The following is a 72,089-nucleotide window of genomic DNA, read 5'->3' on the forward strand; positions in this document are numbered from 1 at the left end:
GTACAATGGGGAACTTTATGTAAAATAATACTATAATTAAAATCTGTATAGAAAGGAAGTCAATTTTAAGTGATACAACTTTGGGCAAAATATTTGTCAACTTTAACAATAAGGTGTATCTCATGGGTAATTCTATTAGGAAAGAAAGAGTTGTGTTGATATAGCTTTCTTTTTGTTTATGTGAAGTATTTGCAAAGAAGCATATTCATGATATCAAGTTAGTGAAATGCACAAGTGCTGACAGAGGCAGTAAATAAAAGGAACCAAAACCAAAGAGTGTATTTATATGGATACTTGACCACGGAGTGGAATAATCAGTAACGTAACTGTTTGATTAATAATGCACAGATTCATCTCAGCCATACACACCAAGGTTCCACCATTGTTAAAATAAAGAGAACAGAAATGGAAGATTACATCACTGTTCCAGCCAGCTGGAGAACAGTAGTTCTTGAAATGACTTTGCATTGTATAATGTATAATGGATGTTTAAAGTGCATCAAAGACTATGGAGAGACTTTTTATATTATTATTTTAAACTGGACATTCCAGCAACCAACAGAGTGTTGGTGGGGAAACTGCAACTTGAGCAGGCATAACTGAAACACTGGCCAAGGAATGATCCACAAAGCGGTCCAGAGAAAAGTGACTTGTGGAGGTAAGGTGCTAAGCAGAGCAAAGCAGTCAGTGTTCCAGGTGTGTCCCAAGATGGTTGTAACAATAGCTTTGGCATAACTTATTTTAGACAAGTTGGTGTGACAGGATGTGTTGCTCACAGAGAGTGGAAAATTCCAGTTTCAGTTGCACAAACTCAAAAGCTGGTGCCCTGTTCCCTGATTGGAATGACACATTTTGGCTGGACATTTCAACTCTTCGGAAGAAGTATGGGTCACTATCTGCTTAGTCCATGCCAACATATTCAAGGAGAGGAACCAAGATAGACAACTCAGCAGAAACAGTACAAAACAACCTGTCTCCTTCAGGACATTGCTTCCTGAAATCCGAAGACCCATGAAAGAGAGATGACTGAGGTCCTGAGCTGGCCACTTGGTGACACTAAGTACCTATCACGAATAAGCATCTTAACTGTCTCTTTCTATTTTCCAGCAATTCAGGTTGCTTGCTAGTGCTTTGGGAAAGGACTACAGTCATGGCTTCCCTTTCTAGGGTGAACCAAGTGGGAAAATTTGGGACACATTTATTTGGGGGGAGGGGCGCGGTATAGTTGTGTAACTAAGACAAAGCCCTAATATTGGGATGTCTAGTCACCCTAGCCCTTTGCTCCAATTCTGTTTGCAGCATCAACTCTGGCTGTGAATGATAACTGACCTGAAAGCTGAGGCTGAGCAAAGATCTGGTGATAAGTAACCCACAGACTTTCTCACTTGGGAGATGGCTCAAATTAGTCAACTGACCACTTCCTGAAGCTGAGTACCTAATTAGTAAGGAAGTGTACATGCTTGTGTGTGCATTTTAAAAAGACGGTAAGGGGAACAGTTTGTGTTTTTGTTTTGTAACAGGTTCCAATCAACAATGCAGCAAAGTTGCTTTAAAACTGAACAAGCTACTGTTCTTAACTAGGATTGTAGAACACACTACATGTGTGTACCACAGTCAGTGCTTAATTTGTGCCAGAGTTTGTCAGGGCTGAGCCCCAGCACCCCTGAGCTTGGCAGTTCATAGCCCTGGCACCTCTGGGCTTGCCACATGAGTTATGAAAGCAAAGAAAATTGCTTGAGCCCTGGCATCTCTTTCATTACAAATTAAGCACTTAACATAGTTAATGGTTTAAAACCACCTTTCAATTTCTAGGTGTATGTAGACATAAAATGAAACAAAGTATGCACGCTTCTTGAATGTCACTCAGTCTGCACAATCTGTAATAAATGTAGGAGGTTATGTTATATAGTTTGGAGTGTTAGATCCTAGGTCTAATATTATTCACTGGGAAATAGATAATAAGGGTTGACTACTATAGATTCACTAGGAAGGAGACCTACAGGCACAAGTGAGGCCATATTCTGAGGGACTCAGTCAAAAATCTAGACAAAGTCCCCCTCCCAAGATTGTGATTGAGTGTTATTTTCTGTTGTGATTGTGTGATTTAATTCTGAAAACCTGAATCATTATGCCAAAATATTTTCCAATTTAGCCAAAACATAATGCAATACTATTTTGACTTCTTATATCCTATACTATTAATAAGGATATGTAATAATCTCTAAAAAAAACCTAATTTAATCCCTCAAGGCTTTTCTTTAGTTAAGCAATCAAAATTAAAAGAATGCCAAGAAAGGTAGTACAGATAATCAGTTAAACAGTTGCTTAACTATGGTGTTTATTAAAGATTCAACACCCCTGCCCCTTCAATTAAGACTAGAGCTAGAAATACAGAGAAGTTTTCCAGCAAAAGAAGTGAAAAATTGACTTGACATACCTTACTTTTCTAAGATAAATCACAAGTAAATAAATGAACCTGAACTGTTAAGGATTTCTTTATACATCAGAGAGAAATAAAAAAGACCACAAGCCTGAATTTTAAAAAAAATCCTGTTCAGGTAATCTGTAATTCTGCATGCAGAACCTTAATAATGCCTTCCTCCTCTGCATATATAGTATGATATAGTCTTTAATTACATCATTGTGCATTCTTTCTAAAACAAAATATATTTTTTCTACAACCTTAAATACAGGTATAATATCTTATAATACTAGGCATTACTCTGCGTAAGCCAGATAAACTGAGTCCATCAAAACTAATTACAGTATAACTACACAGTAAGCAATACTTACCCAACATGCTACTTTGAGTGTCAACTGATGTAAACTGGTTTACCTCTGCTGACTTCAGGGAAACAATGTCCATTTACACCAGCTGAAGATCTAGCTCTAAGTATATAACATAGAGATTTTGTGGGGGTCATGTCGGAGGAGGGAGTGGAATTGCTGCATGTATAGACTACCAAAATTCACAGCTAAGTTGTTTTCATAGTTAGCTTAATGTATTTGAAACTACATGAAATAAACTTCTATCATGTCTATGCTAAAGATATCTCCTCTGACTATCAAAGAATTTTCACCATTCTAAATCAACCAAGCCTGGTGGCGTACAATACTTGACTACAACAAGATAGTGCTTCTTCAGTCAGCTGGAGACTTTGTCCAGAAGCAGCTGATGTTCTTTTAACTTCAGGATTTTCTCTACAAAAACCTCATACAAAACCTCATACAAAAACATCATACAAAACCCAAACCAAACAGAATCTTCACACTTGTTGCCATCAGATAGCTTTATCTCTGCTAATGCAAACCCAGAGTTTCCTTTTCATTTTCTAACAATCCATAGAAAAAGACATCACTATCCAAATCAAAGGGAAGAAGTATCATTAACAGGAAAATGTTTATTGGCATAGCAATGAGTAGTGCTGCTGATGGTCTTCATGGGCAATGAATATTACACACCAAGAGCAAATCCAGTTGCCAGGTAAGTTAAATCCATTATTTGTTCCTACAGTGCTCTGTGTTAAACTGACAAGCTTTGAATGCAGTTCTGTGCTGCCATTTTTATATATGCTTGTATCTTTCCTGGACATCAAGTCAGGTGCAATAAAAAATGGCTTGAAATGAAAATAACCATTCTAGCCACCCACACAAAAGGGGAGTTCCTTCTTTGGAAGAGTTCACACAGAAAGGGATCCCCATCTAATTAGGTGGCTGATTTTATAACTGGGTGCCAATGTGCTAGACTCTTCAATTGCTGTAAACAAACCCGGTGTTGTCAGAGCTAGATGTTGTAAGGAAGGGACTAATTCTAATTTGTTATAAACTACTGCAGCAGCACTGCATACCCACCGACACCAGTTCAGGGCTATATACACATACACACATGCCATCTGATCTTTTTGGAACTAGTAAAATAGCTCCATATTATGACAGTATTTCATTTACAATGAGACAAGTATCAGGACATATGTCAAAGCCAACATTCCTAGGATTCGTATATCTAATAGTGAAATACTAGTATGTCTATCAACGGGTCTTTGACACATGGATTTTAAAGCTTTTTTTCCCCTATTTCTCCATGATCTACAGGTTTCCAAAGAGGGAAAGAGATGTATAGAAATCAGGTTCTGAACAGTAAAATCTCCAACTATCATCCGTCTGTAGGCAGTGGACAAAGCACAGAGTACTAGATAAGGGCCAAGCTCCTGGACAAATAGATATTAGCAAAATATTTGAATGGCTAGGATGGAACCCTGAGAAATAAGGACCACACACACACGGCATTCAGAATAAAATGCAAGACTCATCTCTTCAGGTTAGCTTCTCCTCAGTACATTTTTCACATGCCCATCAACACAAAACTAAACCCTAATCAAGCATTTTTCCTATAGGCTTGAAATGAAGAGAAGGGTTGTTAAGGTTAGTTCTATTTTTAAATACTCGTGAGGAACTTGGATACTATAGTGATGGGGGCTTTGTAACTTCTTTGAGTACACAGCCCTCCACACGCTCATGAGAAGACTGTGGGGAAGAGGGTGTAGTAGAGGGCTATGCTGACTGGGGACTCCTGGGTGGTACAAAGTAGTGGAACAGGGCAAAGAGCTTGTTCTAAACATCAGCTGCAGCCCTTGATCTTTGGGAAAAAATTATGTTCATAACTCAAGCTGAAAATTATGTTCATACCTCACCTTGGGCATGACCGAAAGATAACTTTTCTCTCTTGGCTAATCATAGAATCATAGAATATCAGGGTTGGAAGGGACCTCAGGAGGTCATCTAGTCCAACCCCCTGCTCAAAGCAGGACCAATCCCCAATTAAATCATCCTAGCCAGGGCTTTGTCAAGCCTGACCTTAAAAACTTCTAAGGAAGGAGATTCTAATCATTCCAAGTGTGGTTTGATAATATTCCCTTTTTTAATATCGCCAGCAGGCTGGGGCATATGATTATTGCAGGTCCACAAAACAAGTCACCGGATGGTCAGGAATAAGGGAAGCAATAAGCTGTGCTACACAGAGTCTGTGGAACTCCTTGTGCTTCCCTCTGCACAGACTTTCTTCTAGCATAGTGGAATCATGTTCTTTGCCTTGATTTTCAGACCTTGAGAACCCATATACAAAATTTGCCCCTGTACTAGCATCATACACAGCATGTGCATCTTTGTTTATTTTCACATTTGCAGATTTCAGAGACTATTTTATTATCGTGGTTCAGTATGTAATTTTCAAATGGTCGTGTCTTTAGTAAAACAGACTTTTGTCTCCAAACTAAGGGAAGGTATTTATCTGTACTGCCTTAAATTGAAGACAATATTCATGCCAATTTTCAAGCCCAAATCATATTTGCTGTAATCCTGGTAAAAGAAAATATTGATGGGGTATTTGTTTTATTTTACACAATGGGAACAGTGATTCCCCACTGCCCATTCAACAAAAACTTCTAAAGAGATTTTGCTTACCTGCAGGCAGAGTGTGAAAGCCTAAAAGGTGAAAGTTAACAAGGAAGCTTCGTCTTTTAAAATTTGGTTTCAATTTTCAACTCTGTCATAGATTTTATGTGTGACCTTGGGCATGTCTTCTTAATCTCTGTGCCTCAGTTCTCCATCGGTACAATGAGGCTAGTAATACTTTCTCTCTCACACCTTCCATTTGTCTTCTCTATTTAAGCTCTAAGGTCATCAGAGCAGGGACTGTCTCGTACTATGCACAGTACCCAGTTTTATGGGTCCTCAATCTCAGCTGCAATACAAATTAATAATTAAGTTTCAGACCATTATGTACATGTGAAAAGAGAAGGTAAAAATGTCCTCCATCAATATCTATAGCAGTGACTACAAGCATGATTTTACAGAAGAGTAACAAAAAGCAGTGATTGTATTACTGAACTTTCCTGGGCTGCAGAAGTGGTTAGTTTAAGCTTTAAGTAAACGTTCTGTTTATTTCTTAATTCACCTGATCGCTTGCTCCTTGGAAATTATGGTGACAGAAACAGTGCTGCAAAATGCTCTCAATCAGAGTTAAAATTGTTTGAGCAAATAGAAAACAAACTTTTTTAGCACAGTTGCTAGTGTCCGTTCATTAGTCACTTGTGCAAGCACTCAATGTTTCAGATAAGAAGAAGAAAACAGAAAGAAATCTAGATTTTCCATTCCTGATACACTGGCATTTATATTTAGCTGCCTAACGCCAATAGTCCACGTATCCAACATGAACATGCATAGTAACTATGGCATAAATCATTTCCATGGTGATCAAAACCAAAAATACTGGGGAAAAAATCAGATTTATCATTAAAAGAAAAAAACCTCATATTTCTCATTGAAATAATCCTCCTTTGCTCAAGAGGGGAATTGACTTTTTAGAGGTCATCATGAGTCTAATGATTAAATCAATATGAACGTGTCAGAGACTTAATGGAACTGATAGTGAAACATTATCCCCATTTTGAAAAGCATCTCCAGCTATCCCAAGCATTCCTGCGGACATATAAAACCTAGATAGAATAAACTTATTCTACTTATCAATCAAGAAATGGTTAATATTGTGAATAATGGATGAAGAGGGTCTGGAATGTATCTTAAGTAATCAAAGCTGAATAGATGCACTATAGCAATAATGAGCAATGGTTGGTAGGATTACTGTTCTACTACACTACGCAATATCATACTACAACTGTTCAGTGTCTTTGGGTGCATTGTCAAAGATTATTTTGCGAAGGCTGGCTCAAAAGTTCATTCTAGAATTAACTTGTGGCTCGCATATTTATTTATTTCTAGGGAATTCACAAAGTGAATGAATCTTCTGAATATATGCTATTTTACTCAACTCCATTAACTAAAATTTTGCAGTTGTGTCTGTCCCCAGTAAATTCAACATGGGACTTTAAGTGACGAAGGTTCAAAAAGGCAGTTTACCGAGGGATGTGCTGGCCACGCTTCCCGCAGCCCCCATTGGCCTGGAGCGGCAAACCACGGCCAATGGGAGCTGCAATCAGCCAAACTTGAGGATGTGGCAGGTAAACAAACAGGCCAAGCCCGCCAGGGGCTTTCCCTGAACAAGAGGTGGACCGGCTTTGAGAACCACTGGACTAGATGACGTCTTGAGGTCCCTTCCAGCCTCACATTTCTATGATTCTACTATAATTTCTCTAATGTCCTTTCTATTTATTAGCAGCTATGAAAAAAAAAAGTGGGAATGTTTAGGGGGAAAAAGCATCAGCTTCTTTTAAGATGTGTTGTTGTAAATATAGCTCAAATACTGAGGACTGTACAGAATTCTTAATTACATTTTCTTCCTTCTGTAAAGAACTAAAGCAATGTAATCAACTTGTCTTGGCTCTGTCATAACAAGTGACTATGTTACACCAAATGAGGATGGTGAGCAAGCCTTGGTCAGACAGAGACTAAAAATCAATGATACTATCGTCCTGGTCTGTTGTCTGTATTCACAGAACTCTAGTTCCTTCAGTTCCTGCTGATTCAGGGTCTAGTGCTGCAATACTTACTAAGCTATATCTGCTACTAATTTCACAGAAAATTTTGCTTGATTAAAGACTTTAGGACTACATTCTGAGTCAGCAGGGTCTACACTACGGAGTTCAGAACATAGTGAATAAAGATACTCTCAGTGGGCATCCATCTATTGCATAAATTGTTAAACTTTTAAAAGTAGAACTGAGATGGACCCAAGACATTTGAGCATGCAGATTTATAGAGTTTGGGTTCTCAGAACAATACCCTTACTAAATGGCTTGCCATTACAAAAATATACACCGCAAGAGAGACACTCTGCTTCCTCATAAAACTACTAGAACCCTCAACCTTCCTTATCTCAAAAAAGCACCCCAGGATGAGAAACCTCCCCTCTGTCCATACATTTTTCATACCCAAAGTTCAGAAACCCTTTGCCCTAGCTCAAATCCTCTCCCACTCCTGATCCCCCACTTTCCAGCCCCCGATCAGGCTCAGAACTTTTCCTCCTACCATCTAACTTACTTGATCTTTAAAAACTTACACCACATCTCTCTCATCCAAGTGTCCCACCCCCTCCAGTTTAGAGCCCCCTCTTGCTGAGACTGGAGAAGCCACATTAGTCCAGTATTGGTTTGGAATCACAGCTCTGCACTTTCTCCCCCCGCTACATGCTGAAAGCTAAATGCTGGAGAGAGTCCTGGTAAGCACTGTAACAGCTTCAGCCACTCCAAGGTATCACTGCACCCTAAACTACAGTAGCTACACTACAGATAGTGATTAGGCTTTATTGGTGGGCTGTAGCTCTGCTAACTCCTAACAAACAATCAGGATGGGTTTAAGACTGTGTTCATTTAAGACGTATTTTTTTATAATCAGTACAGACAACACCTCCACCTATAGAAGGTGCTGTATATTTATCTTAGTGATAAGTTATTGTCTTGTTTTGATATTATGTTGTTGTATTGGTTCAGGGGAGTAGGGGACACTAGAAGGAAGTTAAATCCTGCCTGTGTTTGCCGGAGTTGTCATTCACAGCACTCCAATAAATCCTTGATTGCTATAAGCAAATATTACAGAATTGTATGTTCTTTTTCCCTAATATATAGGATACTGCATATGGCTATACTTTTTTTTCCAATTCTGTAATATGTTTTTACATTCTCATTCTGTACATATTCATATTGAATAGGTGACTAGAAAACCTACAATATATGAATCTGTCCAATCCATTGTGCACTGTATTTGCTTTATCTGATGCTCGCTGTTCTGCTGTGGGCTGAGACTAAAATGTTGTCATACTGGAAACTTTTTAAAAATTCTTAGTTACTAGGATATGATTTTAAGTGTATGTTGGAAACAATATTTCAGTCTCTTTCCCCCATCCTTTACAGTTCAGTGTAAACCTTTCTCCCCTCAGTTTTGCAAGGGCTCTACAAACTTTTAAATTTAAATGTTCACTTTCATTAATTGAAAATCAAAAACAAATGTACCTCAGTGTTTGATTTATCTTTCATAAAAAGTGAAAGTATGAAGTGGTTCAAGCAGCCATTAATGTGCTCGTAGCAAGCATGGTCATTTTGACATCCAGAGTTCTTGATACAAATTTCAAAGATATATTATAAAAAAATAAGATGGTTCACAGATTTAAAAGAGAATAATTCAGTAGGAAAAATAATAGATAAAATATTTCTCTTTTAATTAAGCAATAATGATCAAGGACCAGATAGTTCCTTGGGGATTAATAACTGGCTTGCAGAAGCTGTTTGCCTGAGACACATAATACCCTGTGACAAGGCATCTACTGCTAATTTAAACTGAAAATTAATGAGAAACAAGCATATAGATTTATTTTTTCCTTCTGGGTGATGCACTTACAATCGGTATGTAGAGGGCATTTACAGAATTAATACCCTGAAAATTAGCCAGTGAAATTGATTGAAATCAGCCCTCAACATTCCAAACAACTTCTAATATTAAAGGAGAAATGTCTTGAAGGTTTGCCAAATGATTTTAAAACCTACAAGATTTCATTCTAATGTCAAAGTATGACATGCAAATGACTTCCAAGTGCTTTGAAAATGGAGAGAAATTGAGGTACTTGCTAGAGCATTAAGCAAGTATACTGACATGCAGTCCACTTTTTTAGAAAAAAAATACCACATCTACTGAAAAATGTGTGATGTTGAGTAATAAAATTCAAAAATAATGACAGTAAGTGGTCGCTAGAAGTTTGACTAATAGTTGTTCATCCTGAAGTATAAAGTGGAAGTATCATTTAGCAAATACTGGTAATATCTCAGCCACTCAGCAACACCTTTGGGATGTAAGCAAAACAAGGTCAGTACATCGGTAATGTGCAACGGAGTCAGAACACATCAACGAAATGTGAGGCCTATGTTCTCTAATGGGGGAATAATAGCTTTAAGGTCAAATAAAGTAAAGTGAGAGGATTGGGGTTTTATCTCAATCTAAACCCACTAACACTAGGATGATAGACTTTCTGCTTTTTAGATTAAAAAAAAAATTCTTCTGTATCAGCCACTCAGCGATGCTGTGAATTCTATGCAGCTCCAGGTTTTTTTCTTGTGTGTGTACTTAACTTTTTAAAAAAATATTACTAGTGGTCACTAGAATGACTCCCACCTCTCCTGCCATTAAAAATATAGATCTACTAGGAGAAATAGGAGATATTACAATATACAGATATTGTAAGATTATTTTACACAAATGTACATATGTACAAACATGAGCTAGAGGACTGTACAAAAATATACAAAAATATTCTGGAGGATTTTGATTGCATCATGTAATCCACAAGACTGAGGCTCAGTGGATCATTGTGATTCTCCCCAAGATCATGTCTCACTCTTTTTGTGAAAAAAACATTCCACTGGAAAAAATAATGAAAGTTTTAAGAAACAGAAAACTACACAATTCATTTTGTAAGCTTGTTCATACCTCAAACATAAAAAGATATTCTCCAGAATGAATGCTTGTAATGTTGAAAGTAAAACAAAAGAACAAAATAATCAACTCGCCAGTCTACTAACTAGTTAGGCTTACTATTCTTCTGTACCTATCCTTTGGGCATGTCTACACTTACCTCCAGAGTGATCGATCCAGCGGGGGTTGATTTATTGTGTCATCAATTGACCACCGAGCTCTCTCCCGTCAACTCCAGTAGTCCACCTGAGCGAGAAGCATAGGCAGAGTCGACGGGGAGCGTCAGCAGTTGACCTACCACAGTGAAGACACCGTGGCAAGTAGATCTAAGTATGTCAACTTCAGCTACGTTATTCACCGGTGTAGACCAGGCCTGAGATGTAAACAAATGATAAGCTATTCTAACCAGTTTAACTGCTTTTTCCAGTATCTAGTTTATTATGAAATTCTGACCATGCCAATCTAAATGTTCTAAAATATAACTGATGGCTGAGGTGACTAGACTGGAATGTAGGTCTTTTAAAAACTGACAAAACTCTGAATTCAACTGTCCAGTCTTCTGTGACTTAACTTACACTGTTTCTCACCATCCATTTTAATGCAGCAAACTGTGGTACAAGTTCCTTTGCAAACTGATTTGGGGTAGAAATCTAATTCTGAATGTTAAAAAGACAGGAAGAATAGAGAAATATATTGCATTAATCTTAACCACCTTGCTCTTGATTTAACCTCTTATCTCTTCATTTGGAATGAGTCATGTTCACTAGAAAATGGATAGGTTGCAAAGCTTCTCTGAATCATTTTTTTCAGTTTTCTCTTTATATAATTCAATTTCTTTGTTGTGAATTGAATCAAGCCAGATTTCCACTGAAATTGCAACAGTAGTATCACCAGGCCATAATTGATCAAGCGCATTAAAAAACTCATTCAATTGTTTTTGTAATCTTAATGCCTCTTTATAGAGCCCCTCTTTGCTATGTTTTGAACAAAGTCTCCCAAAGTGCTCAGATATCATGGTGATGGATGTAATGGAAGAACCAGAAACTTTAAACAATGAAGATTTCAACATACTCATCAGTTATGTAAACCAGATAACACAAAAATTGTTCCATGGGTCAAGAGGCCATTTTCTTTGTCTCTTTTCTGCACGCATAGTATATAAAGGGATGTGATTCTGGGGACTAGCTGGAAGAGTCCAGTGCTGTTAGCTACTGCCCAGATTGGTTTGGTATGTGTAACCTTTCTGACAGTCTTGTGCTGTGTATATTTTTTGACAAATATTCTTTGATACTTTCCAATTGAGCCAGTTATCTGACAGCTTTCCTTATTATTATTATTGCAGTTGAAACACAACACTCTGTGAAACTGACCTGTTTTCATTATTTACAACTCTACCAATTCCTGTGTCATCTGAAAACTTATAGTCCCATCCTCTCCATTCCTGTACAACTTCATCACCAATTATATATATATACATATACACATACAGATCATTGCTACAGATATTGACTATCACTAAGCCAAGATCAGATATCTGTAGGACACAATTAAAAAGCCTCATTTAGATGACTAGTCACAGTTACCATTACTTTGAGATATATCAAATTGCCAGTTTTAAATCAATTTAATATTAGCTTCAAGAATTTTGTATAATTTTTAACTCAGATTATATTGTACTAAGTAGAATGACAGGTTTCAGAGTAGCATAGACTTAGATGATTTAGAGAAGTGGGAAGGTAAGAATTTCAAAAGTAAATAGGTCTCATTTTCAAAAGACATATAGGATCCTAAGTCCTATTGATTTTCAATGAGGCATAGGGTAATATTTTCAAAAGCATCTATGTGATTTAAAAACTCAAATCCCATTTTCAAAAGTGACTCAGGAAGTCTAAGTGCCTAAGTCACTTTTGAAAAATAGACAAACTCATAAGTGATTTATGAGCATTTGAAAATGTTACTCTAAATATAGGTTTCAGAGTAGCAGCCATTTTAGTCTGTATTCTCAAAAAGAAAAGGACTACTTGTGGCACCTTAGAGACTAACAAATTTATTTGAGCATAAGCTTTCGTGGGCTACAGCTCACTTCATCGGATGCATTCAGTGGAAAATACAGTGGGGAGATTTATATACATAGAGAACATGAAACAATGGGTGTTACCATACACACTGTAACCAGAGTGATCACTTAAGGTGAGCTATTCCCATCATCATTTGGACCTATTATCATCATTATCATCATCTGGACCCATGGAAAAGAAGCCCTTCAGGAATTTCACCATGAATTCAACAATTTCCATCCCACCATCAACCTCAGCCTGGACCAGTCCACACAAGAGATCCACTTCCTGGACACTACGGTGCTAATAAGTGATGGTTACATAAACACCACCCTATACCGGAAACCTACTGACCACTATTCCTACCTACAGGCCTCCAGCTTTCCTCCAGACCACACCACACAATCCATTGTCTACAGCCAAGCTCTACGATACAACCGCATTTGCTCCAACCCCTCAGACAGAGACAAACACCTACAAGATCCCTATCAAGCATTCTTACAACTACAATACCCACCTGCTGAAGTGAAGAAACAGATTGACAGAGCCAAAAGAGTACCCAGAAGTCACCTACTACAGGACAGGCCCAACAAAGAAAATAACAGAATGCCACTAGCCATCACCTTCAGCCCCCAACTAAAACCTCTCCAACGCATCATCAAGGATCTACAACCTATCCTGAAGGATGACCCATCACTCTCACAGATCTTGGGAGACAGGCCAGTCCTTGCTTACAGACAGCCCCCCAACCTGAAGCAAATACTCACCAGCAACCACACACCACACAACAGAACCACTAACCCAGGAACCTATCCTTGCAACAAAGCCTGTTGCCACCTGTGTCCACATATCTATTCAGGGGACACCATCATAGGGCCTAATCACATCAGCCAAACTATCAGAGGCTCGTTCACCTGCACATCTACCAATGTGATATATGCCATCATGTGCCAGCAATGCCCTTCTGCCATGTACATGGTCAAACTGGACAGTCTCTACGTAAAAGAATAAATGGACACAAAATCAGACGTCAAGAATGATAACATTCAAAAACCAGTTGGAGAACACTTCAATCTCTCTGGTCACTCGATTACAGACCTAAAAGTGGCAATACTTCAACAAAAAAACTTCAAAAACAGACTCCAATGAGAGACTGCTGAATTGGAATTAATTTGCAAACTGGATACAATTAACTTAGGCTTGAATAGAGACTGCGAGTGGATGGGTCATTACACAAACTAAAACTATTTCCCCACGTTTATTTCCCCCCCCCCCCAACCATTCCTCAGACGTTCTTGTCAACTGCTGGAAATGGCCCACCTTGATTATCACTACAAAAGGTTTACCCCCCACCCCCCGCTCTCCTGCTGGTAATATCTCACTTTAAGTGATCACTCTGGTTACAGTGTGTATGGTAACACCCATTGTTTCATGTTCTCTATGCATATAAATCTCCCCACTGTATTTTCCACTGAATGCATCCTATGAAGTGAGCTGTAGCTCATGAAAGCTTATGCTCAAATAAATTTGTTAGTCTCTAAGGTGCCACAAGTACTCTAAATATAGTATGTCACCTACTACTTTTGTCAACCAAATTTGTAATCTCATATATACACACTGAGCTTGGCAAGTCCTGTTTTCTATAAAACCACACTGATTGGTATTATGGGCTTGTCTTCACTATTGGGGTAAATCAACCTAAGTTATGCTACTCCAGCTGCGTGAATAATGTAGCTGGAGTCAAGATAGCTTAGGTCAACTTTCCCCAGTGTCTTCACTGTGCTACATTGGTGGGAGACACTCTCCGGTCAACTTACCTTACTCTTCTCGAAGAACTTGAGTACCAGGATCGACCAGAGAGCGTTCTGCCATTGATTTAGTGGGTCTTCACTAGACCCACTACATCGACCCCTGCTGCAGTGTTGATCTCCCTGTACTGAAGACCAGCTCATAGAAATGAATATGCTAACGCCTGGCTTAAGCATCTGAATAGGGTCAGTGTTTCTGGAAAAGAATTGGTTGTCCCTACATGCTTGAGGAGACTCGGACAAAGCTGAATCCTCATGCATTTAACATAAATGCTGTTTTCTTTTCTGAAAAACCTAACTTTTGAGGGCTTGTTAAACATCAAAAAATGTCATGTTATATTGAACCAAAGTTTGAGTAATTACTTCCTTGCAAAAGATTAGCATCAACATAAGCAATTATTTTCCATTTTTTTAAAATCATGGGGCTGTAGATAAAGCATCTAAAGAGCTGGCTCTCAAATTTCTCCACAGATGCAGAATAGTTGAAGATATTTGATTATTTTACATAGGACGAAAGAGAAGACAAAGACAATTTACCATAGCGGATGATTAAATTTAAGAGGCATGGTAACCCCTAAAGCCCATTTTGAGACTTTGTCATTTTTATTCATAATCAAGAGCATTACAAAAAAGTAGATGTATGAGTTAGAGCTCAAATGTGTGACTTTGGGTAACCATGTCACTCCTTAATAAAAGAGAGACTCAAATTTGGAGTCCAAGGTGAACCTCTGAGGTGCAGACTGCTGCAGGAAACATGTTTTAACCTTCAAGTCATTGACATTTTTAAAGGCAGTAAAATTAATAAAATGTAGATGTGTGCTTTAAGTGACATAGTACAAAATGAACAGCTAGCTAATGTGGCATGATATCAAAGAGAAAATGAAGAAAAGTAAAATATTGAAATAGGGATAAAATCTTTTCTGACAGACAAAAATTCCTATGCACTAGCCTTAGAGAATAAAATCCAAGCAATTACCAAACATTTGGTCAAATAAATTATGAATACAATGGATATTTTCCCAAACACAAGTTGCACAGTTAAAGCCAAGCGTGTGCATTTGATTTGAATACAGCAAAACAGTGATATAGATTTTCACATATAACTAAAAAAATCTCAGGAAAAAACCCACCTCTAATGTACCCTAAGGGATTTCCAATTCTAATTGATCAACACTAATTCACTCCAGGATGTTTCTTCTCTAACCACAGCAGTACACACATTTCCTGTGTGCTTGCAGCTAAAGTCTACAGTCAACAACTGAGGTCCCAATGTCTGGGAGATCAAAAACAGCAGATGTATATGTCATGGAGAACAAATATTTAAATTGTAGAAGAGAAACATAGTAGACAGCATTTAATTTGCATAGCTTTTAGATAGGCTTGGTAGAATTCTATATTTTTAATAATTTGGATGTATAATATTGATGTTTATTTGTAAGCATTTTTGTATTTATCAATTTTCACAGCTGCAGGTAACTATGTGGGTCAGACAATAGAGGTGGAAGGTCAGATACTTATTGAATGACAGTAGAGGTTGAGATTCAAAATGTTAAAGCTTTATTGTTATTAAAATACCAGTTGACAACATCACATGTCAAAATATACAAAGGAAATATCCTTAAATCAAATACTAAAAATAAGCTCTCAGGCAGCATTTTTGTTGTTTTATTTTGCCTATCTGTAAATTTCAATCATCACCAATGACAATATTTTTCCATCGGTTTGTATACACAGCAAAGTTGAGGTTTACCCAAAAGATCTAATCCTTCCAAGCCTAGTTTTAGAGTAACTATACTAGTTATTATTGGAAAGCCTGCCAACCATATGACTGAAGTGTTTTGTTCAAGGAAAATTTTAAACAAATATAAAATTTTAACTGGTCTGTTCCAGATATCTCTGCCTCAGTTCAAATGTAAAAGATATGAGAGAGAGAGAGAGAGAGAGGATGCTAGAATGCTGGTTCAACCAGGAGTGAGTTTAAACCAGTGTAATGACTTCTTGTGCATCAGCTGAGCAAAGTATGCACTGGCTGCCTGAAAATTTCCAAAACTGAGCCACGTCTATGAAAGTACTTACTTGAAATCTGAGAGACAAGGTGGGTGAGGTAATATCTTTTATTGGACCCAATGTCTGTTGGTGAAAGAGACAAGCTTTCAAGCTATACAGAGCTACTCTTCAGCCCTGAAAAAGAAGAGCTTTGAGTAGTTCGAAAGCTTGTCCCTTTCACCAACAGAAGTTGCTCCAATAAAAGCCATTACCTCACCTACCCTGTCTCTGATATCCTGGGACCAACACGGCTAGAACACCATTGCAAACAGCTACCTGAAATCTATTTCACTGATGTCAAGAGCATTATTGATTGAATTAAATGCATAGAAATATTTATTACAAATAGACAAAATGCCTAAACCGCTAGGGACTCTGGTACTGTCAGTTCTATTTACACTTGCAAACAAAATACATATTTAGCAGAAGCACATCATCACAGCTGATATGGCTATCTTGGCATCCTGCAACCTTGTTCCACTGTAGCACTGCTATGGAAAGTTTTCTATAAAAAATCTCAGAACTTGGAAGACGTTTGCATCTGCAGCAACTCATGAAGATCATTTCTGAAGACCTAAACAATGTCTTTGAACTATTTATCTGAGCAACCCATGTCACCTGTGGGTTGATATTGTTAAGGCTGCACTGAGGTGGTTTCCAGTTTCTCAAATTGCACTAGTCATTGTTTAAGTAGGTAAGTGGGCTCAGACACAAATACTGTGCTTTGTGAACACAGCAGGGAGTAAAAAAAAAAAATCACACCATCTGTGGCAACAAACAGATGGTTTTCCAAGCTGGAAACTGTAAACTTATTACATACTAGGTGGAGACCATTTTCTGAGTTTTTATTAAGTGAGGATGCCCCAGGAAAGAAATGTGAAGACCTCTGTGCTCAATAGGGTTGATCCAATGCCAGCTGAAGTCAATATGAGTCCTTCCACTGTCTTCAGTAGGAATTGCATCAGGGGTGTAAAGAGAGAGGTAAAGAAACCTACTATATTCTGATGTTTTAAAACAGATAACTTGACTCCAATATTTTCACTATATTATATAAATCTAATATTGCTAACTCAGAGAACATATTTGTACTCCCACACCCAGATTCTGTGTTTCTCCATTCTTGTGCTAGGTCCAAGAACAGGCGGGGGGGAAAGGTGGTCTTAACCCCAGGGCTACTCTATGGGGCTGTGTTCACTGCAGTCTTAGTTTGAGACATAACTTAAAGTGTTGCCCCTAAGCTGACTCCCAGGCACACATACAAATCCCTAGCTTGAGTTAAGTGGTGTTTTAAACTTCAGCTAGCTGGCCTTTGAGCAGGTATGAGTTGAAGTTCAGACGCTACTGATGCTCAAGCTAGCATTGCTATGGGGACCCAGCTACTCTGTGTTGCTAATATAGATCTCTGTGCAGCTCAGATAACTCAAGTGTATATAACTTGAGCTAACTTTACATTTAAGATAAGCCTCGAGTTACACCGGTTTGTAGTGGTCTAACATAACAGTCAGAGATCACTATGCTCCATCTATGGTCCTCCTAAATCACTGGCATGGCCACGCTACACTAAGAAGAGGAAGGGGAAGTGGAGTGGAGCAGTTCTGATGTCTTCCTGCCTTATGACAGGGGCTGGGGGGGTGGGTGGGCTACAGAGGCTATTTAAGTCCCTTTATGTTGCCAAAGCAACATCCTTTTTGAAACAAGTCAGATGCTTGAGCAAAATACCATCGTAAGATTCTATTAACATCAAGGCCATGGCCCTGAACATATATTTCTATGTATTATTGCCTGCCATTTGTCATGTGTTCTTTGAACAAACAGCAAAATCTAATCTCTAAAAGCTGGTGCTTTGCAGTTGGCAACCACACCATTACAGCATAAGCTGCAGTACCCAACATGCAGATAATGTTTTCAAGTCTACTATTCAGTAATAGTTCGTTCTCCACAGCTAAAATGCTAAAGACCTGGGGCCAGATTGTGCCTTGTGCTGTGACACCTTTACACAGTTCAATATTAAAATTGTATTGTTTTATTTTCTCTGTTTTTAATCACTGTTATAGCCACTTTTGCCCAAAGATGCACTTGTAGGAATTTATTTTTTTTTAAAGTAAAAGTGTTGTGTTTTATTATTTTTTATTTGCTATTTATCCCTTGGGAATCTGTCCTGGACCCAGTACTATTTAACATGTCATTAATGACTTGAGAGAGTATGCTTGTAAAATGTGTGGATAGCACTTTAGAGGACAGGGTCAGAATTCAAAATTACCTTGACAAATTAGAGAATTGGTCTGAATTCAACAAGATGAAAAATCAATAAAGACAAGTGCAAAGTACTTCACTTAGGAAGGAATAATCAGCTGCACAGCTACAACATGGGGAATAAATGGGTAGGTCATAGTGCAGATTAAAAGGATCTGGGGGTTGATAGTGGATGACAAATTGTATATCAGTCAGTAATATGATGCACTTGTGAAAAAGGCTAATATAATTTTGGTGTGTATTAACAGAAGTGTCATATATAACACTCAGGACATAACTCTTCTTTTCTACTTAGCACTGGTGAGTCCTCAGCAGGAGTAGTGTGTCAGTTCTGGGTGCCACACTTTAAGAAAGATTTGGATAAACTGGAGAGAGTCCAGAGGAGAGCATCAAAATGATAAAAGGTTTAGAAAACTTGACCCATCAAGAAAGATTTTTTTTTAAATGGGGAAGTTTATTCTTGAGAAAGGAAGATTGAGTGGAGATCTGATAACAGTCTTCAAATATGTTAAGGACTGTCATAAAAAAAGATGTTGACCAGCTATTCTCCAGGTCCACTGAAGTTAGGAAAAGTAGTAGTTGGCATAATTTGCATCAAAGGATATTTAGGTTAAATATTAGGACATTTTTTAACACAAAAGATAGTCAAGCTCTGGAATAGGCTTCCAAGGGATGCTGTGGAATCCCCATCACTGGAGGTTTTTAAGAACAGGTTAGACAAACTCCTGTCAGGCATGGTCTAAATATACTTGGCCCTGCCTCAGTATGGGGGGCAGGACTAGATGATCTCTGGAGATCTCTTCTGGCCCTTCTTTTCTATGATTCTATGAATACTGTTTTATTTTACTAAAGTAACTAAAAAGGAAGATGTAAGATGTAAAAAGGAAGATGTAAGATGTAATAACAAGATTATGCTAACATGATGCTGTAATCCTAATATGCAGGTGTTGTTGCAAATGTCTTTGTTAAACCTGTGAGCCAAGTGTGAACCTATTTCCAGAAACCTGAGCAGACTGAAACTGAGTGTTGTGCTTGCACAGTTGTTAAAAAGTGCAGTGCTTTCTCTCCTGCACATTGTTTCTATTGATCATTTATTTACTTTTATAGAGTGCTAAATTTTACTGTGATCATAGGAGGGGAGAAGCAAGCCAACCCAATATTTATTAGTATTGATTTGGTTATTCAGTGAATGGGGGGCTTTCTTGCAGGGGGAGAAAACTGGGCAAGGGGTGGATTTTTGTTTGGACTTAGTACATATTGTAAGAATAGACAGAGCACAGGCTGTGGTAATGAAAACTTTCTCAAACTGTTTTGTCAATGTAGTCTCTCTAAGTCATAGCTGAGACACTTCTACAGGAGAGTTGGGTAGTCCACTCTTGATATCCAGCACTTGGCCTCTTTTGATTCTGCCAACAATGGCGATGTTATAGGCCCATGCCCCCAACCACAGATTTCCTTCCAGTGGCAAGCCACAAGACAAAAGGCACACCTGCCTCAGTTTCTCACCTTTATGGTCCCTAGAAATACTTCAAACAGTCATTCTGAGTACAAATAGCCTTATGGGTTAATTTATTACAGAAGAAAGCGTGATACACATAAACCCTAACCCATGTCCGATAACCACAGTAAAGGCAGTACACAAAGTAGAGCCTTGGCATCTATTACCCTGCCTCAGCTCCTCTCTACAGCTCCAGTGTCACTCATCATTACTCAGTTCTCCAGTATGGATCTGGTGTCCCCCACAGTGCTTTACTCCTAGCCTTCAGCGTTCTCTGGCCCTCCAGCATCACCTTTCCGAGTTCAAGAGCCAGCAGTCATCTCCCTCTGTTGCTTTTAACCGTCAGCTTTCTCCCACCTTCTCTGGCAAAGGAGGGTCAACAGTCTAGCCCAACCACTCACATCCTGCTAATTCCTTTCACCTTCCAGGGAGAGCATGCAGAGAGTACTCTGATCTCTGCAGCTTACCCCCGAGACCTCCTCCGGACTCCCAGGCAGCAATCATCTTCCCCTTTTCCTGACTAACTCTCACTCTCTGCTCCGCACCTGTTTTCTTCCCTCTCAGGGCTGGTCTACACTACACAGTTTGGTCGACATAAGGCAGCTTACGTTGACCTAATTATGTCAGCATCTACACTACAACCTTCCTCCTACCTAGGTAAATGCCCTACTATATTGAAATAATGACTCCATCTCCACGAGAGGCGTAAGGCTTTTGTCGGTGTAGTTAGAGCAATTATGAAATTGATAAGAAAGTTCCCATGCCCTGGAGAGCTGGGTGGCTAGAACCTGATCCCAGTTGGCAACTCAGACGAGAAGCCTGGAGCTGCTTTGGACCCCAATCCCAGCTGGGATGAAAAAGCCGGGATAGCTTTGGATCCTGATACCACCTGGGACAAGAATCCCACAGGACCCAGGAGCCCTTCAGCCTTGTCACTTTCACAGCTCAGTGAGCCCTGAAATTGTCTAGGCTGCTGGGCTCCCTGAGGAGAGTGGTGGGGAGTAGGGACTGAGAAGCTCCAGGAGGCTTCTCCCCCTGCTCCCAGCAGGGAATGGGGGGGTGAGAAGCCCCGAACAGTTTCCCCCCACAACCAGCGGGGAATGGAGGTCAGGGGCAGGCTTTCCTGAGCCCGGGAGCCTGTGGGGCAACCAAGCTCCTGGCAGGGAGCTGCCAGCAGAGGCTCTCAGCCTGGGCTCTGAGCTCCCCACACTGCCCCCTCTTAGGTCACTGGAAGAGCTCCTGGTGAGGATGCACACCACCGACCTATGGAAGGTAGTGTAGACATGCTCCACCACAGCAATTACTTCAGTGGCTGTATGTTGACCTAATATAGGGCGACATAGGTTTGTAGTGTAGACATACCCTCTGATTCTGTCTAATCCTTTATAGCAGTGGTTCCCAAACTTGTTCCGCTCCTTGTTATGCTGCTCCAGGCCAATGGGAGCTGCTGGAAGCGGCGTGGGCCGAGGGACGTACTGGCCACCACTTCCATTGTCCTGCTCCCATTGTCCTGGAGCCGCGAACCGCGGCCACTGGGAGCCGCCATCGGCCCAACCTGCGGACACGGCAGGTAAACAAACTGGCCCGGCCCGCCAGGGGCTTTCCCTGCACAAGCAGCGGAACAAGTTTGGGAACCACTGCTTTATAGCCACAGGTGCTCTGCACTCTTAATTGGCCAAACTAGAAGCACCTGTTCTGACTCTCAGGCACTGGACCTGCTCCATTTACAGAGGCCATCACAGGTGACAATTATAACTTAGTGTGGTGCTGGCTTTTGCAATGTATACTCGTCCAGTTACCAGTGGAGAGAACTACCAACTCATTTTATATACACTCAGTTTTGCCAACTCCATGTATTTAAAAGCTATGAGATTAGCTTGGAATCATAATATCTGAAAAATAATACATTTTGTGTTCCTTTTATTTGCCTCGTGGTGTTTGAGTCTTTAGATTAACATTTTCCAGCTTTTCTCCACACCCATGAAAACTAGAAACTTACTTTCAAAACAAAACAAAACAAGCCCTGAGACACTCACGTAATCACCTTACCTCAGAAACTGGGGCTTTAAGAAAAACAACAAAACATCAGGATATTGCTAACACTGTGCTAGACGTCAGTGAGAATCGATGAGAGGGTGAACTTCCAATCACACTAAATTAGAATGGATTTAAATTAGCCATCAAGAGGTACCCATCTTATCAGACATCCAGCTAGTCCCCATTTTTCTCATTTTAAGAAGCACATAAATGACTTTGTACAGTACCGAGACATGTTTATTGTTGCAATTCTGTAGAATGAGGAAAACAGATTCTTTATTTACTCTTAGATCACGCTACAAAATCAGACTTTCCCAAGTTTGAAATTATCTTTGTTCAATATCATTTAGAGAACAAAGCCATAACCACAGTATTTGATCAGCTGGTTAAAATATGCTGCACTATTAACACTGAAAATATTACTATCAAGAAAAAAAAAATCTTTGTTAAATGAACGCTAAAGTTGCATTTATGCCGTTACTGAAATATAACTGTTAGACTTTACAAGAGTGTCAGCTTTTATCTATAGCATGTACAATTTATACTCCAGAAAAGTATTATTAGAGTCAGATCACTGACAGGCTAATGGAAAAAGCCATCTGCACAGACGGGGTTTTTCATTTTAAAGGAGATCACAAAGATGACAACCACAGAAGTAGCTTTGTATGTATGAAGAGTTATTGCAGACATGTTCAATCATGCTCTGTGATACAGAAAAATGTACTCGTTTTTATATGAAATAGTTTAAGTTCTATGACTTGTGTTTAGCTCTGATTTTAAAAGGTACTAAAGCGGAGCCAATCATTATAGAAAACATAAAATGGCGGGTTATAAAGAGAATTTGTTGAAATAGTAACAAAAAATGGCCCTTTACTAAAAAGAACTTTATAAAAGAAATAGTTGAATAAGAAAAGAGATCAAATTGTCAAAGCTAAATTACTAAAGCAATTGAACTGGGAAATCATATACCTGGCTGATAGTCCATATTCAGAGATGTTTAGGAAAACAATGTCCTCTACAATGGCTATGTCTGCACTACAAAATTATGTCAAAATAAGTTACATCAGTATACAGCTGCCACAGTTATTACATCACTTGTGCGTATGCACGCTTTGCTCCATGTATTAGCAGTGTGCATCCTCACTGATGCAGAATGCAGTGCACCATCGAGAACAGTTTTTTGGGGAAGTTTTTGCAATGCCTAATGGGGCTGAAATGAATCACAGGTGTGACAGAGCCTCGGGTCAAATTCCCAGAATGCAGTGTTCTCCATCCCATAATTTCCTCTGCAGCACAATTTTTCATGCCTTCTTTTCTAAATCTGTACAAACCCTTGTGATCCCCCTTGTCCACTATCTCTGACAGAAGCATGGAAACTGCACAGCTCTGCACTCTTGTCATGAGCGCTGCAAGCACAGGGTGCATGATCTTGCAGTATTTGCAGAACTGCAACAGGAGTCGCAGGGAAGAGGATGAGTCCTTGGAAGACAGATTGCTGTGGGACACAGAAAGAAACAATTCAAAAAGTTGTTGTCAATTCATGGAGCAGCTGGACATGGTGGAGCACTGGTTCTGAGCCCAAGAAACAAGCACTGAATGGTGGGATCACACTGTCATGCAGGTTCAGGATGAATAGCAGTGGCTGCAGAACTTTCAGATGCACAAGGCCACATTTCTGGATCTCTGCACCGAACTTTTCCCAACCCTCCAGCTCAGGGACAACAAGATGGGAGATTATCTTCAGTATCCCCCTGGGTGGAGTGGAAAGGGTGGTGCACTGACCCCAGACGCCACATGGAATGTTGAGGGGAAGGGGCAGCGGGAGACCCTGATATCAAGTTCGCTATGGCCTGCAGTGAGAGGGCAGCATGGGGTTGTTGAACTTCCAGGTCTACCAAAGTCTGCAGCAGCTCAATTTTCTGTCAGACAAGCACAAGAATTTCCTGCTGCATGTCCCTCTCCTTTTCCTGCACCTTTCTCCTCTCCGTTCTTTCCTTCTCCATGCTGTCTACAAGGGTGATCCTCCAGGCCCTGGTCTCATTCTGCGATACAGCATTGGCCAGCAGGATTTCCTGGAACTTGTGATCCTGAGTCCTTTTCTTTTTTCTCCTTATCTGGCTCAGGCATTCTGTGGGTGTGGAGCAATGACCCTGAATGCCACAATGGCAGCAGCTGTCGGTACACCACACAGAGGTACCATTGTCAGGGCATTCACGATGGAAATAGAAACTTAAATCCCAAATTCACTCCCCTTGCTCCTCAAAAGTTGTAAGAATCACATTCTCACTTCTGCTAGGGATTGACAGAGCATAGGGCCAGCCACAGCACCAACCATGATGCCCATGGCCGTCGGAAGGGGGTTGGGGGAATAGCTTGCTGGCATGATTCTAGTTGTACAGGGAAATGGAACTGAATACTTGCACCATTTTCCATAGGTGGTGGTGATTTTAGCTGATCTCTCACTCCTGAAGGTAACAGAGACAGAGACAGCACAGGTGCTGCTGGTGTTCTAATGCTGCCCAGGCCTGTATGCTGCAAGCATTGGTACTACAATGGAGCCTGCTGAAATAATCGCTGAGTTGTGTGGGAAAGTGTCCTACTGTGGCAGAAGAAATGTGGCGGAAAAATCAAGACAGCCCTCCCCAGAAACCTTTGGCAGAGGATTGCAGAATACTTCCATGAAAGCTTTATCAAGAGGTCTATGGAGGATTTGCAGAACATCCCAGGGCAAATACACAAACTGCTCTGTGCAGCCCCTTGTGCCCAACTCCAGAGAGGAATGAAAAGCAGATAGCAACTCTCACTCTTGGTTGTTTCACTACCTCTTCTAGCACAAAAAAACATAAATTAATAGATGTGTCCTGCTACTTTCGGGGCTCCATCCTTTAATTTCAAAGCCAACTGCATGCTTACCAGAGGTTCCTTCCCCCGTATCAGGCTCACCTGTGCTCACCTGTTGGGACTGGCTGGACTGTGGAGGAGTCAAAAACACATCCTGGCTCATGGCACAGCTGGATCCCCTGGTCGCCTGTCCTCCATGAATCTCCTCTTTCTCATCCACCTCCTCCTCCTTGCTGTTCATGGCAGGTGCCTATGACTCAGGCTCCTTGGAAGTATCCATGGGGTGGTGGGGTCTCTGCTGAGGATGGCTTGCAGGTCTTTGTAAAAGCAGGTAGTCTGCAGGTTTCCACTGGATTTATTTTTGGCGTCCCTGGTCTTCTTGACACAGCTCCTGGGATTTCATGCAGCTCTGCTGCTGGTCCCTGTTGTAGCCCTTCTCCTGTGTCCCCTGAGCAATCTGCTCGTAGATGTCCACATTTCTATGTGTAGTCTGGAGCTGGCCTGCACAGCCTCTTCTCCCCACAGACCCAAGAGAGCCAACACCACCTGTGTACTCCAGGCAGGAGCACATCTGTAGCATTTAGACTGCATGGTCAACTGTGCAGTTACATTAAACAGTAGAAAGCTGCTAGATGTACTCACCAAGCCAGGCAACAAGGAAAAGGAATTTTAAAAATTCATGGGACTTTAAATGGGAGGGTCAGCTTCCTGTCTACCTGACCCTTGTGCAGCTCAGTTCACAATTGTGATCAGAGCAGTCAGTGTGGGGCAATGGGGGATAGTTCCTGGAGGCCAGTAACAGTCAATGAAAGTAATGCATTGTCTACACTATCACTGCATCGACTGAGCTACATCAACCATGACTCTACACTGCTCGGGAGGAGGTGTTTATAACTCAGCATAGTGAGCACTTATGTTGGTGGAAGCCAAATTTATGTGAAGACACATCCACAGCTAGGTTGACATAAGCTACTTTGCATCAACCTGACTGTGTATTTGTGACCAAGCCTCAAATTACCGGAGTTACATCATAACTTCCACTTTTTAGCAATGTAGTAAATGAAGTTCCATTGTTTAGTGTGTCATCACTGGAGATAGTAGGAAGATGAAGTAGTAGTAGTAGCTCAAACCTCTCTGATAGGTTGGATCTTTTTTGGTTACTGTCATAAATATAAAGGGAAGGGTTTCCCTCCTTTGAAATCCCTCCTGGCCAGGGGAAAGCTCCTCTCACCTGTAAAGGGTTAAGAAGCTAAAGGTAACCTCTCTGGCTCCTGACCAAAATGACCAATGAGGAGACAAGATACTTTCAAAAGCTGGGAGGAGGGAGAGAAACAAAGGGTCTGTGTGTCTGTCTATATGCTGTTTCTGCCGGGGATAGACCAGGAATGGAGTCTTAGAACTTTTAGTAAGTAATCTAGCTAGGTACGTGTTAGATTATGATTTCTTTAAATGGCTGAGAAAAGAATTGTGCTGAATAGAATAACTACTTCTGTCTGTGTATCTTTTTTGTAACTTAAGTTTTTGCCTAGAGGGATTCTCTATGTTTTGAATCTAATTACCCTGTAAGGTATCTACCATCCTGATTTTACAGAGGTGATTTCTTTCCTTCTATTTCCTTCTATTTCTATTAAAAGTCTTCTTGTAAGAAAACTGAATGTTTTTTCATTGTTCTCAGATCCAAGGGTTTGGGTCTGTGGTCACCTATGCAAATTAGTGAGGCTTTTTATCCAACATTTGCCAGGAATGGGGGGTGCAAATGTTGGGAGGATTGTTCATTGTTCTTAAGATCCAAGGGTCTGGGTCTGTAGTCACCTAGGCAAATTGGTGAGGCTTTTTACCAAACCTTGTCCAGGAAGTGGGGTGCAAGGTTTTGGGAAGTATTTTGGGGGGAAAGACGCGTCCAAACAGCTCTTCCCCAGTAACCAGTATTTGTTTGGTGGTGGTAGCGGCCAATCCAAGGACAAAGGGTAGAATATTTTGTACCTTGGGGAAGTTTTGACCTAAGCTGGTAAAGATAAGCTTAGGAGGTTTTTCATGCAGGTTCCCACATCTGTACCCTAGCGTTCAGAGTGGGGGAGGAACCTTGACAGTTACTATATAAGCTTCCAAACGTTATGAGCAGATTTCACCCTCATGAGAACAGGTACTAGTGAGCAGGTTGTTGTGGCTAAAGCACAGGTTTTATTTCCAGCTTAGCCACACACTTCCCCTGTGATCATGGGCAAATCACTTAAGCCTTTTATGCCTTGTTTTCTCCATCCAGAACAGAGTCAATAATGTTTCTCCATTCTCAGCTGATTCCATAGAAGCCCCTACACTTTACGGATTGAGCATCTTGAGCTTCAAATCATGCAGAAAACTGAGCCATAAACTTACTCCCTCATGAACCCAAATATTCAATGCCAGGCGGTATAAGCATTGTAGCTCAAAATACCATCAGTTCTTTATGAAATTTAAGACAGTGGTCTTTGGACTATCATTTCATTTCAGAGCTTCTACGCTGCAGGGTCTTGAACATTTTTTGTCCCTTGACTAATTCTTAGTCACTTTGTGCCAGTTAACAGGCACGAGTTGATCCTCAATCTAGTGGATGCAGACAGCTGAGGAATCCCCTACAGTAGGAAACTTCTCCCTGAGAGTAGACCCACCATAGCAACTGCAATATATCACCATCCTTCCCACTCTGGCTGGGTAAAATAGATGAGGGTTAGGGTTTCCCTGTGCCTCAGCAATTCCCAGCTGCTTGAACAGCTCTTAGCAGTTATTGTCAGCCATCTTAAATTAAAGCCACCCTGAGGGGTGTTGTACTTTACATTGGGGTCAACACCAAAGCAAAACTGACCAGTTTCAGGAGGTGATGTTAAGGTGACTTAAAGACACCTTCTCCCCAACCCTTCATAAGGTGCTTGGATGCAGCCCAGTATCTGACATCTAAATCTCTCCTTCTCACCTGTTATACTAAAAACATTATAAAATTAATAATGAATGACTTTTTAAACAATTTTAATAATTATTCAATTAATTGATGGTAAATGTACTAAACTGATTAAATGTTGGCACTGTTTCACAAAGAGATTATTCTGTGTACTCTTCAATCCTGTTAAACATTTATCTTTTAAATACCTCTGTCACGTTCATTTGCTTGCTATCAAGATACCTTTGGTTATTCCAAATTTCCTGGAGCTTTATGCCTTTGATTTAGAAAGGGATCACATTTATACTTAGTCAGAAAATGGATATAAAACATCTTTAAACAAATACCTTCTCCTTTAAACAGTTTTTTGCACTAAATATGGTAAAACCTCACTGGATTTATATACAGCTAAAGGTTTCATCTGCAACTGCCCAAATACAAAGGGTATGGCTACATAGCAAAAAAAGTAACCCACAACAGTGAGACTTAGGCTTGTGCTATGATACTAAAAATAGGCATGTAAACATTCTGGCTTGGGCTTTGAAACCCAGGGGCTTGGTAAGATAGGAAAATCAGCCTAAAACTCTCTTATCTTTTCTGCAAGGATTGAGGAAGTGAGAGAGAGAGAGAGACATTGGGGGACAAAGATACAGTGTGCTCCCTTCCAATCCAGTGGTCCCGGAAGTGGGAGTGGAAAGATAACCAACATAGAATTGGAGTAAATTCAGTGCTGCATCGGGCTCAAAATATTCTGATATGTCACGAGTGCAATTGTATCACTTTCAGTTTTTATAATAATCCCAACTTTTTTTTTAAGTTCTTTTCACAAGTGAAGTTGTAGCACATACAAGCAGACTTGAAAAGCAATAGTTAGGAACTCCTCTGAGTATTTTAAAATGCCAGACTATCAATCATTTAAGGACCATGAAAAAAACAAGTGTCACTTAATATAGGGTTATGCAACAGGAAACAAAGTTAAGGACTCAAAGCCACTTTCTCTGTCAGCTAGGAAGGGTGCTGCTGATAGTTCATTACCAACACTGCCTGGCCTGTCAGGAAATCCAATACCCTATGTACCCTGAGGTAGCTTGTTGCAAGATTAGATATGATTTCTGTACCTTGCAAACCACAGATGGGGAAAAAGGTTTAACTGGAACCTGATTTTCAGTCTAACTTGCAATTCTGTTCAAATTACAGGTAATATGACCCATTGTGAAAACACAGTAAGTAAACCACACTCACCACTCCATCACACCATGGCTCTAAGTTGATCATTTTAGATGCTTCAAATAGCTATTGCCTTTCCAAGGGGGTTATATTGAGGCTTAATAATGTAGCTGGAAGTCCAGATGCGTAATTTCAGGGGGTGTATAACACAGAGCTAGTAATAATGAATCCATAGTGCAATACCTTTGATGGTCACAAACACGCTGTACACATTTCAATGACTGTAAGTCCTTCTCTTTATTTTTTTCTCATTAGCCTGAATGAATACATTCATACATTCCAGTAAACCAACATATCTATGCAATGACTATCTTAATGGCGAGGTCATCTAGTCATATTATTATTACACATCAACCCTACATTCTCTACACTCCCTAGACAAAGCTGGCCAAGGCGATGGTGATGGTGCAGTGGGCCAGCTCCAGGATCTCTACATCACCTAAACACAACACTTAGTTGGGGACTCTTCAAGGTAGCCTGCTAAACTGGCATTGTTCTAGTAGACTAGGACAAAGTACCCACATCAAGGACCAGAATCTGGACAATCATGTTCAAGTGAGAGCATGGGATGTACATTTTAAGTGCATGTATAAATGTTTTTTTTCAAACTTATCTTTGTGTCATTAAATATTGATGTATTATCTCATCTTGTTCCTAGACACGTTATTCTTTGTCTGTACATGTATACATACAGTATTACCTAACATTTCTGTAAAACCATGTCCAGAATACTTTTTTCAAACACATTTGTAATGGTTAATGTGTTTAAAAATCTCCTGTACTGCTCCCCCCACAACACGTTCAGGAACAATGGAGACTTGAAATTTCCATGGATTTTCCTCTATGTATGTACCCATTAATATATAGTCTTTGAGTTTCAAAGCTCTATCTGTCCTGTCCTGGAAAGTCAATTCCATGAAATAACAATGACTTCCAGTAAAAAACAGATATATTTTTTCCTGAAGAACAGGAATTTTAAAGGCTTTAAGGTCGTAAATCCTAAATTATTGTTTTAACTCCTTTCATCGTTCATCAATATTTCGTATCGGGGAAATTCAGTTTTTCCGTTTGGTTTCAGTGTTAATCTCAGTCAGCACTGAGATGGCCAATTTGTTATACAAATTCTGTATACATTGGTGTACAGATTTATGTTACCATCCTCTTTTACAGAGATTTTGAAGCAACACTGTCACCCCTAATGACTGCCCTACACCTTTAAGTAGTGGGGGGAGGTTGGCTGGCCTGCCAAGTGAAGGGAACAGTGCAACTGGGCTTTGGTGGTACATGCAAGGAGGGGCATGTTATGGGATCAACTAATACCGCTGCTGTACGCTGTGCGGGCCTGTCAGCGGCCACCAGATACAATTGTGGTGCATCTTGGCGGGGAAATTATTTGGGCATGCTTAAAGGGGTGGAACTAAAGCTCAGAGCAAGGAGGAACTCAATGCTGATCCTTGAACATTTTCCAGGAGTTAGCATTGTTTGGTAAGACATGCTTCAGTGCAGGGTCTGGCGGGGACATATGAGCCCCCACCCACACACTCCCAAGTGGTCAAGGCAAGGATGTATGTAAACAGGGAGGTGGACAAATTCCCTGGGACCATAGGAGGGTAGTAATTTCCTGGCATAATATATGGGGCAGCAGAGTTGTTTCAGGAGGATGGGGTTCAACTGTCCATCTTAGATGCTGTCATGTTTTTAACTGATATAAAAGACGGCATTAGGAAATTTCTGGGAACCCAACTGGGTGTGGGGAGAAGGCAGCCAAGCTAATTTCTGGTGCCTCCTTGTGGCAGATGACCAGTGCAGGTACCCCATAAGGAAGGTATACAGTGACTGGATAAATGGCTTGGAAAAGGACTTAAAAAGAGGTGTTCAATAAAGGAACAAATGGGTGGTGGGGGTTGGGGACTCCTTTGATTTGTACAGTAGGGAGCCAACCACCTGTTCTTATATCCCACCTTAACCCTCCTATGAGGGGGAGTGATGGTAAGGTCCCAGAAATGGATTTGTTGGAGGGACCTGGAGGGAAAAAGAGGGGAGCTGGTGGAAGTTCTCCCACCTGGGTATGGTAAGGCCCTGGCAATGGATTTGCTGGAGGGACCTGGATGGAAGAGAGTGGGAGCTGGTAAAAGCCCCCGGGGTAAACTGCTGCAAAAAAGCAGTCAGCGTTGTCACTGACTCCTCCGCAGGGGTTTACAAGGGACAGCTCTGCACCTGAAACCTCCCTTTTTACACGGAGCAGTCTGAAGCAGGACCCACCCTCCCTCCATTTTAGGTGGTGAAATACCAGGTTTGATCAAGACCTCCTGAGGGCATTACGCTAGCGGACCCTTTCATCGCGGGGCTGGGAACGAATTTTTCCCTTACCACCAGATTGACTTGTGTGCAGTTGTTTTTATTTTTTTTCCACCTTCCCCACAGTGGGTTTTAGGAAGGGCTCTGATAATACATGTCATGATAGCCATATGTCACAACTTGTTACTTAAGTGTAGGGCAGATATCCAGTGCAGGTACCCCATCAGGAAGTTATACAGAGACCGGATTAAAGGCTTGGAAAAGGACTAAAAAAGAGGTGTTCATTAAAGGAATGAATTGGGGGGTGTGTGTGGACTCCTATGATTGGTACAGTAGAGAGCCAACCCCACACGCTTATAGCCTACCTTAACCCTCCTACGAGGCTGGGGGGTGGGGTGAGGGAGTGTATAGATGGTAAGGTCCTGGCAACGGATTTGATGCAGGGACCTGAATGAAAAAAGAGGGGGAGCTGGTAAAAGCCCCCAGGGTAATTACAAAATAAAATAAACCAGGGTTATGTGCATTGTAAACTGTTATCTGCTGGGTAGTCCCAGACATCTAATAATAAAGTTGCGGCCTGATTAAACCCCTGTCAATAGACAATTGCTGCATAGTAAAGGAGCACTTTTATTAACACAAACAATGTCTTTATTCTAGTTATTAAACAGCTGCCTCACGATGGTGCTGTTCTTGCTTTACATCTCTTGCTTATTCAGGTTCCCTTATTTCCCCTGCACTATACTGTTTCCTGTAAGATCACTTAAAGATTCAGCGTGCAACAGTGTAGCCCAATATAACAAAAATCAACTGACTTTATAACAACTTGGGTTCATAGAACACATTTGTGTAACAAAATGAAACTTGAGACAGCATGCATGAGAAAAAGAGAGAGAGAGAGAGAGAGAGAGAGATGTTTTCTCTTAAAACTAACTGCAGCCTGAATTTTTGATGGCTTACAATGCCAACAGTAAACAAAGTATTAATTTTCACCAAGTTACTATAATGAAATAAAATTGCTGCACGATTGGTACAATAAGGAAGGTTTCCGAACAAAATAAATAAATCAGCAATATTGACAGTCAAAGAAACATTGCAGGGATCATTGTTAGTGACTAGGGAAACAAGCAATCATTTTTAGAGGATTTAGAAACAGTTCGAAGAATAAATGAGGAAGACTGCTGATGGGAATTCATCATAATGAAAGCTTCAGTTATATAAACTGAATCTATTCCCCTTAATTTGATAACTCTCAAAGGAGAGGACTTTTAAAAAAATCATCAAACAGGGGTAAGTTGCTGAGAGCAGTGCATGTGAGGTTCAATAAAGCACTTTCAGTTTACAGTAACTCACACTCAGGGGAAACAGGTTAGTACAGTACATATAACTTCATAACCATAAAAACATATTTTGGTTAGACATGTGCCTGAATCAAAAACACAAACACACAAAGTCTGCAAACAGCCTCTAATTTTGTAATGGGCTGAAACAAAACCATAGATTGGAACACTTGGAAATTTGGGAATGCTTTCAAAATCTGAATCCAAATTTCCAGGCTTGGGCCTACTTTTAATTCCAAAAGAGCTCGGATCTATTTTTGGCTCTGCTGCTGACTTCTGTGTGACCTTAGGCAAGTAACTTAATCCCTGTGCCTCCATTTCTCCAATTGTAAATGTGGATAATAATACTTACCTTTGTTTGTAAAACACTTTAGCATCTATAAATAAAAAGTACTTTTTAAAAGAGATACATATTTAATGTTATAACAGGCAAGAACAAAAGGAAAGAGATAAAATTATAGATCAGCTCAAATCAGGACTAGGTTTCAACTCCTCCTCCCCCCTCAAAAAGCTTTGGGAAAAATTAAATCCAGATTTGAATTTTGCAACTCTAATTATAGCACCTACTAAATTTATGAAAACAAATATAGTTGAAGTACTGAATCTGTGAAGATGAATAAGTAGACTAGTGTATTTTAGCCTGATTCAGCTCTCACACCAGTGTAAATCAGAATTATACTTAAATCACTAGGGACTTACAGGTGGGATAAAACTAGTGTAAATGAGATCAGAATCAAGACTTTGTTCTTCATGTGAAACAACTATTAGAGATCCACCACAAAAAGCTCCTTGCTTTTGACGAAACAGCAAATATGAATTCTAGGATGTATGTACTGGCATTTCCAACAGCTATATGTGACCGTTCATACAGCCATTATATTACATGTGTGGGAAGGGTTATGGTTAAGTGATCTATCTGGTGTCTATAGGAGGACAAGTATTATAAAAAGACTCAAGTAGGACTTCTGTAATTTTCACAGAATAAGCATACAACGATGTTACAAAAACAGAAGATATTAACTAACTGCAGGATTTCTGTATTTCTGAAGAAAGACTGGTTACTTAAAACAGTTCCTAATCGCAAAATAAAATGCAAAGCTTCTAAAGGCTTGTTTCACTTTTTTAAATAAAAGTTTGTTAAAATGTGGCATAATATCTACATCTACAATATGTTAAAATGTGCTACTTTTCTGGTCTGTCCTTTTCCTCATTAGAGGTCTGATCCAAAGCCCAGTGAGGTCAATGGGAGGGCTGACTTCTGTTGACTTCAGTGTGCTTTCATATCAGGCTGTAAAATCATGCTGTTGTAGTGTACCTAGTGGAAGTCTTCTGTATAATTATTTCTTTCACTTTTTTTCACTATTCATCTTTCCCAGATTCTTACAAAAGGAGAAGAAAAACTTTTGTAGTTCATGTCTCATTATAAGTGAAATTCACCTGTGTGCAGAGGACCGGCATAAAATCTACCCACCATTTAATCCCTCAAATTAATTCTTAAATAATGTATAGGCCTTTTGCTGGCCTTCTCAAGTAAGTGAATGTTATGCTTTGTACATTTTGTATCTACTTGTGAATTGTGCTTTGGTGCCAGGGCCGGCCCACAACATTTTGGCACCTCAGGCGGGGAGCTCAAATGATGCCCCCGTATCCCCTCGCTTGGGCCAAAACTTTGAAACTCTGGGTCTTAGTGGCGCCCCTCCACACTTCGGCACCTGAGGTGGCCACCTCAGTTCACCTCATGGTAAGGCCAGCACTGTTTGGTGCCCATATAGCCTGCAATTGCTACACTAGTCAGGGGAAGTTGCAGTATGGTAAGAAATTGGGAAGTAGTTTGGGTGCTCCCCTGTAGGTCCCTGGGTGCAGGAACAGGGTATGGGAGTCCAGGAGCAGGAAGGGGGGGGGGGCACTGAACAAAAGCAGGGTACTGGACAAAAACACTTTCTCCATTTAAGCTTGAGGTATTATGGGTGTTCCTTTGGGATTACCCCAACAAGACATACTAGTTGTATTTATGGGAAGGGTTTATTTGGGGTTTAGGATCCCATATATGGGGGAAAGAAATCATGTAATGTCCAAAAATGTGAAGTCTTTACTTGGGGGTCATATCATCATGAAAAAGATTGTACAAGAATTAAAGGTCAATAGAGTAGCAGAACTGTTCAGTTATGGATGTGTGAAGAAATTGGAGGTTTCTCCCTTACGCTCGGTCCCTAAGAAGGCCTTAGGGTGAGCACCCCCGGATATACCCCCTGATTTCCACCTCTTAGGTTTCTACCACCACTTCAATCACCACCACCCATCCGTCAAGCTCTCTCCAGAATACTCCCGCACCATCCTCAACTTCCTGGATACCATGATCCCTTCAACAACGGAACCCTACAAACAACTATAAACAAGAAACCCACCGATCACCACAGTTACCTTCACAGATCCAGTAACCAACCCAAAGATGTAGAGAAATCTGTTATTTACAGCCAGATACCATCTGCTTTCCTCTGACAACTTTAACAATTCAGTTATTTCTTGCTGACATGAAAATCTGCAGCATACTGAAAAAGCTACATTTTGGGCTAAGTGTAAAATAAAATGACTTTGTTATGAAAAGTACACTGGTTGGACTAGAGTTCAGAGGGGAGCAGTACAGTGCCTGGGGAAGGCAGTGCTGCATAATTCTCAAGTACCTGACACAATTTAAATCTAATGTGTGTAGGACACAGTGCACTGAACATATCATTTTATTTGATTCTCACCCTAGTATTACTTCCCATGCTGCAACAATTACTTTAAGTGTACTCAGAATTGAAGGGGAACTTGCTTTAGACACATGAGCAACATTTTCAGAAATGTTCTCTTAAACTGTGGGTGAAGTTTTCCACATGTACATTCTTGGGTTCACAAAAACTAAAGGCAAACTGAAATTACCATCCCATTTTTGTGCACAAATTCAGATTGCACTCACAAATGCAATGTTCAGCATGCTTAAAAACAGGGTCAGAATCTTGGATGCTCAAACGCTTAGATAATTTTTCTCTATTTCTTCAGCTTTAAAATCAAGACTGAGGTCTTTTGGGAAATATGATTCAGGACCATTAGTCATCCAGTCAGGCTAAATCCTGCAAGGTGCTGACTACAACTTGTGAGGGTGTTCAGCACCTTGCAGGATCAGGCCCCATAGCCTGGTTTGGTTATTAAATTACTCCCAATTTGAGGCCCAACTTGGAGTTCCTGAACAAGAAAATCTCTCATTGTCTTCAATTGCTATCAAGGGCTGTTTCCCAGGGACTTGTTACATCAACCACTACAAAGAAGATGATGAGAGTTGAAATATTCCAATCATCCTGACATCTTCCTAACAGTAGTTTTGCAGGCTGATATTTCAGAAAAGATGTTAGTGGATGTCTTAAAAGACAGTGGTGAACACTGATTAAGAACATCATCATGACCATTACAGTACAGTGCCTTTCACTAGTATTGAGATGCTCTATGCATAACTCAGTCTCAAATAGCTTGTAAATACAACAGTGAGGATATAAAACATTAACAAAAATGTTAGAACTGAAAATAACTTGAGATGGAAAAACTAAGCTTAGTTTGAAACTGAACAAAAAGACTGTCAATCTGAATGCCATGAAGGGGAAACATTTCATCACAGGTAGTGACATGTAAGTAGATGTGAATGTATTCAGGAAAAATGTGATATTGTATTTTATGTATAGCAAAGGTCCATAAATTAAAACTATGCTGTGCATTATTTAAAAAGCAATTTTAAGAAAGAATTCTATACTAAAGGCTAAATTTAAAATGTTAATGTTGTGCCATAAACTAGCAAGATTAAAGAAATGCAAATTTAAGTTAAGACATATGACAGCTCTTCCAATGCACCGCCATAAAAGGTGCCATATCCTACTAGGACCTCAATCTTGGGAGGTGACAAATGCTCCCAATTCCTAGAGATTTCTATGGCTGAGAACACTCAGCACCTCACAGGCATACCAATGTCCTCTGTTAATACATATTTTACTAATCTTAACCAAGCATTCAGTTTATGCTACATCCTGTTCTTTTTATGCTGGTTTTGATGACTGAATTTTGATAATGAGCTTTTGAGTTAATATTGTGCATGAAATAAAGAGAGGGAGTGAGAATGAGTAAAAAGGACATTAAATTGCTGCCAATGCAGATTACATCCATGTGGAGAGAGTGATGTGAAAATGGAATGATACACTCTTTATAACTTGCTTCACTGTTCTCACTGACATGCAGGTTCTACCCCTTAATCTGTCAGTCCAAATTCCACTTGCCAAAAAATCTGTCTGTAAAAACCCTACATTTCAGATCTGAAAAGATTACACTTCACTTTTTTCACCTATTAATGGCACATAATGCTCACTTGCACATTTCAGGAAGCAATAACTCTCTCAGAATAAAGAAATGCTCACCCCAGAGATTTGCTTCTCGATAACAACTTGACATAAAAAGGTTACAGCCCAAGATAATTTTCTGTAATTAACATTAAAAAACATCTCTTTTGAAAAAGAGAAATTCCATTCATTCAGGTGACCTGATTTATTATTTTTTTTTGTAGTGAAGGTTATGGGTTTGAGTAGGAGGAATTGGGGTGCAGAGGATAGGGATAATAGACACAAGACTGGGATCCTATTCAGGTCTCTGCCACTGACTGATTATGTGACACTGAGTTAGTGACCCAAATTTTCAAATATTTGCCTTCCATTTTGGGTGCCCAACTGAGATACCTTTTGTTTCAGCACCTATAGGGGTTCACCTGTGTTGATCTGTCTGCAATATCAATGCCCCAACTGTGTTGACATGGGTGACGCTTTCCAAGAGTACCCAGGGTTGTGAGGCACCTCGCTACCACCTGCCCATAGCATGTTTGCCCCTGCCATGGGTCAGCTCCCCATCTCCACTGGCAACACAAGCACTCCCCTCACAAGCTCTGCTGTTACTCTACAGGTTAGTGATTGACACACCCCAACCCTGAACCCTCTGAGCATCTCCCTGGAGTGCCCAGCCCCTGGGACCCTGGACTCACAGTATTCATGGATTTGCTGCTTCCAAAGAAACAGTACACCCCAGTTTACCAGTTCCACTCAGATCACCGCTCAGTTTAATGCTCAGCATTTAGATACGTTTATAGTGAAATTAGTTTATTTAGGAGTTTATTTAACAGAACACAGAGATTCAAGTAACAGCAAGTAGATGTACTGGAAACATGGTTATATATAAAATAAAATAATAACACGCATCCTAGGGCCTACACTTAATTAATTAGATACTCATGTCTCATAGTGTACTGCTCACCCCAAATCCTCACAATGATTCACAGCCAGGTTGGCTGGGACCCTCTTTTCATGATCAAGCACAAGGTCGGCTTGCTTCCTCAGTGAAGAACCCTGTGTGTTTCCTTCACACTGAGATATACCAGAACAATACAAAATCAGAAGCCACTTTTGAAAAAAAACTGGCCTGAACATCTCTGAACCTGAGTTTCACCAACTGTAAAATTGGGATAATGCTAACTCATCATTATAAAGAACTTTGAGTTCTATTGATAAAGAATGTTATTTAATCATCATTATTACTGCTCAGTATACCTATGCAGAGGTGGAATTATGCTGAATAGAAGAGCAGGTATATCAACCAAGGGGTAGTCCCAGGAGTGGGACAGAAATGGTGTGCAGTGGGATGTGGTTATCCTTGCTATGATGTATCCAGTGATCCCCCAGGTGTTGTTTACTGCTCTGGAGAGGCAGGCCCATGTCCCTGGTCTGCTCCCCCTTAAATTGCAAGCACTGTCAAAAGCCAACCCCGTTGTCTTCCCATTACAGTCATGTAATTCTGCTGGAGGGGAGAAAGGATCTCTCTGCATTATCTTCCACCGCACCCTTTGGCACACCCATGCAGAGGGACAGGCATAATTTGATTTTCTATCTTGTCTATTTATACTGTAAGATATTTTGAGGGAGGGGCCATCTTTTATTATGTGTTTGTACAGCACCTAGCACAATTGAGCCCTGATTTTGATTAGGGCTAGGTGCTATTTAGATGACAAATTAAAAAAAATTATAATGAAATATTAATACTAATACTACTAATACTGATGCTACTGTCTTATTTAAAAGGTTATTTAAACAAACATTCGATTAAAGAATTAATTATTATATTTAAAGACAAAAATCAACACATGGAAATGAAAATGTTTTTTTCAAATCATCGTAAGGAGTATGTAAGCATTAACTCTGAATTTCCTGTTTGCTGATTTTCATTGAGTTCTATGACAAAAAATACTCAAAATTGTAACTCACATACATAAAAGCAATACAAAATTAAATTACCAAAAACTTCTAATGTGGATTTTCATAAAAGCTTAACAAATAATGCAAAGCATTTTTTGAAAATTTAAATGAATTTGTTTCAACAATCCTCATCCCCTTTTCTGTTCATTTCCTGCAAATATTTTAGTAAATTACTTTATCGGCAGGAATAATTTCAGAAACAGCTAATTTAAATTAATGTTAGCTTAATATTTGTGGAAAATAAATTTTAAACTTGCAATTATTCACCCTGGGAGAAAATGATTTTAAGAGTTACACTTATTCAGTTGAGGAGCAGAATACCAAGTGTCCTGTGTCCTAGCAGAATTATCGCTGGGGACCATGTTTGTTGTCTGGATGCAGAAGTGAGATATTACAATACTGTAGTCTCTTGGTGGTCATGCAATAGTTGAGTGGGGATGGCGAAGGTCTTTGGTATGCATAAGAGGTTCAATCCAACATTCACTGAAGGGAACAGAAGTCTACCCATTTGGATCATTCTCTTGGAGAGGAAGAAATAAGTATTGTTGTTGCCTTGTCTGAATGAAAGAAAGAATGAATTGCAGGAAGATATGGCTGCATAGATGGCCATTGACCTTAACCATAAGTTAATGAAGTTTTGTCAGTGGGGATATTACTACATTTTGATGACCAACTGTAAATGTACACCTCTAGGTTATTTATGACCATGTCAGTAAATCAGCCTCCTGGTAGTTACACACAGAAATTATGTTATCACAAGAATGATTACTTTCTGCCTTGATTTGCGGAGCTGACTGGGGGCTGACTTTCTAAATCACCTATTATCAACACAACAGAAGGTAAAGCAGGAGGAACGAAGTGATAGCATTTTAAAGTAACAGAAAGTGAGGAAATGGTAATAGCCCTTTACCCAAAAAAGAATGGTTTGGACATCTTCAATCATATCAGTGTATGAAAAAGTTCCAGTGCAGTTTATTAATATGTCAAAGCTCAAACCATTTTATTCTCATTTAAAATATGCAATGAAGGTATAAATACTGATAAGAGCCTAGATGAGGCTTTGTTGTGATTACCTAATTCATTTGTGTACCATATCTAAAGGGCAAGCATTGCAAGAATATGTAAAACTGGAATTCACCATGGCAGATATTATTAAATTCTATTAGTTAATTCATATGGTGGTTTTGTTTTTAAATTGAAAGATGCCAAAACCTTTGCATCGGAAATGGTATCACTATAATCTCATATTTTTTTTTTTAAATTCTGAAAAGAAGATTAAATTACAGTAAATCTTCCATTTTTTCAATTCCATATTATTGCCAGTTTGCCGTTCCCAACAGTATTAAAGGAGCATGGGGCTGGCCCTGAGAGATTGAGGCCTGTATCAAAATTTATCTAGCGCTCAGATGTATGTAGAAAAATCCCTCTGATGTGTAAACGGCATGGAGAGAGGAAAGCAATCAGCCTCTGCTAGCATCACTCAGATAACCTCAGGGACAGAATGCTCAGCAGAAGTTTTACAGGTTCATCAAAGTTGTTGCTTCTCTGCCAAGGTGTAGACTGCCAGAGGAAGAAAAAAAAAGTTTGGTACCAAGATGCTGATATTGATGAAGTGTTTTTTAACCCATAAATTATACAATTTGAGCCTAAGGGTAAAATCGGCAGCATCTTTTCTTAGACAGAAATCTAATCTCTAAGGGTGTGCGCACACGCAAACACACACACACACAGACAGAGAGAGAGAGAAAGAGAGAGAGAGAGAGACAGAGAGAGAGAGAGCATTTATTGATAGAGACCAGTGGAAGCCCCTTGAGCATATAGACAGCATGCAAAGTATTAAAAGTGTATATAAACGTAGTGTTCTTATTAAAATCAGCCAGTAACCAATGTACTGTTTTCAGAGGAAATTAAATTGTATCCACACACAACAGCTCAATCTTTTTTTTTTAAAAGGCAAAATGATGAAATCTGAAAAAGAATATGCAACACCAACTGATGAATTTCTAGACAGGTATATACACTGTGCATAATATACACACACAGAATATAAGTTGGCCAATGTCAATTATACACAGAACTATTCACAACAGTAAAAAAAACCCAAAAAACTAATGAGTATTAGCCTGCCTACGTTAAATATTATATTAATGTAATGTTATCAGTTGCAAAAATACTTTCTACCCATATAGTAATACCTCTTCATTAGAATGTTTTGACAATGCACAAAAAGGTATTCAAATATGAAAATATTTTGAGATCAATTTCTTTCTAAAATTTGGCCACTGAGTCTGCTTAGTGGCAGAGCTATGCAAAGCAATCTGATTTCATATTCAGCAGCTTGTTTTTCCTACATACCGTTCAAATGATAAATCCTACTTACATTATGCAATGAAAACTTTATTGACTCTGGTGGACTTCCTGATGTGCTGTGAATGCAAGAACAGCACAAATAGCTTACCTCACAAAGGTCTCTGGAAAATAGTATAATTGAGAAGAATATCTGAACATTCTTCTGAAAATCAAAGCATCTAACATTTCTTTTCCATGTTTGTAAAAAAAAGGAAACTTAAACTACAATATATTTCAAATGACTCCTTTTAATTTGCCTGAACAGCCATGGATTTACTCAGTTAGAGAAAGCTGGGGAATCAATTACCTGACTACTATGGTAATTGGGAAACAATTACCTGACTACTATGGACTAGGTGTTCACCTCCAGGCTGGACTTCTGAAATTACCACTAACTAGGTAGGAGTAGTTAGGAAGTTTATGAGGCAGCTGCAGTTTGTACAGTAGGAAGGGACTGATTCTGAAGTTAGACAAACCCCACACAGCCTGCATAGGCTTCTCATTCAGTAATGCATGGACTACAGGGTTTTGGCATTGATCCGGAAAGTCCTTAAGAGATGGATCCCTGAAAAGCAGCTCTGTGTAAATTTAAAGCATGTCTCTCTGACCTACAGAAGTTGGTCCAATGAGAGATATTACCTCTCCCACCTTGTGTCTCTAATATCTTGGGATCAACATGACTATAACAATGTTGCATACTTAAGGGATCAGTTAAAGAGCCACCTCTCCTCAAATGAACCACCACAGCAACTGCAATCACTTAGCATGCTACAACTAAACAGAGCTCAGACATGCCAGAAGAACCCAAAATTAGAACTTTTTCAACAGCAGGACCAAGTCCCTGGAACAACCTCCCAGAGGAAATCAGGATGAATTCAACTCTTGCCATTTTCAGGTCATGCTGCAAAGAAAGCATTTCCCAAATAACCAGAGCAGGAAAAAAAACAAACTAAAACAAAACACAAACCAGCAGTACTCTCAAAAGGTAGAAACTGGTGGCAAAATTCAAGAGTAGACTGAAATGACAATCACTTCTGGACAAATTTCACGGTTTTGCTGTAATTGAAGTGCAGTACCTGGGGTGACAGGTGTTGTTTTTTTGTTTTTTTGTTTTTTTTTGTTTTTTTAAAGAGGATAGAGGAGGAACTGGAGGTGGCAGTTAACTTCTCGCTTTCCTGATTCCATCAAATTAGTGACATCATATCCTAATGTGTAATAGGCAGAAAAGATCTATGACACAATTTCTCTGTCAATTCTGCTGCTGTGATGACATCCTAATGTAAAGTAAGTTTTATGATATGATTAAACTACTGCCTAATATCCTCTGGTAATGTTACAGTAGGAGGTATGTGAATAAAGTGCAGAACATCTCTCTGATAATGACATTAGAATGTGAATAATCAAGGAGTTGTTATACTGTAATTTTGACTTCACACTTTCCAAATAAATGTCAGAAGCCCAGTGAGATAGGAAAGAAGCTTCATCTTAGTTTCACCCTCAATTTTTCAACAAGAGGCATGTTTAGTTTTGTCATGTCCCACGTGGTGCATTGCACCATTTGACATTTTGTGTCAGGTTTCATCAGCATATTGACATACATCTGATATCAATAATCCCTAAAACAATTTATCCTGGGGGGAAAAAGTAATTTTAGCAGTTCCAATCCTTTTCTTCTCTCCTTTCTTAATTTTAGGTCATCATTATTAACTGAAAAATGATTGAGTTTGCATGATTTTATATTTAATAGGACAGGAAATCCTAAAATTGAACTAGGATACTTTCAGAAAAGAGGCAATAAGAATTTATTATCTGACTGCTAATGGATCAATTTCAAGAGATTCAGAGGTTTGGTTCAGTGAAGTTCAATCAGACTTTCCAAATGTAACCACACATTCACTCAGGTTTGCTGATCATCCCAGGCTTCTATTCTCAATAATTTCAACCCCATACTTGTTCAAGGCTTACTCTTATATCACAGCCATAACTATTTAATGGATTCCCAGTAATGAAGACTTCCCGGTCAGACTCAAATATAAAACATGGGTCTCATTAGGCTCTGTATCCATGTTTTAAATAGCCTCCTGTTTGTATCAGTTAATAAGGACTAACTGTTCCAACAGTAATGGAAATACCATGATAGTATGTTTTACAGGAAGTACACACTGAATGACTCAGCCAAACAACTAAATCAAAGATTATTATAGGTACAGGATTCATTTTTGCACTCTGTAACACCTGCATTTGCTTGAGCAATGGAATGAATGATACAGTGCCTGAAAGTGTTTGTAGATTATATGAAATGGAGCTGGTTAATCTAGATTAGATTGATGCGTTGCTGGGAGGAAACAACCAGGAAAATTGGCAGGCATTATATTAACACTCTTGGCAAGGGTGCAGCACCATTACTAAGTATGGCTCCTAAGGTCTGATAGCCTTGACACAACTACTAAATATTTTTGTAGCAGCTGTCATTAGGTACACTTTTTCCTTTTTCTGCCTGGCAAAAAGAGTGCAACTCTTTCTTTCATGTACATTGTTACAATTATCCAGTCCTTTGTTCTGTTTATGTGATATGACCTCTAATCTACATCCTAATCATAGGATTTTCATAGGTGAGACCCTGTCTCCTCACATGCGCTTATTGCTGAGTGAATAACTCATTTTTCAATTTGCTGACAGTTCTTAAAAAAAAAAAAAAAAAGGGAAAATAAATTGGTTCAGGTTGAACTAAATCCGAAAACTGTGAAAAGCCTGGATGAATCAAAAAAAGAGAATTTTGGATTAAATTAAATCTGTTTGTTTGACCTCTGCCTCTACAGCAGGCAGAGAAGGTTTGTGAACCTGGGTCTCCTACATCATAGCGGAATTCCCTAACCACGGGGCTAGAAGAAGTTATAAAAATATTACAATTTTGTGACTGGCATCTAAGTCTCAGAAAAAAATAAATTAGCCCTTACCTTTCAGTGAATTAATGGTAAATTCAAAAATAATTTCGCATTGACCAAAACCACATTTTTCAGCAAAGAAGCTATTTGTTGAAAAAAAATTATTTAGCACTACATGGGCTGGAAAACTAGGGTTCATTTTACGGTAAAAATGGTCACCCTAAAAGTGGTGGTGCAGCACTCTGACCAGAGCACCTTTCTTTAGCAGCAGATATAATTCTTCTGAGTCACTACCACCAATTATGGTGCCTCAGAACAAGGCAGCACTCACAATCATTGTAGAAAGTAGCCTACAGACTTTTAAGTCTAACGTTAAACAAACGTGAACTACTTGGTTTATTTATGAGATAATGGGATCAATTCAATACTGCCTTGCACCTTATCTACACACCAACATCTGTGCAAAGACTGAATAAAGTAGGAGTAAAATGCTGCCATTGGTGTAAGCGAATGAGGCATTCTGATTTGGAAGTGATCTATATCCACTTTGCATTCACATTGTACGGACTTAAATAACCACAAATGCAAAAAGGTGAATTTTCAGGCCATATACCTGCCACCAAGAAATCAAAACAATAGGTACTGTAACACTGCAATACACATTTGGTAGATATGAGGATTCTCAATGAGAAAAGCCTACCTAATATGAATTAAGTGAAATCTGATTTTTTTTAATATTGTGTCCCTTAATGGAATGTTTTGACATGAAATATGCCTGTGTGCAGAAATGCTTTAGACATTTTCATTTATTTTTCTTTTGTTTGTCTAACTTGAGCTTCTTCCATGTGTGTAAACAGCTCAAAGTGTGCTGTTAATGAAATTCTCAAAAATCTTTACTGTAGGAAGCAGTGCACTGCAAGGTACATAGGCTTCCTGAATGTCCTGAAGAGCAGCAAGAATCCTTCAGTTCAGAATGTTCCTTTGAACTGCTGCTGCTGCAACTGAACCCAATACCAGCGATGGCGGATATCATGTCAGGTGATGGGCAAGGGCCAGCTATGATTTCCCCTCCATAATAAATACTGACTTTATTACTGGTAACCCTAAGGTTTTTATTAGCATAGGATGTACCCAAAAAATCAAAGCTGAACTATTGTAATATGCTCTCCACTGCTCTCCAGTAATGAATGATTCCCCTTATACTTTGGGCCAGATTTTCCAAGATGTCTATGCCTAATGTGTGTCTCCAAATACCATCCCTGATCATGCATTCATGGCAAGCTAGGCACCTAACCAGCCAAATACATATGCAAATATCTGATTTGTAATTGCAATCATGGTGCTTTCATACACAGATAACACACATACAATTGTGTGCATGCAAATGCTTGCACATATCTGTATCAGAGTTCAAATGCTATCACCATCTTGTCTAGTTTGTAAATAGAGTATATAGCAGAGCACTCAGAGAACCTCAGAATACTTCAGGAAACGGTTCAATATATAGTGCTCCTCCTTGAACCAAAACCCCACCAGAGGAATTAAAAGTCACTGTACCACTGAAGATGCTGCCTCCCAGATGAAATACCGAAACCGAGGTCCTACTGACTCACAATTGTGAAAAATCTCATGACACTTAACAACAGTTGTAAAGCCCTGATCTCCTGCCCAAACTCTAACTGATTTCTCCTTGCAGTTACAACTAGGTATAATATATTTTTATTTATGTTTTAAATGGTTGTGTGGTGTTACACTTAAGCAAATGTTCCACTCCACAGAAAAGACAGCTGCATTTCAGTGAAAGATGAAGTGATTCCTGTCCATAAAATGGATTTTGATCATTTGGGAGGGAAAATAGCTATATATATTGTTACGTTCCAGCTGTCCATATATGGCCTTAAAATAGGCAGCAAACTTAAGTTGATACTAACAGGTATAACTATTCTCTGTTCTTTGTCATATACATATAGTGGTTGTAAAACTAAGGTGTATGCTGGATGGTAAGTTACAAGGCACAAATAGGTTACACCCTCTAGCATGCCTCTGGTCTCAGAACTGTGCAGGGAAGACACCCCCCCACTCTGGGGCAGTAGGACCCAGAGGGTGCTTCCCCCTATACACCATGTGGCCTTGGAGGAAAACTGCAGAGAGGAACCAATCAGTGTGTCCAGCTGGAAGGAGAAGAAACAGTCAAAGCAGGAACCGTCGGGCAGGTAGGGTATGTCTACTTTGCAATAAACCACACACAGCCCACCCAGGTAAGTTGACTCAGGCGGTAGGGCTATGAAATGCAGTATAGATGGGTGAGCTCTTGCTGAAGCTATGAGACACAGCAAGGGCGGAGGAGGGTCCCAGAGTCTGAGCCCCAGCCCAAGCCAGAACAGCTATGTTACAATTTCATAGCCTGGCAGCCTGAGTCAGCTGACCTGGGCTGGTTGTGGGTGTTTTATCGCAATGTAGAAATACCCTCAGAGAACTTCCAACAGTTTCAACTGTACTTTCTGTGCCCTGTGGTGATTGGTTGTTTACTTCAACCCTCCCCTCCCCATTTCAATTTCACTCGACACATATGCCTTATACTCTCTTTGCCCTGTCCGGTCCCCCTTAATCTTCCTTTCCTTTCTATTTAGCTTATTCCCTCTTAAATAAACCCACCTAAATAAATAAATAAAATAAATAAAATGTGGAACTAACATGATATTTGCTGCCACCACATTGTGCAGTCAGCTGGTGTGTTACCCCTACAGCTGGGGGGAAAAACTTGGCCATTTTTTTTTTCTCATCCAGAAAAAAAGCCAGTTTGAACCGACTAAAACACATCATGAATTTGGTCAATTTCAGCCAAAATAATCCTAACAAGAGTTAGAAAAAGTCTACTTGATACAATTTTGGAATTCAAAACAACATTTTTTTTTACATTTCCTTCAATTTCATTAATATAAAATAATAAAAAAAGCCCATCATCAAAAGCAAACATTTCACTGATGGTCAAATGAAACATTTTGTTCAATCTTGTTTTTTGCATTTCAGTTTGCCAAAAACATCTTGTTTCAGGTTAACCTGAAATTATTTCTTTTCGAACTGCCAGCAAAGTGAAAAATCAGTTATACACATCGCTGTGGTTATATCACTTTCCCTACCCACTGTCTGTGTTGACTATTTAGATTGTAAGTTTTTTCAGGGCAGGGACCTCTACTCTGTTTGTGCAGTGCCTAGCACAATGGTCCTTAGAGTACTACCATAATAAACATTTATTAATAATTTAGTAAGTGCTCTTTACTTACATAATAAATATGAAGATATTCAGAAATACACATAGTTACACATTGGTTCGCATTAATATTTTATTTGACAATAATTACCACACTATCACTGTTGTTTTCCCCACATACTTAGAACAGAAAATAATGATGTTTACTGTATGAAGTACCTGTTGACAAATACTGCCTTTTTAAGTGATTAAAAAAAGTCTTTAGTTGATTAAACGGTTGCTGCTATGCTTCGTCATGACTTGCAGATAGTATGATATGGAAAAAATGGTAACTTGCCTGTTGTGAATGAATTCCCAGTATTTACTATATGAACAGCATAGCTAATATGCTATATGAAGAGAACTTGCATACTATTTTTGCCTGGTAATTTTGCTTTGACTACCAGATCTCCCTTGAATCCTTAAAGTAACAAAAGATCTTGGATTTATGTGCATTATGTGGAACATGATGAATGTCACCCATCCTCTTACGGTGTGCTCAAACTAGTAAAATACTAATGAGGACACAAACCATATCGAACTATATATATATATATATATATATATAAACGATATATATATATATAAACTATATATATATATATATATATATATATATATATATATATATATATATATATATATATATATATAAAACTATATATAGACTATATATATATATAAAGAGCCACTTTAAGGATATGTATCATATCAGGCTCTGGAACAAATGAAGGTTAAAGAGATGATGAATAAAATATCTTCAAGCTTAACATCCTTATAGTACCTCTTTAAGGAACTATCACCAAACATTATAATCTGTGCATTAACAACCATCTCTCTCCTGGGAGTCATGCATTTTTCATATGATGTACAAGATACCTTTAAGGACTGACTGCCTTATATGGCAGAAAATTTCTGGGTCTTTACATCTTTTAATTCCAAAATATAATTGACACTGTGTAAAAAGCTATTTTTGTAATGCCAAGACATTTTCATGCCAATGCAAGGTGCCAGCTCTATATTAAAAGGGCATGTATACCGTTGTAAGCCAGCTGCCTCATCTAGCTGTTTGCAGTTTTAAAATATAATAAAGCTCTGTATTAGACATGTAAAAAATAAATTTGAATCTGGAAGGTTTTATATCTAAATGGGTCTTTCCAATATTTGTAGAAAAGCCATGTATATCCAAGTATTCCTATCCAGAGAACTGCCTAGCAAGGTCATTGCAAAAACAGATTATTTACATGTCTGTGCTTGCTTTTAAATGTAAGCTTTATCTACTCTGGGATTTTTATTAGATTTTGGGTGTGGCAGAGAATGTGAAGGGTAACACCACTATGTATGGCAGGAGAAGCCACACACATCCAAGGAGGAGGCTAGAAGGGTAACTAAAGAGTCTCTTAATGAGTCTGGGAAGCAACATTTAAAAAAAAAAAAAAAAAAAAACTCAGATGAAAATGAATATTATGGCTCTCTGAAAATTCAAAATGGACAGAAAAGAACCAGATGTCATAATGCCATAAGATTATATATTACAAAGATATTATATTATAAACAGCTGTATCCTATAAATGCCAGTTTTTAGGTCTGACTCTATCATGTGGTACCATATGGTTTTAGCATTTGGTCAAATCTCATTTTGCTGCCTGAACACATAATGTAATCTAGAATACACATATCCATAATTATTCAACTAGTGCATGTGAAGCCCAAGCAGATGCTATGGATTCATTTGCTATTATCTGGGATATGGAAATAAACATCATTTTTATGTGAGTGCAGGGGTTCCAGAGGTCTTCCACTGTTCAGATATTTGCCCAGCCCCTATTTTTATTGATGGCTGTTGGATGTTTTCTTTTGGATTGTGGAGGATGCCACATAGGATTTTGATCACAGTAACTACAGTTCCAATATTATTTACATTTTGATGATCGTCACAGTTTAGCGAAGGAAAGGCAAGAGATCAAACAATAGTTTTCCTTGTGATCAAATATGGTAACAGTAGAGTCTGTTAGCTATATGTTATCTTAATGTACCCAGGGGAACCTCTGCATGGTACATACTTTTAAGAGCAGCTGATTCCTCATGGAATGACTTCTTGCATAAGTATCGCTCAACATGACTAAAGACAGTGGAGTCATGCCATATGTTAAGGAAACATTCTCTCTGAAGATGAAAGACAACTTTGTAATAGGTTTTTGTGTGTCAGATCTAAGCAAAACATATAGGCAATATAAAGAAAAAATTAGTATTCAATGTACATCAGTATTCATGTAAACACTGGAATTTAGAAAGCAACAAAGCCTAACATGCAATGTGACAGAAACCTCTGCCATATCAAAAGTTAGATTTAGTTATGCAACAGGGATAAAATAAAGCATGGTACCAGCTGTTGATTCAAACAGTGGTGTGCAATGGAGACTTCTGATCTTAAAGGTGGAAGCAGAAGTGAGGTAGTGGCTTGGGGACTGCAAGGAAGAACAAAAGGGTGTTGTGACTGCCTCTCCAATCCATGCGGGGAGGAAGATGGCATGGGATACTGTGGGAACAGGGAGAACTACATAAAGTGAGGAGTGCCAGATTTGGTTACAGCTCTACTTTCAATGAAGCCAATGGGACTACTACCACTCAGTATGAGTAAGGAGTGCAGAATCAGCGCTCCAAAGGGCTTCTTCTCCAAGTGGTGGCTCCTATATGGAAGTCAACAACTACCTTCCACCTTTTGCAGTCACAACAGAGTTGTAAAGCTTCCACTCTCCTTTGGATATCATTCCATGTGACAATATTTCTGATTTAACTGGTCTTTCTTCCTGTATAAAATCATCTACTGAAAAATCAAAAAAAAAAAACAAAAAAAACCCCACATCTTGGAGTGATGAAAATTGCAACATGGATGGTAAGAACACTACTTCAAGTAGGCAAACTTCACAATGCATTAGAATAAACTAACCATTTGAAATTAGATGTCCTTGGAATTAGTGAATTGAGATAGACAAGTAACAGATACAACTATAGGATGGGTAGGACATGATTTATTTGTGTGGAGAGAGACACAAAGGGGGAGTTTCAATAAAGTTAAAGAAAAATCCAGACAACACTATATCAGGAATTTGACCAACATCTAACAGAATATAGTTGGCAAGATTTAACATCATACCCATCAGAATTTTCATGCCTAAAGTTTACGCCCTGATGGAAGTCTGCAAAGATGTGTTAAACAGTTTTTATGATACTGGAAAAAGAAATAAAGGAAAGGAAAAGTAGAGACATGTTATAGTGGTAGATGACTTCAGTGCTATGACAGGAAATGATCAGATGCCTGATACATTTGTAGCCCATGGATTAGGATTTATGAATGAAAGAGGAGTTAGACAGTTTGAATTTGTAAGCAGGAATGATTTAGTCATCTGCAATATACAGTCTGAGCAACACCGAAGAAGATTATACACATGACAAAGGCCTTGGGATGAGCCAGGACACATTGCAAAGAATCTAACAGATTACATTTTAATTGCAAAAAGATTTCATAATGCAGTTATAGATGCCAGAACTTTTCCATCAGTACACTGCAATTGTGATCACCATCTGCTTGCTGTGAAGCTGAGACTAAAACTTAAACACACACTTCTACTACCTAAAAGATACAAAAGACTGCAGATTGATGTGAACAAACTGAAACAACAAAAATGCATGGAATATACTTCAAATGTCAACCTTAGACTTAGCATCTACAACACTAAAGACACTGTACAGTAAAATTGGAAAATGTTTAAGACAGCAGTACATACAACTACTATGGTGGCAATGGGAGAGAAATAGGGTTGCCAGGTGTCTGGTTTTCAACCGGAACACCCAGTCAAAAAGGGAACCTGGAGGGTCCAGTCAGCACTGCTGAGCAGGCCATTAAAAGTCTGGTTGGTGGTGCAGTGGGAATGGCAGGCTCCCTTCCGAGCTCTGTGTGGCTCCTGGGAAGTGGCCGGCAGGTCCCTCTGGCTCGGGGGCTCCGTGTGCTGCCCCCATTCTGAGCTCCGGCTCTGCAGCTCCCATTGGCTGAGAACCGTGGCCAATGGGAGCTGCAGGAGCGGCACCTACAGGCGAGGGCAGCATGCGGAGTCCTCTGCCCCCTCTGTCAAGGAGCTGGAGGCACATGTCGCTGCTTCTCAGGAGTCAGCTGAGATAAGTGCTGCATGAATTTCACACCCCTCACTCCCTCCCACACCTCAACTCCCTGCCCCAGCCCAGAGCCCCCTCCCGCACTCTGAAATCCTTTGCCCCATCCTGGAGTCCGCACCCCAGCCCAGAGTCTATACCGCTCTCACACCCCATCCCACTGCCTCAGCCTGGAGCCTCCTCCTGCACCCCACATCCCTCATTTCCAGCCCCACCCTAGAGCCTGCACTCCCAGTCAGAGCCCTCACCCCACCCCTCACCCCAAACCCATACCCCAGCCCAGAGCCCCCTTCCTCACTCTGAACCCCTCATTTATGGCCCCACCTCAGAGCCTGCACCCCCAGGAGGAGCCCACATCCCCTCCTGTACCCCAAACCCCTGCCTCAGCCTGGTGAAAACGAGCGAGTGAGTGAGGGTGGGGGAGAGCGAGCGACGGAAGCAGGGGGTTGGAGTGAGCAGGATCTTGGGGAAGGGGCAGGACAGGGGCAAGGGTGTTCGATTTTCTGCAAGTAGAAAGTTGGCAACCCTAGAGATAAAGGATGCTATGCTAAGCAACCATGGATGACTGATGCAATAGTAAGCACAATACATGCAAGAAGAGCATACAAAGATAGGAGAAGTGAGGAATACTGAAAGTTAAACAAAAAATAAAAAAAACATGCAAAGAGGGAAAGGAAAATCACTAGAATAAAGATGTTATGAAACTGAAGAATCTGACACCAGAAACAACCACAAAGATTAATTTCACAGTAAAAAGAACTACAAATACATACAGAGCTAATTATTACAGACTATCTCTGACAGACCCATAGCATAGTTTACTGAACACTAAATATTCAACTATTACAGCACACTAAATCCATATCATATACCTAGGTACTATCCACCACTATCCCTATCAGGCAGGCCCTAGGTTTACAGGTCCCAAATATTACAATGCTGTTAGTACAATGAGAGCCGATTATTAAGTTATTCAAGGATCTAATCTGAACTTTTAATTAATTAATTAATTGAGAAATATTACTTTTAGCAATTCTCATTAAATTACTGTTGTATTTTTGAGAAACTTAGTAAAAGTAATAAGTGTCATTTGACTAAGTAATAACTCCCTGTAGTGGTTGACTGGCCATTCATGATAATGATGGCCGAATCAAGGAGATGCAACAAATACTTTACATTTGTATAGGTCCCCTAAACTTGCTATCATTGGTGCACACATTAATTCACTGCAGATTAGTTTTATGAAGGTAGTCTCATTTTGCTGCAAGCAACATTTTGCAGATATTTCCAGAAACCGGAGTTGACTGCTTGTGCAGTTAAACAACGTGTCATGCCTTCTTGCAGAACAAACCAAGTGTCTCCTGAGTATTTGCTAAATATTACATCCCCAAAAATGCATCAGATGAAAAGGATTACCCTATTTTGGGTTGAGACATAGTAGCACTGGGCCTGATGAGCTTTTCACAATCCCACTGTTGCAGGAATAGGAGTGGATCCACCACTAGTCTTCCAGAAGGTATTGCAGTAATAAAATTCTGATTGGAATCAGATGCAAAAAAAAAAAAAAACAGTTTGAATTTAATAGGCTGTTCCACTCATTACCATGCGCGTGAGAGAGAGATGAATTCCAAACCTTAATTTCAACATCCCCAGAATTCTTGAATGGTGGATTTGTTTATGTGGTGCTCTGGTTCAGTCCTTTCTCCAGAAAATGCCATGATTCCTTGCCAGCTTACAGAAGACTCAAGTTGACGGTAACTTCAGCAGCCTAACTAGTCACCCACTGAACACATCAGGAAGTGAAAGTGGGTACCATTACACTGGCTCTGACAACTGATGGCTAAAGACGGGGAGAGGAGTTCAGGACTGGTGGAAAAGAGGGAATTGTTGAGAAAATGGTTTCAGGCTAACCCTAAAAAGCTTCGAGGCTTCAAGAGTCTCACAACTCAGTTTTAGGTCTGCAGCAAACCCCAAAACATGGTGAGATTATAGTAAACCTAATACCACAGTAAGAACTGCAACTCTGCTTTATGCTGCTACAAGAAGGTTTTGATTGTGCTGGATAATCAGCAACTTCAAATGTCCTAGGTGGGAGTTTTGGCTTTCACAAAATATTATGCTAGTACATAGTATTGGGGACCTGAATTTTTTAGCCATCTATTAGGAAGGCATTGTGCCTGAGTACTACTTGGTATGCCAGTTTCACTAGGGCTTCACTGCCAAATAAAGATAACTTTAGGTGGGCAAGCTGCATACATAACCTAAGTGTCATCGATTCTGCACAAAATAATGTATTTGTTTCAGCAGTTCAAGATGTAATCTATTCCTATTTTAACTATATTCTTACATATATGCCCTATGAACAAAAAAATCCCTGAGATGGGGAGGAAAGAAAAAAAAAAAGGTTTACAGGGTCACTTGTGACTATCAAGACAAGTTGCATTGTAAGTATCACCTGGAAAATCTCTTAAAACCACATCAAATATTAAAATATATGCTCCCCAACTGTTCAAACAATTCTCTGGGTTGGCATTAAACTATACTTTTAGCTGTTTATCAGAAAGCTCCTCTACCATCCAGATTTATCAGTCCCAGGTCCTCTTGTGCATTGGTCTCTGAAGGGACTCACATTAAAAGGTCATCCAAAAAAGGAGAGGTGTGAACCAGATTGTGCCTTATGGTCACCACCAGTACTAAAATGATCTTCATAAAGATCCTTGTTGCATTGATAGTTTTAAGTGCAAAGTTTGTACTCAAAGTGTCTTGGCTCAAACACACAGCATGGGAATAGTTTGTGTGAATCCTGTATTGGGGGATGCATATATGACTCATGAAATTGACAGAAGAGAGGAACTCCACCAGCTAGAATTCTATTAAGGTTTTCATTATCAATTTCAGTTTTTTGGCATGCCCAGAGATTTTAGCTCTATGGCTGCTGTGCCACCTCCTGACCTCTATTTAGTACTAGGAATTGAAAGGAATATAATCTTTTTTTTTTTTTTTTTTTGCTGTGGGATGCTCTTTAGCCATTATGTGAAATAGCCTGCTCTCTATTAGTGGGTTTTTTGAGTGCTAAAGGCCAGTATAAATCTATCCCGGGGAGTTCTGAATGGTTCTATCACATTCCTACTCCCGATGGTTTCCAGAATCCATCGCTTCAATGTTGTGAGCAATCATTTGTTTTTGAGGTGCAGTAGCATGCTATCTGACATTGTTCCTCACTTCAGATGCAGCACTCTCAGTCATGCAAATGTTTTATGTGGAAGTGACATGATGCAGTTTATTCCCTGGACCATCCTCTGACTGTTCCGACTTCCTCGGTTCCATTAGCTTTTGCTTTTGTATTTGAGGCATCATCCCAAAAGGACTGCTTGACTTTGCTGCAGGCTTATATTCTTTAGTGGGTTAGAGGGACATCTTAGCCTTTTTGCAGGACTCTGCCACTATTTCGTTTGCTGGCTTCCTGAAAAATTTTCTTCTTGCGCAGACTGAAGTAGCCAATAGATGAATGGGTTGAAATAGGTGTTCCAGTTCCCTACCCTGATAAGACTGCATTGCAGGCCACTGTCATAGATGAGAAACATTGCATCAAGAGATGGATCAGAAACAGTGATGCAAGTGGAATCCATTTCTTACTGGTACAAGGGGCAGCAGCTAACAGGGGGCACGTGACCACCTCAGGTGACCCTCCACATGATTCCTCCCTGCCCCACCCCCAGTCCAGGCCCCCACACTCTTCCCGTCCCTCCCCCATGATCCACCCCCCTTACCTGGGGAGAGGGAGGCTCTGTCCTCCTTCTGCTGTGCCGGAGACTTTGGAACCACAGCAGAGAAAGGAGCAGAATGCTGGCAGCTCCCCAGCAGCTCTACCGCCCCTCAGCCCTGTCCCCCAGTGGGGCTGCTGCTGTACAGACAGAGCCGGAGGAGCAGGGCTGGGGGTTAGGCTCCTTTCCCTGCTGTGGTTCCTGGGAGAGCTCTCCGGGAACCACTGTGGTGAAAGCAGCAGAACATGGGGCCACCAGTTGCCCCCAGGCTGGCTGTATTGCCCCCAGCCACACCCCCAGCCCTGTCCTCCACTGAGGAGACCTTGATGGAAGGGCTGGGGCTGGTACAGCTGTGCCAGCGGCCCCACATTCTGCTCCTCCTATGTCTTTCTGGTACACCGTACCAGCTATAAATATCTTGCTAGTACGGCGTACCAGACTGTACTGCCCTACTTGCACTGCTGATCAGAAACGAAGGAGACTTCTTTCATAAGGTTGACCCAAGACTCTATTTTCTTAATTTTACAAGGCAGAGATTCTGGTAGGGGATCTGTTCATGGCTCTTGTAAAACCTGCTGAAACTCTCAAGGCTGCAGAGACTACTTTATACTTCTATGCAAGTGAAGACTTGACTCACCTGTCTGTGGGTTCCTCTGGGAGAAAGTCTCCTTAAATGGGAATGAGCACATCCTTAGTCAGAGTGCTTCGTTTGTGAATTTATTTCTGAAAAAATAACATTTTATAAAATATAACCAGTTCAATGGCAAACCTCAAAGTGTGGTCATGCTAAAACACAGAGTGTAAAAATATTGCTTTGTACATATAATTTTCTCCCTCTTATTAATTATATTTGATTCATTTGCTGGGAAACTTTTTTTTTAAAAAGAAGAAAAGGAGTACTTGTGGCACCTTAGAGACTAACCAATTTATTTGAGCATAAGCTTTCGTGAGCTACAGATCAAACCATGGAAATAAAATCTACATAATAATGTACTTTATACATCATCAAGAAGATTCTGAAATCTTTCTGATTGTTAACAGCTTTTGACAATAATGTAAGTAGTAAAAAGATTGCCACTTTGTTTTCCCCCATATAATAGATTGGGCTTGCAGTAAACTGAGGAATTTTGATATGGAAATCATTGAGAGGGAATAAGAAACACCAATGCTGTGCTTATCGCCACAAATTAATGTAATTTTACTAGTTATTTGTAAAATTCTTTGATTTCCACTGTCCTGTTATTGTAAGCCTGAACTGTGTGACTGGATCACTGATGTATAACCTCGTGAACTTATGTTCAGGTTTATCATCTGTTCATGCTTCTATTTTGTTGTGTGCAGATTTTCCTTTCATATTTTCAAGGCTTCTACCTTTGATGTGTCTGGATAGTACTGTGGCTTAATGTCTTGCTTTGTTCTGTGTCACTTAGCTATAAATTGCCAGAGCAATTTTATCAGAGTACAGTAAAGGTTTGTAGACCAAAACCAGACCCCAGATATTATACCCACAAAAAATATTAATGTAGGGTTAAGCACGCCCAGCTGCATTTTCTATCAATACAAATACTAAAAAATCAATGAAATCATAGTTAAGCTTCAAAATTAATTAACTGCAATATGCTTTAAAAATATAGTTTAACAATATGAATTAAAACAGAACACAATCCAAAATTCCACACCACTGGCACTTTGTCTCAAAACCAAAACAATAATCATGTCTCTACCAAGTCTGGAATGTTTTATAATAGGCTCCAATTTTAAAAAGTGAATGCTGACAGGTTTTGTATTGATTCATGACGGGTTTCAGCTGTGATAGTCTGTATCCGCAAAAAGAAAAGGAGTACTTGTGGCACCTTAGAGACTAACCAATTTATTTGAGCGTAAGCTTTCGTGAGCTACAGTGAAGTACACTGTAGCTCACGAAAGCTTACGCTCAAATAAATTCCTGAAGGGCTTCTTTTCCATGAGTCCAGATGATGATAATGATGATAATAGGTCCAGATGATGATGGGAATAGCTCACCTTAAGTGATCACTCTGGTTACAGTGTGTATGGTAACACCCATTGTTTCATGTTCTCTATGTATATACATCTCCCCACTGTATTTTCCACTGAATGCATCCGATGAAGTGAGCTGTAGCTCACAAAAGCTTATGCTCAAATAAATTTGTGAGTCTCTAAGGTGCCACAAGTCCTCCTTTTCTTTTTGTATTGATTCAGTTACCATTACAGCCAAACCTCTTTCTGGCTTCATTTGAAATTTACCTTACCAAAACCTATAAAAAAGGGGGTCCATATATATTTCTGGCGCCACCTACTGACTTTTTCTAAGTTTTAAAATTCATACACAATGTAACCCAGGGCTGTGTTAAATTTATGTTTCTAAGACCTGGGTGACAAATATTCATGTGTATGAATGACGATTGGGTTGATTCTCTTTTGGTGGAACTTGTGTTCTCAGATCTGTTTTTGTCTGGGCAGTATTCCTGAGCAAAAAATAAAACCCAGAAAAATGCTTAACACTAGAAGCGTGGGCCCTTGAAATGGAAAATCTACCATAAATAACATGCAGTAAGCAAAGGGAATCATACATTACAACAAATCCTCCTGGGTCTAGGTAAGTGGCCTTTCTAAATAAATGTGTAAGTAAATGCTGGGTCAAGGCTACCAGCCAAACATCTACATTATTTCTGCTGCACTGCATATACACTGACAAGCTCCATTTATTAACAGGTTATTTAAATATCATGCCCTTTAGCAAGTACTGCAAATGACTGCTTGCTCTGAATGGCAGTGTAGAAAAAAACCCACAAAACCCACAGCTCTCTCTTCTACCTCCATACAGCGATCAGAAATGGTAGACAGATAAATACATAAGATGTGGTGCTGCAGGAAGAAAACTGGGATCATCAGAGTTGTAAAATACCAACCTAAACTTTATACCATCACCAATATATTGGGTAAAATATTATTAAGTCAACATTAAAAATTGTTTGTGGGGAAAAGCTTTTCATCTCAAAGGATAAAAAGAAAGCCATTGTTAAAGGAGAACGCTCATGGAAGAAGAACAAGGCAACAAAAAGCTTTGGTGAGTGGTTAAAGGCCAAAGTGTTAGTTTAAGCATTCCATATGTACACAAACTTATTTACTATTTTGTGCATTCCTCTGCCTAGCCATATCTCAAATGTCAAATCTCCCAATCTGTGACATTCCACCAAAATGTGTGACCAATGACTAAAAGGTGACACTTCTGTTTTGACTTTTCAAGTCATACCATAATTGAAAAAAGAACAATGTTTTTAAAATAATCCCTCTTTTCAAGATGTTTTCTCACTGTATGAATCAAGTAGACTAGTGTTTTGTGTGTTTTCCTCTTCTTCAGTTTATTGTAAGGTGTTCCCTCAACTGCAAAAAAAAAAAAAGACTAGTTTACTTGATTAAGGTATTGAGAAAACATGCTTAACCATTATAAAGTGTTACCTATAGCATGATGTGTAACAGAATGTGTGTGAAATGTTTTGGTAATTTGGGAGCCAGGGCCCAGGCACAAGGAAAATCCCTGCCTGAGTTTCTCATTGGGTGCCAAGAAGAGGGAAGTTCAGACAATGAGGGAGTAGTCCCTGACAAGGCTGCCCCTAATTGCCCATAGCAATTAATGAGGCTCCCAGTTAACCTAGTTCCCATACAAGTTGGGCCATACTATACATGTTCAATTAATAGCTGCTTGCTCCAGCAAACGGTGCTGGTTACCCACTCTTATTGCAGTCTCCTAATTAATAATGACAGGTTTTAGAGTAGCAGCCGTGTTAGTCTGTATTTGCAAAAAGAAAATGAGTACTTGTGGCACCTTAGAGACTAACCAATTTATTTGAGCATAAGCTTTTGTGAGCTACAGCTCACTTCATCGGATGCATTCAGTGGAAAATACAGTGGGGAGATTTATATACATAGAGAACATGAAACAATTGGTGTTACCCTACACACTGTAATGAGAGTGATCACTGAAAGTGAGCTATTAACAGCAGGAGAGTGGAGGGGCTGCGGGGTGGGAGGGACCTTTTGTAGGGATAATCAAGGTGGGCCATTTCCAGCAGTTGACAAGAAAGTCTGAGGAACAGTGGGGGGTGGGGAATAAACATGGGGAAATAGTTTTATTTTGTGTAATGACCCATTCACTCCCAGTCTTTATTCAAACCTAAGTTAATTGTATCTAGTTTGCACATTAATTCCAATTCAGCAGTCTCTCGTTGGAGTCTGTTTTTGAAGTTTTTTTGTTGAAGAATTGCCACTTTTAGGTCTGTAATCGAGTGACCAAAGAGATTGAAGTGTTCTCTGGCTGGTTTTTGAATGTTATAATTCTTGACGTCTGATTTGTGTCCATTTATTCTTTTACGTAGAGACTGTCCAGTTTGACCAATGTACATGGCAGAGGGGCATTGCTGGCGCATGATTGCATATATCACATTGGTAAATGTGCAGGTGAATGAGCCTCTGATAGTGTGGCTGAAGTGATTAGGCCCTGTGATGGTGTCCCCTGAATAGATATGTGGACACAGTTTGCAACAGGCTTTGTTGCAAGGATAGGTTCCTGGGTTAGTGTTTTGGTTGTGTGGTGTGTGGTTGCTGGTGAGTATTTGCTTCAGGTTGGGGGGCTGTCTGTAAGCAAGGACTGGCCTATCTCCCAAGATCTGTGAGAGTGATGGGTCATCCTTCTGCTACCCAAGATCTATAAACCTGGAAATCCTGGGCACCCCATCATCTCAGGCATTGGCACCCTGACAGCAGGATTGTCTGGCTGTGTAGACTCCCTCCTCTGGCCATATGCTACCAGCACTTCCTGCAGGAAATAGGGCCATGCTCCCCTTCCCCACACTGGCCCACAGAGCAAAGCAGACACCTTGCATACTAGGGTGCTTAGGGACAATTTTTTTTTTCTGAAATCTCCTTCTTTGCACTACTGCCGGTGCTGCACTCCTAGTCCTAGCAGTGATGGGACCACTTGTACAGACAGGGTACCAGTGATGTTTTTTATTTAATCCTGCTCTGAGCAGAGTCAGAGACTATGCTGGCAAAAATTCTGGTGTCCTGTCTACAGATAGGTTTCAGAGGAACAGCCGTGTTAGTCTGTATTCGCAAAAAGAAAAGGAGTACTTGTGGCACCTTAGAGACTAACCAATTTATTTGAGCATGAGCTTTCGTGAGCTACAGCTCACTTCATCAGATGTATACAGATAGCACTTCTGTTATCATCATCATTGGTGGAGCTCCATTGGTGGAGAAGTCTAGCATAGATTACACAGCGTCACTTTCCATCACCTAGCTATGCAGCTCCACACCACCCTGATAAAGTGACTGTGCCTCAAGGTGCAGTCCAACCATAAGAAAATGTCTGTTTTAATTTAGTTAATTCAAAAGGGTTATGGGTGTCTAAAGAGAAAAAATGTGCTTTGCCTTCACTCTTTGAATTGTCTAAGTGAACACAGAAACAATTCAAATTGATCGCTGAGTCCTTCTGAGTTCAGATTTTTTTTTAAAAGGAAACATTGAGATGACTGATCAGAGACATCCATCACTATTTTACTTTTAACAAGGAGGTAATGATCTGCTTATGGTGAACACCTGAATATTAAGATACTTGCAAGTTAAAGCATGACATGTTTTTGCCTTTTCTCTATATGGATCAGTTAGCTGTGTTAAAAGCCTTGAAGTAGTGGACATCACCACATAAAACCGATGTCATAGATTAAGCTCCAGTGCTTGCTGTGATTTTTCAACAACTGTGTTGTTTATTCCCTAGACACAGAAAGTTCTTTGAATCTGATTAAACAGAAATTCTTGGTTTGCATAGATCCTAAATAATTTTGGCCTGAATTTCATTCAGCAATTCTTTTAATACTGTTAAAAAGTGGATGTAATGTGTCTAGTAACCCAGAGAGCCTAATGGTCCTAATAAACAAAGAAGAAAATTGGTTTTGTGCTGAGTGGGCTGGCTAGAGTGGTGGGCCAATCAGGCTTTTCTGGTTTGCTGACTTTTACCAAAATCAGTAGGGTTCTACCTATTGATGCTTAGAACATTCGCTGAAATTTTTGGAGTTGATCAGATGTGGTTTTAAAAAATAATCACATTATATACATACAAACACAGAAATGCAATTAAGTGGAGTGTAAGATCTTGTTTTACTCAACCACTTATTCCATCAGGGAGGAGGTATGCACTCCATGAGAGAGAAAATAGGTTATAGTAACCATCTTGAATAGGTTTCAGAGGAACAGCCGTGTTAGTCTGTATCACGAAAGCTCATGCTCAAATAAATTGGTTAGTCTCTAAGGTGCCACAAGTACTCCTTTTCATCTTGAATAGGTTATTAAGAGAAAGCAGAAAGCCCACAAAGAATGGAAAATGGGAAGGATCAGCAAGGAAAGCTACTTCTTGGAAGTCGGACAGTGCAGGGGAAAAAAAAACCAAGTAGAGTTGGACTTTGCAAAGAAAATTGAAACCTATAGTAAAAGGTTATAAAGCCATATAAATGAAAATAAAAAGAAATGGGAATACCATACACTGAGGATGGGGTGGAGACTGAAGATAATCTAGGCAGGGCCCAACACCTAAACAAAACTTTGCCTCAGTGTTTAATAAGGGCAGAATGGCTAATGGCAATGAGGATATGGAAGTAGAAATTACCATCTCAGAGGTGGAAGTCCTACTCAAACAGTTTCTTGGGAGCAAATTGGAAGGCCCAGATAATCTCCAACCAAGAATACTGAAGAACTGGCACACAAAATTGCAAGACCAACAGCAAAGATTTTTAATGAATCCATTGTATGCTATGACTAGGGAATTGCTAATGTAGCACCTATTTTTAAGAAAGGGGAAAAACGTGATCCAGGAAACTGCAGGCCTGTTAGTTTGACCTCTATTGTATGCAAGGTCATGGAACAAATTTTGAAAGAGAAAGTAGTTAAGGACATAGAGGTAAATGGTAATTGGAATAAAATACAACATGGTTTTACAAAAGGTAAATCATGCCAGACCAATCTCAGCTCTTTCCTCAAGAAGATAACTGATTTTTTAGACAAAGGCAATGCAGTAGATCTAATCTACCTGGAATTCAATAAAGCATTTGATACTGTTCCACAAGGGAAATTGTTAGTTAAATTTGCGAAGGTGGGGATTAATATGAGAATTGAAAGAGAAGGAACTGGTTAATGGGGAGATTACAGTGGGTCCTACTGAAAGTTGAACTGTCAGGCTGGAGGGAGGTTACTAGTGGAGTTCCCCAGGGATCAGTGCTAGGCATAGATGCTGGAAATAGGGGTGCTGCCACAGCCCCTGATTTGAAGTGATTTCCATCATATCCAGGGTTTACAGTTTGGCTCAATAGCTCTCAGCACCTCCGCGATACATATCATTCCAGTGCATCTAGTCTTGGGACCAATTTTATTTAACCTTTCCATTTATGATCTTGGCGCAGAAAGTGTGCATGTGCTAATAAAATTTGTGGCTCACACAAAGTTGGGAGGTAGTGCCAAAATGGCGGAGGACCTTGTAAACTGGAGGAATAGAAATGGGATGAAATTTAATAGTGCAAAGTGCAAGGACACACACTTGGGAACTAACAACAAGAATTTTTCATTTTAGCTGGGAACGTATCAGTTGGAAGCAACAGAGAAGAAAGATCTGGGTGTATTGATTGATGACAGGAAGACAATGAGCCACCAATGTGATGTGGCTGTGAAAAGTCCTAGGATGTCCCTGTGAAATGCAGTCCTAGGATGCATCAGATGCAGTATTTCCAATAGAGATAGGGAAGTATTATTGCCATTATACAAGGTGATGGAGAGACCTCGTCTGGAATAGTGTGTGCAATTCTGATCTCCCATGTTTAAGAAAGATTAATTCCAACTGGAAAAGGTACAGAGATGATCAGAGGAATGGAAAACCTACCTTATGAGAGGAGACTCAAAGAGCTTGTCTTGTTTAGCCTAACGAAAAGCAGGCTGAGGGGAGATATGATTGCTCCCTATAAATACATCAGAGTGATAAATACCAGAGAGGGAGAGGAGTTATTTAAATTAAGAGTCGGTACTGACAAGAACAAATGGATATAAACTGGTCATCAAGAGGTTTAGAGTTTAAATTAGATTAAGGTTCCAAACGCTCAGAGAAGTCAAGTTCTGCAATAGCTTTCCAAGGGGAGCAGTGGGAGCAAAAAACATTTTTTTATGAGACTGAGCTTGGTAAGGGGATGGTAAGACAAAATTGCACATGGCCCATTTGTGACAGCTAGTAGGAAAAAATCCCCAGTACCAAAGATGGGGCATTAGATGGGAAGGGTTTTGAGTTACTATAAAGAATTCTCTCTCAGGTGGCTGGCTGGTGGGTCTTAGTCAGATGCTCAGGGTTCAGGAAGTGGGGTGAGGAAGGAATTTTCTCCCAACTCAGATTAGCAGAGACCCTTTTTTTGGTGTGTGTGTGTTTGTGTGTGTGTGGTCATCTTCCTGTGCAGCATGGGGCACTTGCTGATTTAAACTAGAGTAAATGGTGGATTCTCTGTAAATTGAATCATGAGTTGAGGACTTCAGTAACTCAGCCAGAGGTTATGGGTCTAGGATAGCAGGGGGTGGGTGAGGTTGTGTTGCCTGCAATGTGCAGGTGGTCAGATTAGATGATCGTGATGGCCCCTTCTGGACTGAAAGGCTATAATTATTTGAATACATTTTCTTCAAACACTATCATCTTGGGAACTAAAGGAAACATTTTCATATATTTCAAAATCTCTCTACAGTGGCAGTTCCTACACCATCATGGTTCCTCAAACCTAAGGGACATATCTATCTATCTTAAATCTCTTAAGACCTAGGGCAAAATTCAACCCAAATGTCCTCCTCAAATCTCTCTCCAACAGTCCAAATTACTATTCCACCCCATAGACCTTTAATTGTGGACTATTCTCTTAGACCATTCTCTTACTCCAAATTATCATGTGACATTCAGAAGATCATGTTTTGTTAGCAACAGTTGGTCAGAAATATTCACTCAGAGTTTTGCAATATTTGATGATGGATATTTCAGACCACACATTTTGTCTTGAATCAGCATGTGAGAGGTTGGGAGGGACAGAAGGTACAAAAATCTCTCCTTAGTCTTAGAAATCCTGATCAGAAGTCAGCTAAAACCTTGTTCCCTTGAATTCCCAGCAAGCAAGGATTGTGAGATGTGTGCACTGGAAGTGACACTGGAAACCAACAGGGGTGAAATGTGCTGGGTCAACAGTCTTAGGCTGGTACAAGGGGAGCACATGCTGCATTCTTAAAAAGGAAGTAACATTTCCACACTATTATTGATGCACTGTGTTCCCCCAGGTCCTCCCTGGGATTTTGTACCAGTTTCTGGCACAATGTCTTCAGGAGGAGATTCTCCTCACCATTCATTTATATGCCATACTGCAGTGTAAATCCACAATCTAATTGTTGGTCCCTAAGCCAACAGTCCTTTACTTATATCAGTTGGATAAATTGTACACAACGTGTACTATTGTGGGTCTTGTATTTAATTTTGAAGGCTAGACCTCGCATGCAGCTGACAAATTATTACACATGATGTCTGGAGCTAGAGTTCTATGAAATGATCATAGCACTCCTTGATCTGCTCTAAATGCAGGATTAGAGAATTACAAGTTTTTCTGGAACTCAGAGAAAGAAGCATGTGTAGCTGAGATATTAACAAACAAACACCTTCCCATCAGCCATCCAGCTTTCCTCCCCACCAAACCCCATGAACTCTTAACTTACCATTGGTGTTTGGGAGTGTGTGTGTGTGTATAAATGGTGCTCTCCTCCCTCCTACTGCCCTATATGTGGATGTCCACTTTCCTAGTTTTCTTAGGAGGCACCAACTAGCCAGTCATTCAACCCACCCCCCACCCCCAATATCCATCTTCAAAAAGCCAATAAACAGAACCACAACTCTCCTGAAATCCAAAGTGCTTTCAGGGGGCAGGCAGTGGCCTAGCTACACCACAAACTCAGATATCTCAATGCTAAGCCTTACAGGGAAGTACCTTATAAAGTCTGGAATGTCAGCTTGGGAATCTTCAGGGTTTACATAGCAATGATATGATAGCAATTATGGTGCCCCATGCTAGGCTTTTTGAGGTACTTCCTGCCCCAGGCTTAGCACAAAGACAACTTTCATGGGAGCACATATCCTGTGTGTGTATGTGTTAATCAGGTAGTTCCTGCCCCTTCCAAAATAGCGCTGGGCTTTCAAAGACATTTGCCCCATAATAACCCCTGAACCAACAGAGATGGGGAGCAGCAACTAGTGCACAGAAGCACTACTGGGAGAAAGTCACTCAGAGAAAGGAGAGAGGCTAGCAGTCCTTTCAAGACATGAAGAGTAAGCAGGGGTGAAAGTAATGTGAAACACTGACTGGTATGGGAAGTGGCAAGCCCTGGCAGGAAGGGGCGGGCTGGGAGTCAGTCTCCCCCAGCCAGCCCATCCGTACTGCCTGGCCCGTTCCACCCGGGGCTCTGGCAGCGATTTAAAAGGGCCCCGGGCCCTTTTAAATTGGCGGCCCTGGGGAAGCTGCCCCTTTTGCACCCCCTTCCTCTCCCACCGGTGGCCCTGCTAGTAGTCCCTACTGGTAGGGCTGCTGATGGGGGCGGGAGGGGGGGGCAAAAGGGGCAGCCACGTGCAGTGCTTTAGCAGCGGATGCATATGGGCTGGTACCGGATTCTTACCAGTATGCCATATCTGCCCACTTTCACCCTTGAGGGTAAGTAGTGGTGTCCCGAGGAGTGAAGACGGGAAGTAGTAGTCAGAGAGCTTCTAAATCGGTACTATATTACCTAGAAGGATTTTTATTTATTCAAACTTTTGAAATACATTTATAGGTGTGTATCCAATGCTCTGATCACCTATCCTATGAATTAAAGGTTACAACATAAACACAGTAAAAAAGGATTGCTATTGTGCTTACCTACAAACTTACCCTATACTTAATCATAAATAATACATGAAAGTTCATAAGATGTTAGAATGACCGTGAAAAATAGGTCAAGTTGTTTATGATGATGAATGTTGTAATAAGTGGAATAAAACCAGAGAGAGAAACTGAATTAGTCCAAAGAAAATGGCCAACTGATATAAGTCAAGGACTGTGCTAAGATTATACTTGATAGACAAGAAAGCATGGGAATAAAATTACCAAGTATGGCCTTAGGAAATGGATTAAGTGATTGACAAAATAATGAGGATGAAATATGCCACACTTAAAAAAAAGACTTAAAATATCTTCCCCCAGCTAATTTCCTTTCAAAATAGTTCTTACGGTCAAAAACTGATTAGAAGATAATTAAACACACAAACACAGAAGAACATTCTCCCAACCCACCGCCCACAGAGATCACCATGGTTTTCATATATTCTGTGATAGTAAAGGTGGGAAGGAAGAGAACTTGTGCACATAGACACAGAATACACCCACCCACTCACAGAGGCTAACAAATAAAATCCTTATCAACCAATCAGGCTATTTTTCCAATGGACAGTGCAGGAAGAAAGACAGTAATTGATATTTCTTTTTATGTACTTGGGAGATGCTCTGATAAAACAGTAATGGGGACTATAAAATTACTATACAAATAGAGAGTATATTGATTTACTCCAACATTGTGCATCTGAACTGAAACAAAATGGCAACTGCCTTACAACTTCCCTTGCAGCAGACTTGGAGACTTTTCAATTTACAGGTTATAAACAGCATGAATATCTTCTTTCAGTTACTTAGCTATATAAATCATAGATTATGGCCAGAAGCATCTCTTATGATCATCTCAATCTGATCTCCTGAATAAAACAGGCCATAAAATTAAAACCAGCAACCCATGGCTCTAGCCCAGTAAACCAGAGAATACTTTAATTTTTTTAATTGGTGCACCTCTGTATTACCTGGTTCCACCCAGACCTCAAAGCAGTAGCACAAAAATGCTATCATGTCAGGGATACCTGAAGCAATGAGGCAAGCCCACACTAAAAAAAAATACTTTGTTCTGTTCCTTCTGCTTCTAATTGGGACTGGAATTGGAAGTGATGGATCATCATGAGAAAGAACTTCACTTGGTCTTTTGAGCATAAGCAGAAGTAGGAAGTTGTGCAAATCCCACAACAAAGAGTGCTGTCGCAGCTCAAAGTTGCAAATTCAGATAGTTTGGATAATTTTCAGATAAGTATCCTAATCTTTTGCATGTGTTAGAACTAACCTTATACACTTTTGGGAGATTCAGCCATCACTAACCGATATTGATTCTTAATTAAAGCTTTTAGCTTTTATTCTCCTTTTCCCTGATACCATTTTATGGAGATGGAGGATTCTTATCTTATGAAATAAAGTACTCAAAATAAACCTATCAATTCATGTAATTATATCTGATATAAATAAAACCACACTCTAAGCAAAAGTAGAACGAATGTTTTGTCCAACAAAGGAAGGAAAATGTGTTTAAAAACATGTGAACTAACTGCAAACACAGTGCATATGTAACTCCTTTTGTCATGTGTTTTGTACCAAGGCCAGTTTCATGTATTGCAATACTGCCTCCTTAACAATGCTTTAGAATTATTTCCCAATTTAATAAATGTTTGCTTGATCCCTTATTTAATGACACCTGCTCAAATCCACTATGCTGTCAAAATAAAATAAACCTCAATTGCCAAACTAGTGCTTCCCCCCATGTCAATGATGTTCACACAGCCAGATGTTGTCTTGTTTTGAAATCAGATAGTACACCTTCCTGAAAAATACAACACACAAAAGCAAAGGCCCAGTAATTACCAATATTAATAACAAGGAAATTTTTGTTTTCTGTATACAGGCTGTGTGGTTGGACTATTGGTCTCTGAGTAAGCCTTTGGAGCTTTGATTAATGTCTTGCTAAAAGCTGTGAGGCTGCAGCCTATGGACCTTTGCTCAACCCAGCTGTTTGAACTTTGAGTGGTTAATCACTCCCTGGTAGTGAGGGGTAGAGCTGAGCTGACATAAACAGGTAAAATTTGGTCTAAAAAGTCACTTGCTAGAAGAACTCAAGAGTGAAGGGCTTTGGTTAGTGGAATATTGGTCCACCTTGTAAGGGGCAGGATAGTTTGGATGGCCTCCATCTCAGTCGAGGGAGGACCAATCTTTTCAGGTTCAGGATGGGTAGAGTAGTCAGAAGTTGATTAAACCAATAGTGTGACAGGGTCAGGCCAGATGGCTACAGGAGAGTGATCCTATTGGGATCCGGGAAGTGGGTGGGCAAAGCCCCAGCCTAAGAGGGGGATCCACAGGATCTGGACACCAAATAAATCTGGGGGACAACTAATGAAATAACAGGGACATGAGTGTGGTCAAAGGGTCAAATGAAGGGAACTGGATGGGGAGACTGAGCAGAGAACCCCGGATAGCGCCTACTGCTCCTCAAAGGCATCAGTGATAGAAGGTAGATATATTAGCCCCAGATTAAGCAGGTCCCCTTTCCCTGAGTAAGATAATGGGCTGTTCCAGAACAATCAGGAAATTGCTGGATCCAATTAAGGCAGGCTAATTAGCTAATTAGCTAATTAGCTAATTGACACCTGGAGCCAATTAAGAAGCTACCAGAATCAATTAGGACAGGCAGGCTAATCAGGGCACCTGATTATAAAAAGGACCTCACTTCAGTTAGTGAGGCGCATGTGAGGAGCTGGGAGCAAGAAGCTGAGAGTGAGAAGGCATACTGCTGGAGGACTGTGAAGTACAAGCATTACCAGACATGAGGAGGAAGGTCCTGTGGTGAGGATAAAGAAGGTGTTGGGAGGAGGCCACCCATGGGGAAATAGGCCAGGGAGTTGTAGTTGTCACACAGCTGTTACAAGAGACACTGTAGACAGTTGTAATCCATAGGCCCTGGGCTGGAACCCGGAGTAGAGGGTGGGCCTGGATTCCCCCCATCCGCCTCAACTCCCTATTTGAGGCAAGAGGAGGTGACCTGGACTCTGGGCCCTACCAGAGGAGAAGGTTCCCTGGCCTATCCCCCGACCCACTATGTGGGTCAGCAGAGACTGTGGGATTGTTCTCCTCCCTTTCCCCATGCTGGCCAGTGATGAGGTTAGCTGAGTGAATGGCAGGTTTGAGCCACTAGCAAAAGTGGCCAAACTGAGGGCTGCTGTGAATCTCTAAGGCAAGAAAATCTGCCAATAAGCACAGGACCCACCATGGCAGAGGAGGAACTTTGTCACAACTGGTGTAATCAGGTTTGGGAACCAACACAATCGGGCTCAACCATTGACTGTGGGATTCTTCGATGACTCCCAGCTCCAACATCCTTTTTACTTGTCTTGATCTCCTTCCTTTTTGCTGCTGGGACCCGGTAGGGCCTTAAAGTTACCTTTGCCCCAAGGTCTGCGATAATGTGGTGCTATGCTTCAATGGTCTGGCCTGATTTGGTTGAAAACACGTCCTGATATCGGTTGATCATTTCAGTTACCTCCTTCTTCTGGTTTGGTGTCAGATCAGTAGATATCCTGATCTGCTCCTGCAGGTTATTTCCCTGGATCAGGGTCTCTTGGGCCACTACACATGCCTCTTGCTTTAAGAGGTTAATGTGATAAATCTGTTCTTGTTTCCAATGTCCTGGCTGCCACACCTTGGAGGTTACTTCCCCCACAGGTTCAACTATCTTATAGGGCCCCTGCCATTGGTCCAAAAGCTTGCTTTCTGCCATGGGTACCAACATCATCACCCGATCCCCTGGTTGGAATTGTCGGACTTTTGCCTGGCAATTGTAATGGGTTCGCTGGGCCTCCTGTACCTTTTCCAAATGTTCCTGTACAATAGGAGTGACCTGGGCAATCCTGTCTCACATCTGCAATACATGTTCAATTATACTTCTCCCCTCATTGGGTTTCCCTTCCCAGATCTCTTTGGCGATATCTAATATGCCACGGGGGTGGCACCCATATAATAATTCAAAGGGGGAAATGCAGTTGAGGCTTGAGGTACCTCCCTGATGGCGAACATAAGGTAAGGTAGTAGGGTGTCCCAATCCTTCCCGTCCTTACTTACCACCTTCCTTTTCATTGCCTTGAGTGTTTGGTTAAACATTTCTACCAGCCCATCGGTCTGCGGATGATAGACTGAAGTTCTCAGGGTATGTATATGGAGCAGGGTACAGAGGTCCTTCATTAGCTTCAGCATAAATGGGGTTCCTTGGTCTGTTAATATCTCCTGTGGTAGCCCCACTAGGGCAAAGATCCCCACAAGCTCTTTGGCTATCATTTTAGAGGCCATGTTCCGCAGGGGGATGGCTTCTGGGTAGCGAGTAGCATAATCCAGGATGACACATAAAAATTGGTGGTCCAGGGCCATCATCTCCAGGGGACACACTAGGTCCATAGCTATTCACTTGAATGGGACCTCTATGATGGGAAGGGGTACTAAAGATGCCCTCTAGTGAGGACGGGGACTGTGCAGCTGACACTCTGGGCTGCAGGCAGAGTACCTCTGCACTTCTTCATGTACTCTGGTCCAGAAGAACCGTCATAGGACCCATGCCAGGGTCTTTTCTACCCCCAAATGCCTCCCAAAAAGATGACTAAGGGCAAGGCTTAATATACATTCTGGTGTTTTTGAAGTACTAGAAGCTGCTGTGCCTTCTGCCCATGTTCTGGCGCAACCCAGTACAAGAGATTCTTTTTCATTATGAAGTAGGGTCCTGGTCCCGGGGTTCTCCCTTCCACAGGGACCCCATCTATTTCTGTCACCTCCTTCCCAATGTTGTCATACCTTGGGTCTTCAGCCTGGTCCTGTCCAAAATTCTCTCCCGGGGCTAATCTGCCCGAGCTCTAGGGGGCCAGTGTCTGTTGCCACTCCTGGTTCAGAGACATTAGGGTGGGGGGTCAGGCTTCTTTCCAGCTACCCTGGTCTGCCTGCCCACAAGGGTGACCCTCTGTCCCTGGGTCAGGATCCAGATCCCCAAGGCCTTAGCTGCCCTTCTTTCCCTTTTCATCTGTCTACCATGCATGGGAGTAGAGAACAAATCTGGGGATATTTCAGAGAAGATTGTGGGTTAACAGTTTACTGTGGATGCCTCACTAACTTCAAGGTTTCCCCCTTTCTCCAATCCCCCTACTAGGAGTAAGTCTCCAAATCCTGGGAAGTTCCTCCCTGTGAGCACCAGGTATGGGAGTTTAGGGACTACACCTGCTGCTACCTTAGTGGTGTTCCCCTGGATTTCAATTTTTACTGGGATGGTGAGGTAGTAACTAACTGTCCCATGGACACATGTGACCCCTGTGCACTTTGCCTGCAGAAGCTGACTACGCTTCACAAGCTTCCCTGAAATAAGCGTGATCGCACTCCCTGAATCAACCTGTGCTGTGGTCTCTGCCCCATTTAGTTTTACTGATCTGGTGTACATATGCAGGGTTAGTGCGACCCCCACCAGGTGGATTAGGGAGCATGGGTCTGCTCAGTTCCCCAGGTTATACTGCATAGGCTCCTCTGCATTGGGACACTGTGCAGCTCTGTGTCCCCACTCCCCGCAGGCATAATATCTGTATGGGGCCCTAGGCATTCCCGGTCTCTTGGTTTGGGCAGTCTAAT

Source organism: Caretta caretta, chromosome 2, assembly GCF_965140235.1.
Source record: "Caretta caretta isolate rCarCar2 chromosome 2, rCarCar1.hap1, whole genome shotgun sequence".
In the NCBI taxonomy this organism is placed as follows: domain Eukaryota; kingdom Metazoa; phylum Chordata; order Testudines; family Cheloniidae; genus Caretta; species Caretta caretta.